Source organism: Argentina anserina, chromosome 2, assembly GCF_933775445.1.
Source record: "Argentina anserina chromosome 2, drPotAnse1.1, whole genome shotgun sequence".
NCBI classification, from domain to species: Eukaryota; Viridiplantae; Streptophyta; class Magnoliopsida; order Rosales; family Rosaceae; genus Argentina; species Argentina anserina.
Window position 1 is genome coordinate 6,165,737 of NC_065873.1, and position 72,089 is coordinate 6,237,825.

At 38.2% G+C, this 72,089-nt stretch overlaps 2 protein-coding genes and 1 pseudogene across 3 annotated transcripts; 2 read left to right on the plus strand and 1 right to left on the minus strand.

The window, feature by feature from the left end:
• The first annotated feature begins 11,906 nt into the window (after positions 1 to 11,906).
• LOC126782823 (glycine-rich RNA-binding, abscisic acid-inducible protein) lies at positions 11,907 to 13,068 on the plus strand. Its single transcript, XM_050508152.1, has 2 exons — positions 11,907 to 12,098; positions 12,407 to 13,068. The coding sequence occupies exons 1-2, from the start codon at positions 11,985 to 11,987 to the stop codon at positions 12,821 to 12,823; spliced, it is 531 nt and encodes a 176-aa protein (XP_050364109.1). The 5' UTR covers positions 11,907 to 11,984; the 3' UTR covers positions 12,824 to 13,068.
• A 22,194-nt stretch (positions 13,069 to 35,262) lies between these two features.
• Positions 35,263 to 39,796, minus strand: LOC126782817 (lipoyl synthase 1, chloroplastic). Of its 2 annotated transcripts, none has more exons than XM_050508145.1 (6): positions 39,691 to 39,796; positions 37,355 to 37,873; positions 37,099 to 37,256; positions 36,285 to 36,456; positions 35,830 to 35,940; positions 35,263 to 35,614 (listed from the first exon to the last, which is right to left on the minus strand). In XM_050508145.1, the coding sequence occupies exons 2-6, from the start codon at positions 37,841 to 37,843 to the stop codon at positions 35,540 to 35,542; spliced, it is 1,005 nt and encodes a 334-aa protein (XP_050364102.1). In that variant the 5' UTR covers positions 37,844 to 37,873; positions 39,691 to 39,796; the 3' UTR covers positions 35,263 to 35,539. The 2 variants fall into 2 exon arrangements, with proteins under 2 accessions (XP_050364102.1, XP_050364099.1); XM_050508142.1 differs by having other exon boundaries at positions 37,355 to 37,903; positions 39,691 to 39,783.
• A 149-nt stretch (positions 39,797 to 39,945) lies between these two features.
• On the plus strand, positions 39,946 to 44,511 carry LOC126782813 (serine carboxypeptidase-like 13; annotated as a pseudogene).
• The last annotated feature ends 27,578 nt before the right edge of the window (positions 44,512 to 72,089 follow it).

Below are 72,089 nucleotides of genomic sequence, written 5' to 3' on the forward strand. Positions count from 1 at the left end.
TTGGTTCTCATCGGCGATGGGAGAGGATGGGTGGAACGGTGGCGCTCGGAAAATAGGTGATTGTAGCTTTGTGGGCGGCCTAGATTATCATTCGATTTGGGTTCATTTACTTTGCTGATCGTGGTGCAACCTAGATTGGATGGGTCTTCACCGCAGTGATGAGGGTGGCGGTCCCTTTGGTTAACGACCAGTGATGGGTGCGGGGCGGCGCGACGGTGGTCAGGCTCTTGGCGTTGCTTATGTGGCTGGGTCATTAGGTGTCCTTGTTATACATGGGCTCTTTGGGTCTGGGTTGGGTATTATAGGTGAGCTTGGGCCATTTGGTCCAAGATTTTGTTTTTTTCTTTCTTTTGTTAGGTTTTCAACTTTTGGTTTTGGTCCATGCTCCTTGAGTGTGGGTTTGGTTGAGTCATTGAGTGCACATGTTTATGGGGCATGTCACTTTCAGAGATTATTTTCATGTTGGTTCTTTCTGGGTGTCAATGTAATTGGAAGGTTGTCTATGCAAATATGCTGAAGGTATTGGTATGTGATGCTATTGTAGCGGTTCTCTTCTTAAGATTGGCAGCAAGTAGGATATCGATTACTTCTGGAATCGGTTTTCATTGGTACGGAATTGGGCCTTCTTGGCTCATATTTATTGTTTCTTGTAGTAGTAATGTGACTAGTTTATTTTCTGAACGAGCGTGGGGAATCTTGTTCTTCCACCGAGTGTTTCTATTAGTGTAATTGTAATATCTTTTTGGTGAAATATATTTATGTTTTGGTAAAATTGCCAAAATACACCCCAAATTTGGCTGAAAATTGTTAATTTACACCTCGAACTTGTATTTAAGTCAATTTACCTCCTAAACTTGATAAAAATTGCCGATTTGCACCCTATCCCGTTAAATTTAACTGTTTCGATCCAATTTTGCGTCATATGTCATGCACATGAGGGGTAATATTGTTATTTTCTATTTATATTTTTCTTAAAAACAAATAAAATTATTCTTTAAAAGGAGAATTATTTTTTTAATCAAATTATATATTCATATCTTTTTTCTACATACTTAACCCTACTTCGAATTATATATTCAACATACTCACCCATTCAAATAGTGTGCTGTGTATATATATATTTTTATATGTACACATTTATTTTTAATTTTAAATGTATTTATTTATATTTTTCAAATATCTTTTAACATATCATGTCACGTAAAATAATAAATATATAAATCAATAACATGTTTCGAAAAAATAAAAAAAACATAATAGCAAGTGTTCCTCTTAAGTAATTTTATTAATTTATTTCATTATTAAATATGAATAAATATATAATATAAATTCTGCTCAAATGCATGACATGTAACTTAAAATTGGATATAAAACATTAAATTTAACGGATATGATGCAAATCAGCAATTTTTACCAAGTTTAGGAGGTAAATTGACTTAAATGCAAGTTCGGGTGCAAAATGACAATTATGACCAAGTTTAGGATGCAAATTGGGATTTTTGCCTTCTGTTTTCTCTCAAAATAACTAGTCATATTTAAAAAAAAATCACCCCAGCTATACTCAGGATATGTATCCCATAATTTGTGTTTTTTTTTCGAATCTACATTTTTCAATAATTACTATGATTTTATATCAAGTATTGATGCCAGATGAGATAATTGTGTATTATTGAATAATATGTGGGCCTATATATAGGCATTACCAAAACCACAATCCCGTATGATTCGGAGTACTAATCTATTACGGAGATGCTAATCTATCTCCTAACTGGAAACCTATTAGGCTAAGATACACAATGTATTGGAAAATGACCCGCGAGCGTTGCTCCCATTGGCCAGAGTTGATTCTCTCCCACCATTGAGGATAAGCTTTGTCGACATGAAAGCAGTGAAGGATACTCCCACTTGCTAGTACAGGAAGGGGAGTGGGTTGCAACTGAGACGGGGGCTGGTGTCCAGGATTGGTGTCAGTGACGGGGACCATAGGGCGTTGCCATGAGGAAAACAGGTTCAAACTCTCAATAGGAGGGAATGGAACCATTTGAAGCATTCCTAACTGCCTCGCGAATAGGTGGGGGGGGGGGCATAGAGTTCTACTCCGTTGCAGGGATGTCGGGGTAAGTCCGCCATTGATACAGCCTGTTCAAACAAATACCGACTCTCTCCATCATAGCGTCTGAAGGTCAAAAAGCCGTCTCGGATAGCACTAAAGTGAGTGCGGTCTAGCAGTAGTTGTGCCGAGTCAAGAACTGAGGCATTCAGGGTGTAGAAATACTCGAAGCATGTTGCGTAGCGAAGAGAGAAGTTGGGCTCCAAACCAACAAATGCGTTTCCCAATACTTCTGTTAGACGGAAGTCCCTTGCATTTTCGTTTCGCAGCTGCACAAAGTAGACCTGAATCCAGAGGTCTAGAATCCACATAGGCCCTGAAAGCTTATGATAATTGAGGGGTTCCAGGGTGAGCGCGCGCATCATACGGTAGATGTCTGCCATAACTATTTGCGCTAGACCCACAATGTGGCCATTGTAGAGAAGGGTCGCGAGCTGCAGGTGGTGCCCAGTCATCTTCTTGGAATTGGAGCAGAACAAGAACTTGGTTAACCAAACTTCCAAAAAGGCAATTCCAGCATTGGTAGTATGATTGCGATCAAAACTGGAAACCCAGCAGCCATACGATTGGTAGATACCAAAGTCGCAAGTGGCGGTGACCGAGCACTCAGCATCAAAATAATCCTGATCTCTATAGGGCCTGGTACCAACTGGAAGACCTATGATAGCATATATGTCTAGCAAAGATATACCCATTTGACCAAATTTAAAGTCGAATGTATTACTTGCGGAATTCTAGAAGCATGCATCAGTCATGATGGCACATCTGTTGCCTCCAACCTGAGCCAGTTTGAAGGAGAGGTCGATACTTTCCAAGATTCCTGCCGCATGCCAAATGTCGTGATCGATCAGGTGGCGACCTGCATGGCTTCAGAAACTTTGGGCCATGCTCCGACAAGGGTATGGTGGTGACTGTGCACTTGCCATCCCCTGAAGGTGGCCGGGGTGTTCCGAAAAACAAGCGGAGGAGTTCGCGAGCGGTGGTGGTAGTCGGTGTTGATGCGCTCTGGGATTCCGCCAAGAGATGGGCCCAAGTACACAGTGCTGTCGTCAATCACTCCGATGGTGGTGCGATTGGTGGGTTCGTTATTTGGATAATCGCGAAGAGGTCTTGCGCCTGCCTGGGCATCACGTTGGTTGGGTTTTTGGGCCATTGTTGTCAGAGAGTAAGAATTTCAAAAGAGGGCTTTCTGGGTTTTCTAATGAAAAAGCAATCGGGTTGGATGGATTTGTTGGGTTTGTGAACGCGATTTATATAGGAACTGAAGGGGTTTCTGAAATCGAAACTGAGGGGTTGGGGGAAGAGTCGCGTTTGCTCGAACTGGAACTTGTTTGAGTTTCTGAAACAGTAAGTGTTTCTCGCGTAGTTCAGCTCGAAAGGTTGTAGTGGTTTGAGGTGAAGGCGCGCGTCAGTTGGTAACGGGGAACGTAAAGCGTTTCAGATTATTTTTAAAAGATAACCGTTTGGGGTTTTCTTCTAGCCCTTTTCAATTTCGCGGGGTCTTCAATTTCAAGGCCTGGGGGGGGCAATGTTTGGGCCTAAAATAGTACTCCGGTATTATTTAGACTCCTTAGGCTCGTGGACCAGATATTTGGGGAAAGTATATCACAGAGCAAGATTACCTGCCGTATTGGAATGGGTTTAGGGGACTGTCGCCGTATAGAATCAGAGTTGATTAAGGAAGGTGAATCTAAATCAACTAGGAAGTTCTCAAAGACTTGATTCGCAAGAAAGAACAAATTGTGTTCTCTATATAAAGGGGTTGAAGGCACAAAATAACACACGCAACGTCAAACAAACTATCGCGCAACCGCATAGTTAAAATCTCCCTACGGAGTAAAAGTCCGATTCACTTCGGCAACCAAGTCTCCCATCGGAGTGGAGCTACCCAGATGCACGCCTCACGCTGCATGTAGCACCAAGTCCGATTAACTTCGGCAATTCGAGTCAAGTCCATCGAGTCGCTAGCCTAGCTTCTAGCAAACCCAAAGCCTGCACTAGTCAGCAAATTCCATTCGCAAGAGAATCCTGCTATTAACGACACAATATAAGCTCTGCTTTTCCCCAAGCGGTCAAAAGTAAGATCGGCCATCTACTTGAGGTGGAGTGAAAGGTACCTAGCAACTCCGGTTGTGTATAGGTCATTCGAACTTCAGCGGTTTATCAGCAACTGCGGAGCAATCGTCTGAGAGGAAGACAGTACGTGAGCGCGAACATTGTCAAACAAAGCAATAGTTGTACCTAACTTAAAGGTACTGGCACACCAACAACAACAGAGAACGAAGGGCTGAACCATCTAGGGTTCGGCACCGGGACTTGCTGATTGTTCTCTGCTTGTAGTCATCAAAGAAGTCGAAAACACTAGATTTGTAAACAACTGCATGTGTTGTAGGATAGTGTGGGTGGTTCCGCAATCAGCTAGTCATCTACAAAATGACAATTAAGAGAGTCAGTGATACGGGAACAATTATATATAATACGTCGTAGGATATTTTAAGAAAGGGAATCGGAACAAAGTGCGATCTCATCGAATGTATGACATGGCAATAGTACTACATTCTTCAAGTAAAGAGTTGAAAAATGTGATATTGAAGCAGTGAAATACCAAACAGTAAACGAGAGTTGTAGAAACCATCCAAAAATGGTGTGGAAACATACACAAAGAGTGCCGGTGAGTGCATATAATGGACTTGGAGATAACCGGAAAAACGAACCGGAAAACCATGTCAAAAGAACTCAAAACCGGGTGAAATTTGGACTAGGAAAACGTGGCAGCAACTCCAGCAAGGAATGTTGGAAATATGCCAGAACAATGACGAGAAACGACGAAAAAATCATCGGAAAACTCGCCGCCAACCAGTGGCACCAATTGTCCGAAAACCGGCCGGTGGTGGCCGGAGCTGGCTGGTATGGAGGCCGAAGCTTCAGTTCTGACAGGGGATGCCGGCAGGAACCGAATGGCAGTGCCAGAAACGCCGGAAAGTGACCGGAAGGCGGCCAATACGCCGGCAAAACCCGGAAAACGTTATGGAAACGCCGGAATAGTAACCGGGTACGGCCAAGGCCAAACAACGTCGTTTTTTACGTTTCGATGTCCGTTTTCTAAATTTGAAGTTCCAAGAAAATGAGGTCCCATGTAACTAAGAAAATGAGGTAAATAAAATTTTCAAAGAGATCGTCTTGTAAGTAAGAAAATGAGAAATTTTATTGAATGCCAATCTTTAATACATCACACATGAACTTCTAATTCCAAAATCAAAAGACTATTACAAAGTGAATGAAAATAACAATGGCGGTCGGCCATAACAATACTTGAAATCATAAAGCTAAAGAAGCTAAAACGACTAATCAAAGTCGGAGTATCCATGGTAGCGGCCGGAGGCTTAGCCTTAGAAGCAAGGGGCTCAGGCTTCATGGAGATGTGGTGAGTCTCGATCTCAGGGTCCTCATCCACATGATTAGATTCGGATTGTAGAAACTTCTTGTAGGCGGAATATGCCTTGATCATCTCTTGGCTAGCGCGACAATCGCGATTAAAGTGCTTGAAGGAGCCAACTTTGAAGCATGGAGACTTGTCATTACCGGAGGTGGAGGCATGAGGAGGCGCACGGCCTCCTTGAGGTTTGGGACGGGGACGGCCTCCCCCGGAGGGTGTGGCGCCGCCACCATCATGAGTCGAAGTATTGGACTTAGGCCGAGACCGGCCTTATTGTCTCCCACCACGAGAGTTGTTGTTTTGGTGCTGGTAAGGAGCGTTCCTTGATTGATTATTTTTCTTAGGAATTTTCCCATAGTTAGATTGTGACGTATAAATATTTTTAGTACCAACATGTCTATTGTTATTGAGGAGGATCTAAGAATGTGTCTCCTTCTTAGCCAAAAGCGCCATTAAGTCAGCGAAAGACCAGATATTCCCTTCCTCTACATGAGTGCGGTACGTATGAGCTTAAACCTCATAGTTGATTGAAAACGTGACCAATGTCTTATGAGAAGATCTAGGTCGGTCTTGATGACACCAACGGTGCCAAGATCGAATTGCAGGCATAGAATATCCTGATTAAAGTCATCCACTCTCTTATAGTCTAATAGACGGATGTTATCCCTTCTAACGATCAATTCAAGGAGAAGCTTATCATGAACGTTGTTGTACCGCAAGTGTAGTTTGTCCCATAATTCTTTAGGATCTTTGATGTTCAAGTATTGCCTCTTGAGAGTTGCATGGATGATAGGAGCACAAAGTGTGACGTTCTTAATGTATATATGCCATATTCTTATGCTTTGTTACTTCTTATTTAGTTGTTTTAGGTTTGTATTTGATATTTGTGTGTTTTAGTAGAGCTATGCCGATTTTGAGTGATTTGATGATGAAATTGTGCTAAGTATCAGAAATCCTTATTGAGATAGGATTCCTTACTCGACTAGGATTCTACTTTCCTATTTTCATTCTTTCCTATTTCTTAATTGTCTATTTCTTTTCAGGAAAGAGAAATCATATTTGGACAAGGAGTAGTGATGCCATGATGTCGTGATGCATTTCTAGTGAGACAAGGAAATCATGTCCGAGTTGAAGAAGGAGAAGAAGAGTCCGGCCTAGTTATTCCTAGTTGAACAAGGAGAGATGCAGTGTAGCCCATATATGTTTCCCTATTGGATTTGGTTTCCTACATCAAGTTGGATTTGTGGTACATGAATCCAAGTCCATATCAAAGAAGATTTCAGCTTCCCAATCCAATTCTACCTCCTATAAGGGATGGCATGAGGGGTTATTGACTCCTATATATAGAGGCACAGCCTCACCATTCAAGAATCATTAACCTTGCACACGAGCACAAGCCTTAGCTATGCCGAATCAGTCCCTCATCCACCAAGAAATCCTAAAAACCGAAATTCATCTTTTTCCATCTTTTGGATCCGAAGCAAGTAGCCTAGGATCTTCGTTGGCTTGGAATAAACCCCGTAGGATTATTTCAAAGTGTAACTCTATGATCTTCATGTTTTATTTCGGTTTTCTATGTTCTCGTTCTTATATGATTTCTGTTTTTGTTTTGTTAAAGTTTTATTCGATCTTGTCTATGAGATAGTTGTGACCTTCGAATTGTGTAATGCTATGAAGATTTCGATTTCTATTCAATGATTTTTGGTTTTATGCCGTGAGTTCTTATTCTTGATTAAATTTCGATGTGTTCTTATATTGCATGTGTGATTAAGACAAGTAGTTGATGTTGCATATGTTAATCATTCAAAGCTAGTAACGATTATGATACACATAGTGGATTATTTGTTCTTTGTTATTCCATCGATTTTAATCCTACATTCGACATTGGATAGGTGCTTAAACATGTTGATTTCTCTATGTGATATGTAATTGCATGATGAATTGGTATGTTAGATTTCGTAGCAAGACAAGTAGTGGAGCTCGAATGTATCCATGTATTAGGAACCAAGTAGGAACTTGATGCATGATCGAACTTAAGATGAACCTTGATACCTACGGCATGAACATGATTGAGAATATATTTCGATGGCTTTGTTCTTACATAATTTGTTTGTTGATTGCTGATGTGTTGGTTGGTTGATCACATGTATATATTAGTTTAGGTTTTATTTTATGTTTTTGATCCGAAACTTATATCTCAAACTCTTTTATATTTGTATGTATTCGTTGTTAAATATTTTTGATTCTATGCCCTGGCTGGATCACCGGTTTGTGAACGATACCCTCTTGCTTTATACTACTAACGATGCTTATAGGGTTAAATATTGATGTCGAGTAATTAAACCGATCAATGGATGTAACGTCTCATGAAGATGAGAGTTTGAGTCTTGGCCATGGGTGGAAATCAGCAGGAGGGTCGGCAAACATGTCTTCGATCCCTCGACTCTCGAAAGCTAGCTCTATGTCGGAAACCCAGCGGTGGTATTCATTTCCTTGTAGATCAAGAAGGCCAAATTCCGGTCGAGATGACGATGACATGTACAAAAACGAATACGGAATCGATTAGATTCAAGTATAATAGGAATTAGAAGGAGTGACGTATATGGTCACAAGAAAAATCGATGCAAACGACGATACTCACGATCGCATCCAAAACAGCGGTGCACTCAGGCGACCACATGAAAATCGATTAACTTCCCTTTCAAAAGAATCGTGACTTCGTCAGGACCGTCACACAGAAAACATCGACCAAGAGGGGAAACCCATCCCTCTATAGTCTTATCGGCGTTATATGAAAGGCCGGAATAAAGATAAGAAGAAGGCTAATGCGCCCGATATAATATATCTATACGTTCAAAAGCGCGAACGTTTATGAAAAATTTACCTTTGAAGGTTTGTAGTAGACGGGAGTAGCCTCTCTTAAGCGAAGACTTTGCTTGTGAAGTTCGCGTTTCTTGCGTGAATATGCAGGAGGAGCAATTTTGAATCCTTTGATGCGGGGTCTTGCGGGGCAAAAATATGTTTTTGGCGGAGGAGACCCTGCGGGCAGGAGGTTGCGGGGGCTACAGGGCCGGCAGAGGCTGCAGGGGGCTGCAGCGGCGGCGAGCAGTGAATGGTGGGCAGGGGTTGCGCCGACGAGGAGCGCCGACGAGGAGATGCTAGATGCCGGAGGCCGGAGACTAAGGCGGCCGACGGTGGAGAGAAAAAAAATTCTATGACTCTAAAAATTCAGGATTTTAGGAAAAAGTGCGTGATAACGTGATGCAAGAAGAAAGCCACATGTTTTTTTAATATTATTTTGTCTCACCATTTGAGAGAGAGAGAGAGAGAGAGAGAGAGAGAGAGAGAGAGAGAGAGAGAGAGAGAGAGTCCATGACTTTGATAACTAGTGAAATCACCATAAATTAGAGACGCTATTAACCAAAATAGACGGTCGGACTATTTGATCTTGTAACCATGCACTAGATCAAACAAGAATACCCCTCAAACAAGCGAACAAATCACTAAGCGTAATAGAACTGGAAGAAGTGACTCTGAACTAGAATGATGACTCATAACCGACCATGTCAGTTGATAATTTACCCATTACACTCCGAACAACACCAACTTCTAGTGAAAATGGTAACAACAACTATATATATGCGAGGGTGAAGGTCAACCCTCTCTTGTTTCCCTAAAGTAGTAGGAAAACAGGGACAACAAATCCTTCGCAAGGCGGAGCTTGATAACAAAAGTTTTAACGGTGTCGCACTATAGAATACATTATTTTGCTCTTGCAGCGCATACTAAACTAAGTTATAAGAAGGTGGCCATATTTATGATCATTTAAATAATACAAGATGATGTATTTAATAACTCTTTGACTGAGGACTTGAATCAAGTAAGATCTCCTTCCCGTTGTTCTTACTAGGAGCAATAGGAACCTCATCAGAAAACCAAGACAAATGTTAAAGGTAATTAAGCTGAACTTTACGCTCCTTTGGAGGCATCTTCAATATCTAATGAAAACATCAGAAATGGGCTGGGATGATGGTTTACATTATGAAGAGTGCGCATATTTATACTATTGAGGTGAAGAAAGTAAAGATCAGTACATACAATCTAGACACTACTCAGAGCCTTGACTAGATTTTGACTACGTTTGGTGCAGCTTATAGTCTGCTTCTCTTATAAGTTAAGGTGAAATAAGTGTTTGGTAAACACATAGAAAGTGATTTTTCTTAAAACCCATAGCTATTTTGAAGGCATAAGCAAAAGTTAGCAATACCTTCCTTCTGAAAATAAGTAGAAGTCAAAAAACACGGAGTTTATTTCGCGACATTACTGAAATTTTGATAATGACGTTGGGTACCCTTCAAACCATCCGCAATTTACATGGGAAACCTAAAGGGAAGCTTTACCGAAGAAAAGGGAGAGTTGTGAGAAGAGAACTGGGTTCAAGCAAAGGAAGTTTTAAGATAGAAAACCTCTACTACCCTCTTGGTGTAACTAAGTGTTTATGAATTGTGAGTTAGGGGGGAATTTAATCTGTTTGTTAAGTCCCTGGTTTGCATTCAAATAATTCGTTATTTTTCTCCAAAGTTGATCTAATCAATTAGAGCTATATTGGTGACAGTAGGAATGTAAGGTGATATATAGTTGTTCTTTCACACGATGCATGTATTTTCTCCAAATACAATATGAATTTTTAATTTCTTTTTTTATCTATTACTAATGAAAAAGAGTAGTGATGGATAAAAAAAGAAATTAAAAATTCATATTGTATTTGCAAAGAATCAAGAAAGAAAATATACTCTTGGAAAATAAAAAAAATATTTAAATTATTTGGTGTCCAAAATTGTCATTATACAAACACAAAGCATAAGTCAGTTTAAGTTTACCAAACACTCTACACAACTTATGCCACTAAAAATCACTTAAAAAAACCAGTTTATCAAACAGTCAGCTACTTAATTTATCAGAAACTTATTCTCAGAAATAAGTATAAGTCAACTTATCTTATAAGTCACAGCTGCTCCAAACACACCCTTTATATGCCCCAAACCTTTCAATAAAAAGATGTCTAATATCAGATATCCAATCCAACCCACAAAATAAAATCATGTTATTTTAACCAAAATCACTTTCATTCCTGCACAGGTTAGTGAGGAAATCTTCTTAAGTGAATTTTCGTACACCAACAATAACTTTTATGATCTTTTTGTTCGCTAAATAAACTTTCATGATCTATAATTCTATATTCTATGAGAAGAAAAGAACATCAGTTTTTTTTTTTATTATGACAAAAACAAACTATAGAGAGAAACCTCTGACTACTCTCAACCCACCAAATCCAACAAGAATGCAACACGGAAAAATGAGGAGACGATTATGACAAATTACAGAGAAAAAAGGTAATGTAGATCAAAGTTTGCTAGCCTGTTTGTCACAAAGTTGGCTGCTTGAAAGATATGTCGAAATCGTATAAAGGAGAATGATGATACAATTTTTTATATATAAGCAACGAAGATTTTGATTGTCTAAGGAGTATTAGTCTTTCTTAAATCCGCTTTCACCACCGCTCTTGTGCATCTCTAATCAGTAACAAGGACTGAGTCAAGTCCTAGTCTTTTAGTGGCAGAAATTGAGGTCGGCCTTCTCAATTCTCTGGAAGACAAAGCCGATAAAAGCCAAAGGGCAACGTCTGGAAAGCACCGTTGCCAACCTGCACTCTTCTTTTGTCAACAAAAATAATTATCTCCATCTTTCATTTCCTCGTTCTTTCTTTAACATCATTTTTCCCATTTCCACTGAGTATGATCATTGCTCTTTTCTCTATTTCTTAAAAAAAAAAACGAATCTGTGATCATTGGCGGTTTTATTGTATGAGTCCCACACTACACTCCCACCTCTAGTCCTCTGCCTCTACACAATGCCACGCGGCGCCCATCCATAGGTTCAAACCCATCACCGGGTATCTTTAACCTTTTAGTCGTACAATAATGTCACCATCTTTTCCAAAATATCCTCTCGGTATTATCGCTAGCAACAACCCCGCCCCCAGTCCCGAAATCATCGCGGGCAATTCCGTCAAATCACCCCTCAGATATTTTCGTTACAGGAAATATCACGTGACCCCGTGGTCCCCACCTCAAAACCCCTCCCACTAGTTTTCCCCCAAAACTAAACCACAGTTCACTCCAAAACCCTACACGACCCGTCGCAGAAGGCAAACTCGCTGACGTGGCACTCAAAAATAAGCCCAATGACGCCCTGATATTTTAAACCCTAGTTAACCCGTGGCCCAAAGCTAACCCTAGTTGAGAGGGGAGGGGAGGGCTCAGAGGACTCGGTTCCCCTATATAAGCAAGGGTTTGGGGATCCCAGTCCTTCGTGCTCTCTCAGTTTCCTCACTCCCTCTCATTTTCCGAGGCTTAATATTTTCTTAGGGTTTTCTCAATGGCCTCAGCCGAGATCGAGTTCCGTTGCTTCGTCGGAGGGCTCGCCTGGGCCACCGACAACGAAGCGCTCGAAAGAGCCTTTGCTCCTTTTGGCGAGATCCTCGAATCGAAGGTCCGTTAGTCGCAGAGATCGGATGGATCGGATCGGATCTGTTTCTCTCTCTTGTGCTCTCTGTGTTTCTCTATGTGTTACTTGATCTATGATACTACTGTTACTATAATGTCACTATGATTCTCTCTGTCTCTCTTGTGTTTTACTATCCCTAAATCGGGTACGTTCATCTTCATCTTTCTAGATTGAAGATCGATCGGTTCCTTTTCCTTTCATTTTAATTTTATCATTATTGTGTTAATTTATAATTGTTTTAGGTTTTGTGTTTATGCTCAAATCTGATTCGATTTTGATTTTGAAATTTTCAGATCATCAACGACCGTGAGACCGGAAGGTCCAGGGGGTTCGGATTCGTGACCTTCGCCAACGAGAAGGCCATGAGGGACGCCATCGAAGGCATGAACGGCCAGGATCTCGACGGCCGTAACATCACCGTCAACGAGGCTCAGTCCCGCGGAAGCGGCGGAGGAGGAGGTGGAGGATACGGTGGCAGCCGTGGGGGCGGTGGCTACGGAGGCGGCGGTGGATACGGCGGTGGGGCCCGTCGTGAAGGTGGTGGTGGTGGCTACGGAAGTGGCGGTGGGGGTTATGGCGGTGGTGGCCGTCGTGAGGGTGGAGGCGGCGGTGGGTACAGCCGTGGTGGTGGAGGATACGGAGGTGGTGGCGGTGGATACGGTGGAGGTGGCCGTGACCGTGGTTCTGACGGCGGTAGCTGGAGGAGTTAGATGGATAGTTGTTCTGGGACTGGTTTTAGGGTGTATTACGTGTTATGTGTAGGGTTAGTGGGTCTGGGTTATCTCTTGGAATTATGGTGGTGATGGTTTGTGTGTTCTCTATCGGTTCTGTTCTGTTCTCTAATTTTGATCTATGAAAATGGTCGCTCTCTATGTTACTTTTCGATGTACTCAGTCCTTCAGAAATTTGGTGTTTGAGAAATGAAATGAAGCTTCGTTGGCATTGTTTTGTGTTATTTTCCATATATTTGCAACTCTTTAATCCAATGCATGAATCCAAATCAATCTGAAGCGAAATTCGATCAATCTGCTACAATTTCCAGAACTCAAATCAAATTCATGTCTTGATTATGTTTTGGACTGCAGAAAATGGCACTTGAGCGTAACTAATGGAAAATATCTTTTGGGCAATAATGGCCGAATCTGATTGGGTTGGATTTTCCTTTGTATTTGTGAATCGGGATGGGAAGGTTTGATGGAGAAATTTATTATAAATTAGGGTGGTTGTTGGTTTCCTAATATAATACAAGAGCTAAATAAATCTAATTTAATACAGAGATATGATCATAGATTGAAATTTGAATTCCTTAGGGTTTTTAGATATTTGACGGGGAATCTGATCCAAGTGCCCTAGTTGTGCTCCAACTCTGTTTTCTAGTGCACTAGTTACTCAACTAGTGACTCGAGCTTTATTTTTATTTGTGATGTATGATGAAATAATTGTGTATTATTAAATGGTATGGTGGCTTATATATAAGTATTATAAAATCACAATCCCGTAAGATTCAGAGTGCTAATCTATTACGGAGATGAGAGTCTGAGTCTTAGCCATGGGTGGGAAATCAGCAGGAGGGTCGGCAAACATGCCTTCGATCCCTCGGCTCTCGAAAGCGAGCTCCATGTCGGAAACCCAGCGGTGGTATTCCTTTCCTTCTAGATCAAGAAGGCCAAATTCCGGTCGAGATGGCGATGACATCTACAAAACGAATATGGAATCGATTAGATTCAAGTATAATAGGAATTAGAAGGGTGACGTATTTGGTCACAAGAAAAAATCAATGCAAGCGGCGATACTCATGATCGCACCCAAAACAGCGGTGCACTCAGGCGACCACACGAAAATCGATTAACTTCCCTTTTATACAATCGTGACTCCCCCAGGACCGTCACACAGAAAACATCGACCAAGAGGGGAAACCCATCCCTCTATAGTCTCATCGGCGTTATAAGAAATGCCGGAATTAAGACAAGAAGAAGGCTAATAGCGCCCGATATAATATATCTATACGTTCAAAAGCATGAACGTTTATGAAAAATTTACCTTTCAAGGTTTGTAATATACGGGAGTAGCTTCTCTTGAGCGAAGTCCGTGCTTGTGAATCTCACGTTTCTTGCGTGAATATGCGGGAGGAGCAATTTTGAATGCTTTGATGCGGGGACTTGCGGGATAAAAAGATGTTTTTGTGGGACGAATGCGGAGGAGACCCTGCGGGGCTGCGGGAGCTACGAGCAGGGGCTGCGAGGCTGGCTGCAGGGGTCGCAAGCGGGGCTGCAGGTGTCGCGAGCGGGGCTATAGGGGTTCGCGAGCGGGGCTGCAGGGGTCGTGAGCGGGGTTGCAGGTGTCGCGAGCGGGGCTATAGGAGTTCGCGAGCGGGGCTGCAGGGGTCGCGATGCGGCGGCGAGCAGGAGGCGCGCCGGCGAGGAGATGTCGGAGGCCGGAATCGACGGCGACCGGCGGAGGAAGAGAGGGGAAAAAAATGTATGGCTCTAAAAATTTCAGGGTTTTAGGGAAACGTGCTGATAACGTGATGTAGGATGAAATAATTGTGTATTATTGAATGATATGGTGGCCTATATATATGCATTACAAAACCACAATCCCGTAGGATTCGGAGTCCTAATCTATTACGGAGATGCTAATCTATCTTCTAACAGGAAACCTATTAGGCTAAGACACACACAAGGGTAGAATAGTAATTCTCCCGGAACAATTTGATCATTCCAAAAAGGAGTTAGGAACTTGCAAAATGATGGTGTAAAATATCACATCTAGAGAAATAGGGCTCCTCGGATCGGTCTGACTCCCCCGGTCGTGCATCAGATTGTTTACATATTGTATAGTGAGCTTTAATATACGAAGCTCATCATCAGTTCATCACTTGGTAATTTTTTTTTTTTGAGAACTAGCTCATCAGGAGTAATGGGGTGAATGGTGATAACACAACGGTTGATTCTTCAGGCGAGCCAACCAAACTCTTTTTACTGTATTTTCGATGTATTTCTTTTGTACATAATGAATACCAACAGCATAGTATAAAGATTACAAATGTTATAGAATAAAAGTTTTTCTCATGTATACCGTGAGGCTATACGACTACGCCATATTCGGTGTTAATGCTTAATTTGCACTCGAGTAAGGAATGAAGCAAATTGTAATCACTAGATTAGAAAGAATAAGATAGTGTTACTTGTTTACGCATCCATGCCTCCGTGTCTAGAGGTTGGAATCATATATGGTCGCGTTTGGCGGGGCTTATAAACTCCTTCTTTTATGAGATGAGGAGTTTTGGGTGGTTTGGTAAAGACACACATCTTACTTTTCTTAAAAGTCACGGACGTTTTCAAGAGATAAGCAAAAGCTCCCTATATATGTTGTTGAACAGTACACTTGCGGTCTCTGTTGGTTTAGCTTATTTTGGATTGTTAATGATCTCTTATCGGAACCACTCATCTGGTGTATGAGAGAACGGATTCCAAGTTCAAGAGGCAAAAAATACAGGGAAAAGTGATGATGGGATCCTAAAAAACGATCATTCTTTTGTTCTAGTGCTGCTTACTTCCAACTTTGCTCTTGCATAGTCCATCATCAAAAACTTGCCATGGCTTTCTACAAAGGTACTAGCAGCAGAGAGATAGTATAGGGTCGGGATGGATGGGATCTGGAACTGTCCAAACCAGATCGGTGGTATCGATCTGTTTTGATTGATTTCAGGAAGAGATCCAGAGTTAGGCTTAGTGGGTCGGCGACTTGGCGGTGGAGGCGACTGGTTTCTCATCGTATGCAATCGAACCCTCAGCGGCGGGTCCGAGCACAAGGTGGAATTAACAACGATGTGGTTCGTGTCCAATCAAGAGTTCGTTCTCGGTGGTTAGCTGGATTTTTGGCGGTGGGACGGAGTTATGTTACTGTAGATCGGTGAAACATTTCTGATTTGCGGCGTCATGGCAGCGTCTTGAAGTGCAGTGGTAATACCTTTGTGCTCCGGCATCGAGATCGCCAGTGGGCGTCTATGCTTTGGAAGATGGTGGTGGTTGGGCTGGGCTGCTGCTATTGGGCCTTGGAGATAGGCTGTGTTTCTGCATGGCGATCGACCTCATGTTCATTGGGTTTGTGCCTGGGCCTAGGTTGTGGCTTGGGCTCGGGTTGTTAACCCTGATGAGGTATCTATCTTTATTACTTTGTTTATTTACGCTGTTAATGTCCCTGGGCTACATGTATGTGAGCCGATTACACCCTTGTGGTGTCATTTTATCTCTATGTGGATCTTTCTGGTTTTGTCTAGTAATGGAGGACCTGGTTCCTCATACCGGTGTCAGAGAATTTCATCTGTTTCCAGATTATTAGATATCCAACACCAAAACAACATGTTGATCACCATTATATCCCTTTGTGAGAACTCGTGTGATTGTACGCTTAAAGTGCATTTAGGCACTTACCTATGGGATTATGGGTGCGTAACTTTTCAGTCACGCTTGGGTTTATCACCCCCCCCCAAATTTTCTTGGTATTGGTTCTTGGTTCTGGTTCTGGTTCTCGGCTGTACTTCGTCAATCACAGCTTTTTCACGAATTAGGTATTGATGGTGGTTTGTATGGAACTGTTTTGAGTGTACATCTCCTCAAGGTTGCGGGTATCCATATGATTTGTATTATGAGATTTCTTTGGCATCAGTTACTCGGGCAACAATGCTCTGATTTGGCACTCCTCACTTTTTCATGGCAGCGAGAGGCGCTTGCGAAGTCGTTGTTAGCCAACATGAATTGTTCGAGTGGTAGATTAGGTTGTATTAATGTATTTACTGTTTTATGTAAATTAGTGAGCCATTGGTCATCGATTACTATTTTCTGTGTGATTGAGGTGATGATCCGTGCTCTTAGTTCCTAATTGGTTTTTTTCCGGTCTTGCGTGTGTGTAATTGGGCTTGCCCCTCTTTTAATGAATAAAAGTTCGTTAATTAACCAAAAAACAAAATCAAAAACTTGCCAGCCTTCCATGGTGACCTCCCTTTCAAGCTTGAAACTGGGTAAGCTGCAGGACTGATCATCTTGGTCCCAATAAAATATATATTCAGGTTCTGTAATAGTGAACTTAGTGATTTAACAATGTTCTGGGTGTGTTTAATGATCCAAGGTATGTGGGCGTGGGAGACTCCGAAAAGGTGCAACTGATCTACTACTTTGTTGAATCAGAAAAGGAGTCCAGAAAATGATCCTCTACGCATTTGGTTGACAGGAGGTCCTCGATGCTCTTCGTTTTATGGCCTCATCTATGAATTGGTACACTTCTGTTTAGTTCTGATAATCTCATAATCCCGGAGGTGAGTGATCAAATATAAGTTTTCTGTAACTTTAGATTGTGGGAGGCTGGGTGGTGGTAGATGATGATTTCCAATACATACCAGTTTCATGCACATTCAAGAAAATGTTCAGATCAAATCAAGAATTGGATGTGATTACATGAAACCAATGATGCAGTGTTCCGCATCTTTAATTTTTTTTTTTACTTCATTGCTCACATGGATGAAACACTTGTTCTGAATTGAAACTCATGGAACAAGGTAAATTTATGTATCTCAAATTTTCAAGTTCCTACTAAGCTAAAGAGTAAAAGTTGTTATGAATACACATCCTTAATTGCGTTTGACATGCATATGATCAAGGGTGTTGCGAGCCAAACCCAAAGTCCTAAACCCTAAACTTTGAGCTGGCGCTCTCCCATTAGGAACTTTCCATGCATACATATTTTCCACGTAGTACATTTTGAAAGTATAAATTGGCCTCCATGATGATGATGAATGCCCAAAGGAGTGAAGCACAAGCTAAGGGGGAGCATTGAAGTCTTTTCCTAGTTGGACTAGGAAACTGTCCAGGAAAGCTAGTGTTACCCATGGCAAGAGTTGTTTCACTTATTTTAATTATGGGTATAATGATATATATTTGGGCATATAGAAATTGTTATATAAAAAGAATTTATAATAAAAGGTGTATTCCATATTCATATGGATTTTTTCCTTTTCTATTTAAGGTTGTATTAGGAAGAGATTTGGGCTTAATTCCTATTGGTGCTAGGGTTTAAAGTTAATTGCCGTGAGGTATATTAGGGGTATATGTTGTGTGTTGCTATTAATGTTCTAAATATCCCGATATATCCCTGATATTAAGAAAACGATACGATAAGTTGTTTATCGGTCTATTATATCTGTTTGACCCGATATATCAGTGTTTTTTTAAAAAAAATTAAAACCACATCGTTTTGAAAAAATAATTTAAAGAAGATGAAAGTTTCGTTAAGAGCATTTGATGACGATAGAGTTTATGATGAATGAGCACCTCTGTTTTTATTAATTAATACTATTTATGTATTTTAATTGTCAAAACAATCAAATATTTTTTTTATGAAGTTTATTTAGTACATTTACTTCTATAAGTTTTAATTTCTCAAGTTTATTTGGTATATTTTGATGTATATGTTTATAAATATATTAAATTTAATTAAAAATTAACAAAAACGATAAATCCGATATAATCCGATACGATGCCGATAACCGGTATTTAGACCATTGGTTGCTATAGAGATGGATATATAGGCAGTAGGTTATCTTGCCGCATAGAGATACACATACAAGGAAAGAAAAGGTAAAAAGAAGTGAGAAGAATTTCACATTAAAAAGGAGCTTTGTGCTAGGAGATCTTAGTGACTCCATTGAAGACCTTAGTGGCAACATCGATAAGCTTAGTGAAGTCGAAGTACATGTGATTACAATGATCTTAGTGAGGTTGTTTCATACTTGATTGTGACTATCAAGTAAGAAGTATTTTACTTTTGAGAACTATATTTTCATAGATTAAGGTGTAATTTTTGTAATATCGTTTATTCAATAGAAAAGTAAAATTCTTCTACATATTCCGCTGCTATTACTCGTTGTTGTTCTATCTTGTATTTTCATTTGGTACCAGAGCAGGTCACTAGACGTACTTAGTGAGATCTGTGGGATTAAAGATGGAACGTCAAAGATTGAATTAAGCACCCATGCTCTACAGTATGGATTTCGCTCAATGGAAGCTTCAAATGAGATTATTTATTTATGGTATTGATTTTCATGCATGGAGAAGCGTTGAACGTGGATAGAAACCTCCAATGAAAGATGTTGATTAAAAAGCTACTGAGGGGATATCCACTGGTGAATTAAAAGCCGAAGATGAGTGGACTGAAAAGAAGATTAAGGCTAGTGAAGGAATTCACAAGGCTCTTAATGCTCTATATGCATCAATGAGCAGAGAAGAAAAGAAAAAAAGTTTAGAATTGCGTTACAGCCAAACAGGTTTGGGATAAATTTTGTGTTTTAAATGAAGGTAATGATACTGTAATAGAACAAAGGTTACAACAATATTATTCTGAAATTAATGCTTTAAAAATGAGAGATGATGAAACTATTGATGATTTTTATAGTCGTTTTACTGATCTCTCTAGTTTGTGTGAAAGTCTTGGAAGACCTTTACAAGAATCTGATATTGTAAGAAAAATATTACGGTCTCTTCCAAAGTCATACATGATGAAAAAGACGACGATTCAGGAACAATAATCTCAACACATATTCTGTGAACTTGTTGATTGGAAACCTGAAGGCTTGGGAGATGGAGCTTGAAGAGGATGAAAGACCGAAATGTAAGAATTCTAAAAATATTGCTTTAAGTGTTACAAAAAATCCTAAATCAAACTCTGAAGAGGCTGAGAATAATGAACTGTTTTGAGTCAGAGAAAGTCAAATTCAAATGAACAAAATAATCAAAATTCTAAGAGAATTTTAATGGAAATAATAGGCGTTTTGAGAAAGGTAATGATAATTACTCAAAAAAGAAGTATGAGTATGGAAGTAGTAGTAATAGTAATAAGAAGTGTTATACTTGTGGTGGCGTTGGCCACATTGCTACTAACTGTGAAAATAAGAAATCTGATTCAGATAATAAGGGTTACAAGTGCTCTTGGAGTGATGATAATGATAGTTCTCTAAAAAGGAACAAAACGTTTGCTCTTGTGTCTTCTTTCTCTTTAGATTATGCAGGTTCAAAAACTGAGAATGAAGAGGATCACGAAGAAGATGGAGAAAACCACTATGAGGATAATGAGATGTTTGATTATCAAGAAAAAGTTATAAAGGTTGCTTGAGAAAATTTTAGAAAAGAATGTTATATTAAAGCAACAAGTGGAGAAGCTGGAAGGTGAAAAATTGGAATGAGAAGTGGAGAAACTGAACTTGAGAAAGAAAAGTGATAATGGTGATCATGTGCTTGAAAGAAAACGGCTTTTAGCAAAGGTTCAAATGTTCCAGGGTGAGGTAATCGAAAAAGACAATCTAATTGATTTATTAAATTCTAAACTTGGGAAATTGCATGTTTTGCTTGATGAAACAGATAACAAGGTTGGAAAATTTTCAAAATAGTTCAAAATCGTTATCTGACATTTTGAGTTCAGGGAAGAGCTACAATGATAGAACCAGACTTGGATATACTGGTAAGTCTAGCTCAAATAGAAATTCTAATTTCTCTACTAATTTTTTTCGTGGACAAACAACTTCGAAAGAAAGTGAAACATATGTTGGAGAACATGAAAAAACTGAGAATATTCAGACTTCCTTCAATTCAAAAGTGATCAAATCGAATGACATATATGAAAAGATATTAAAGATATTCGAAGTAAGTTGGAACAACATGGTCAGTTTTTACTTGATATTTCTCACTTTGTTAGTTTATCTAAATCTTATAAAGAAACTAAGCAGAATGTGAAAAAGACTCAGAGATATTCAGGTAAGAAAGTCTGGAGAAAAAAGGAAGACCAAAGTCACATAGAAGGTTATTGTAATATGTGTTGTATTGATATAGATTATGAATATGATGATAAAGAAACTAGCACTGTAATTGACTCTATAAATGTAAATGCTAATAATTATGTGGATTTTTCTGAATTATCTGATGATGGGTTACCAAGAACTAATAATACAAATGTGCAGTCACAGGGAGAATCAAGAGAAGTTGATAAAAGTGTACAACCTACAACAAAATTTCGTACAGTTTTTAAACAAGTTCATAAAGATCATTCCACTAGAGATGTCATTGGAGAAGGTGTTCGGACCAGAGGAAGGACAATGGAAATTGCGTCGCACAAGGGAGAAAACGCAGAAAACTCCGACACCGAAAATGTGGAAATTAACAAAGCTCTAGTAAGTTTTATTAAAGAGAACGTTAAAGAAACTAATGCTGAAATTGTAGGTTATTCTGATGCAGATCGGGGAGGTAATCTGCAAGATCGAAAAAATACTAGTGGTGGTTGTTTCTTTGTTGGTAAGAATTTAGTTGCATGGCATAGTAAGAAACAAAATTGTATTTCATTATCTACAACAGAAGCTGAATACGTTACTAGGTAGTTGTTGTACTCAAATGCTTTGAATACAAAAAATATGCTTAAAGATTATGGTATTTCGCAAGGAAAACTTGTGGTATTATGTGATAATACAAGTGATATTAATATTTCCAAGAATCATGTTCAGCATACTAGAACTAACCATATTGATATATGTTATCATTTCATTCGTGAACTTGTTGACAAGAATATTCTGACATTATAATTTGTTTCTACAGATTATCAATGGGCAGACTTGTTTACCATACCACTGGATACAAATCGTTTTATGACTTTGCAAAATGCCATCGGCATTTGCTCTCAATATTGAAAAATAAAAGTATGTTTGGGAACTCATGTTATGGTAACTATACTTTGTCCTCAATCTTATCTTCCTATGGATGAGTTATTGCATTTTACCTTTCTGTTCTTTGGTTCTTTTGACATTGTTGTTTTGGACCAAACATCATGTGTTCTCTGATGTCATTCATTGTTATTAGCCATTATGTTTGGTTCTCACATAGACATACTTCATAGTAGTGGAAAAATCTGAGTTGAGTAACCTAATCATGAGCTGGTGTAGTTGAGTAAATGTTATAGATATTGACTGCATGCAACACAAAAAATATTATATTGTGCATGCAGTCCTAGGCTAGGCTAGTTCTACATCTCCAGGAGTTGACTAACTACTCAATGCCTAGAGGAATGGACTGGTTTGGTCTCCCCGGAGGATCTGATTTTTTAGGCCAGGCTAGTTCTCCTATCTAGAGATTGACTAACTACTCGATACCTGTTGGAATAGACTGGCTTGGTCTCCATGGTGGTTGAAAAATTGTCTCAGCATGTACTGAGCTTATGTTATCAAAATAAGAAAAATACGAATTATGGTGTTATAAGGAGATTATATGGCGAGATAGGGGGGAGTGTCGTTTAAGTTGGCTTGAGAATTTAATCACCCCTCTTATTCATTCTCATTATGAAGTATACATTATTGCACTTCACTTCTTACATTTGGCTAATGACCTTGCATATTGCTTGAGAACACATGTTTGCTTAGGTTGATAAAGTGTATTGTCATGATCAACTGGATAATACAGTTATTTTTGTAACTCTTGTCATGGTTGAATGCTATGCCTGGACTTGTTTTCTGTTACTATGACATTGTGGTCTTTGTCATGCCCTACAAGTAGTGTTGAGAGCTAAGTGCATGTAAGGTCCTAAAATGGTTTCTATCCTTAGAGTGGTCTGCTTATTGGTATTGTGTAGTTTCAAATTCTTCTTGTGTGTAAATTCTTGATTTATTCGAGTGTGGTAATAGGTGTTGAGTTCTACCTTATTATTGTTTTGCAGACACATGTTTATTTGAAAAATCATGTATTGTGTGCGATACTTTTTGCGTGAGTATTAATTGGCTGCATGCATGAGTTAGTGGTAATTATGATTGTCATTATATATTTTCTCTAGATTATTTGTAGCCTTGCACTAGTTTATATGAGTTTTGCATGTAGTGTTATTTGTTAAAATGATTCTCTGGGAATTTTCCTCATCATAATCATCATCTGCAAGGTTGTGTTAAAGGTGGTGCAAATTGCTTGATTCATGTTTCCTTTCTCATCATCTGCATGCATATCTATATGGAAGGATATCATCTCATATGTCATATTTATTTCGACATAACTATTTGGTGCACCTTAGTTCCTCTTAGTAATATATATATATATATATATATATATATATATATATATTCATTCATTGCACAATTATATGCGCATATCTTCGCTGTCTTTTTGCTTACGGCTTGAGCTCTACATGTTCTCTTCCCTTATGCATCATATTTCCTACCCCTTTTTTGGACTCTCTTGCGTATATATCTTTTAGTGAAGGAAATATAATCTGAATCATATATTTCTATCTCTTTTGTTCTCCTCATAGTGTGTTAAGTGTGCAGTCTTTTCTCATGCATGGAGCAAGGAGACCTCGACGTGAGATGGAAGAAGCTCCATGTGTTGCTGCTCAACAACGACAACAAGGGGCTGATGTTTAGACTGCTTTCCCCTCATTTGGCTTCATTAACTTAGGGGGAGACTCAAGTCCCTTTGAATGCATTAGTCTTATTTTGAGATGATTGCAATATTTCAATTAAAATATATTAATTTGGTACTTATGTTGTTCATAGTGGTCTTGTAGGTACTTGAGGGTGTAAGTTGCATGGAAGGCCAAAGGGGGAGATTGAAGGTACATGAATTGGCCTCTATAATGATGATGAATGCCCAAAGGAGTGAAGCACAAGCTAAGGGGGAGCATTAAAGTCCTTTCCTAGTTGGACTAGGAAACTGTCAAGGAAAGCTAGTGTTACCCACGGCAAGAGTTGTTTCACTGATTTTAATTATGGGTATAATGATATATAGAAAAAGAGTTTATAATAAAAGATGTATTCCATATTCATATGGATTTTTTCCTTTCTATTTAAGGTTGTATTAGGAAGAGATTTGGGCTTAATTCCTATTGGTGCTAGGGTTTAGAGTTAATTTCCGTGAGCTATATAAGGGGTATATGTTGTGTGTTGCTATAGAGATGTATATATAGGCAGTAGGTTATCTTGCCGCATAGAGATACTCGGACAAGGAAAGAAAAGGTAAAAAGAAGTGAGAAGAATTTCACATCAAAAAGGAGCTTTGTGCTAGGAGATCTTAGTGACTCCATTGAGTACCTTAGTGGCAACATCGACAAGCTTAGTGAAGTTGAAGTACATGTGATTACAACGATCTTAGTGAGGTTGTATCGATACTTGAAGCAACGATCTTGATGAGGTTGTTTCATACTTGATTGTGACTATCAAGTAAGAAATATTTTACTTTTGAGAACTATATTTTCATAGATTAAGGTGTAATCTTTGTAATATCATTTATTCAATAGAAAAGTAAAATTCTTCTACATATTCCGCTGTTATTACTCGTTGTTGTTCTATCTTTCATTTTCACATTTATTAAAAATCCGTCTTCCTATATTCCACATATCTCCGTTTTATCCAGATTCCATTCAAATTGTGATTTTTAGGACCAGTCCAGACAGGTGAGGCTGGGTGGACTGTTTTGCCTCACCATTAAGTTGAAGATTCCTATTTCCATCCTTCTGTAACATCATGAATATATGTAAAGTAGATGCCTTAATGTGAACAACAATTTAGATATACACTTACTTCATGAACCACGTACTCTATATATAGAAATACTAAGCAGAAATTTATATATACTATACTCTTGGACCAACAACAGTCCCAAGGTTAAGAAAAAGTCTCAGCTTGCATGTAAGGAAAGACCACAACTAAAAGCATAAACTGAAAAAGAGGAGAAAAATGAGGCTATACTTTATATTGGAGATATATAGACTGATAAATCTTCCACATATTGCTAGGAGAGTGTATCTCAAGGCGTCTTTATTAAGTAGAGATTTCTAGAAAGTTGTTTTCATCTAATGATATGTGATAGCCCTGGTAGCGTGAGGCCAGTATCCCATGATATGATTGTTGCAACTTGAAAGAGGCACCACATTTCCTTTCGATGTTTCGATGACCGCTACTTAATTTTACAGAAAAAAATTCTAGCTGTTAGATATTTGATCAGTTAGATGGCTGCAAGACGATATAAAAATTGTGTGGAGAACAACCGGAATTTTCTACAGTACTGGTGGAAGTGGTGGGTATATGTCTACATGGTACTATGACTTTTTCGAATATTTTTTTGTATTAAATTAATAATATATTTAACGGTCATAAATATTAGAAGAGAGGTGACCTGATAACCTGGTCACTTACGAATATTTTCTTTTTAATTATCAATTAATTGTTTCTATTTTAATAACCCATTAATTTTCTTCCTAATTAACCACATCGTTTTAGGAAATTTATCTTTGTTTTGATTTTCTTCTAACTTTTCCTTTTCATATTTAGTCATTAATTTATTTTTACTTTTAATGATCAACTAATTGCTTCCATTTTAAGAACCTATTAATTTTCTTAGATTTTTTTATTAAATACTATCCTGATTAATTACGTCGATTTAGGAAATTAAAATTTTTCTAACTTATATTAATATCGGCCAAAGATTATCAGGTACATTAATATCATTGTATACTAATGTTGATATGGTGCACTCGATCATCTCACGATGTCTCGTTACTGTGTATATGTTTACATAGTATACATTTATAATTATATTCTCATGCACGTATGATGTCTATATAAACACAGACACCTATATGTGGTGCACATTAATATCATTGTATACTAATGTATATTTGATGCACTCGTTCCTCTCGTCTCGTTACCGTTATATGCAGATATGGTGTTAGAGTTTAGAGTTTAAAATTTAGAGTTTAGAGTTTAGGATTTAACTTGGATTTGTTTATAAACAGGTAAGGAGAAATTAATAATAATATGAATGGCCAGTTGTCTCTAAAAAGTTGCAATAATCTCTCTATTTGACTCTTTTCCATTCTTGCACCTTCTTCTTACCTTATGGTATTCTCCCTATATAAGATTTGCAGATAGATTATACAAAAGGACTTTGATTAGGGAGACTTAGAAAGGGAAAGATTCGTAAACAATGACATTGCTAAAGAATTAATTAAGCATAAGAAACTACCAGATGCCACAATAAACGATTAGCCTCAAATTTGTCACTTTGTTGTAAGAAAGAATAACCAGTGACGCGGAAATTAGTGCATATCCGATTATCAACTACTGCTTTCAATACAAAATTAAGTCAACTTAAAACCACATAATGAATTTGCTAAATCAAGAATCTATTTTAATGACCCATTAATTTGATTAGACTTTTTCTTAAACACTATTTTAATTGACCACGTCATTTTAGAAAATTTTAATTAGATTTGAATTTCTTCTCAGTTTTCCTTTCCTTTTAACTATTAATTGATTTTTAAGATTTCAATCGTTAATTTTTTTTCCTTTTAACAATCAACTAATTGCTTCCATTTTGGTCATTCATTAATTTTCTTAAATTTTCCTTAAGCACTATCCTGATTAACCACATCGTTAGGTTTTCTTAGATTTTTATGTATAAATGATAAAAAAAATGATTACTTTAGTGACTATACACTTTACCACAACCATAACAATTGATGTTAAAGCTGCAATTTTTGTTGAAAATATTGCAAGTACTTAAAGTATAACCAATTTACTAGTTCAAGAATAGCTTTTCAAGTATGACAACAATTTTGTTGTGGGAGTTAAAAATTTATATGTATGTGTCATTAATGAAAATATTACTTTAGTGACTACACAATTTATTAAAATCACAAACTATGAATGTTAAAGTGCTAAATGTTGTTCAAATTGTGGTATATACTATGCTTATAACAAATTTACTACTCTTGGGACAGTTTTACAAGAGCGGCGACCAAGTTATTGTGACAATGAAAATTTTATATATTTTTTATCATTAATGAAATAATTACTTTAATAACTAAACGTCTTACAACAAACACAACAAGTGATTTTAAAACGGTAATTAGGTTATGATTTTATTAATTACTTAAATCGAACTAAGGTACTAGTTTGTGGACAATATTACAACAATTACACAATTTCGTTTTCAATGTGATAAATTGTTTTATTTTATATCATTAATGTTAGATTACTAAAATGACTGTCCAATTTACCACAATGCATAATTATTGATGTCAAGAAAATAACGTTTGTTCTAGTTGTAGTAATTGCTTTTGTAACTACATTATTTACAAGATTATCAACTATTTTACAATTTAAAGATTGTTTGTAATGTAAATGATAAAAATAATATTTGCTAAAAAAATATACGAGTACTTAATATTGTAAATATGTTTTCAATTTGATAAATAAGTTCTCCATCTAATAAAGTTTTTCTAATTACGATATTTACATCTTTACCATGCAATTATAATAATCACAATAAGTGTGATTCTCAGTTGTAATTTATGTTCTAGTTAGTGTAACCTATTATTTGACAATAAAAATTATATGGTTTTGAACAATTTTTCATATTAACAACGAAAGTGTTTTTAATACGATAAATTTCATTTACACATGACAACTTTTGATTGGGTAACCTGTTAACTAATTAAACATGTTTATACTTTATTAATTTATTAAATTAAAAAATAATAAAAAGTGAAGGTACGAGATACATCCCAGTATCATAGACGACCACGAGAACAACCTGGTTTCGTAGATCAACTTTTGATGATAGAATCTGGTTATCTGAATTCAAATGCAGGTAACTTTGAGCTCAGTTCAGTTTGGGTTGGTTCATTTCCTGATTTTCAAAAGCATCTTAGGGTTTCATAAGTGTGCACTTGTGAAAGCATTTTAGGGTTTGAAAGATGCAGGAGCTGCATGTCTCTCTACATTTTTCAACTTCACGTGCATAATGGGGCTGCATGTGAGGAAGGATAGCTCGATATAAAACTACTTTGTGCAAACAGTAATGGCTAAGATGTTAAATATAGCATAGATAGTACTTGGAATGTGTCAAATGCCTGTGAATTAAATCAATATATACACCAATACTACAAATCGTTCTATTGCTATGGTATCATCAAAACTTGAAGTCTCCTTTTTCAGCTATTTTTTTTCTGTGCCTCGATATAAAACCTGGTCTTGTGCAACCTTAATGGTGTTGAATTGACTAAATAAACTGAGGTCTACTTGCGGGATTTTGGAAACTTTAGACGTAGCTTGGGGCTACCTCAACCAAGTTGCAGTAGTAAAGCCATGGTATCGATCACATCACCGCCCTCTAAAATCTATATTCCAATATCTGATATCTGCTCTTCACCGAAAGTATTCTCACTCTCTTGATTGGTATATCTCTTAATAGAGCATTCTGAGCAGAATGCTCTGATCCAACCCCATCGTGGCCCGACGGTGTCGAGCATTTGTCCCCGTTAGACTATAGCGCTACAGTGCGTGGTGAAGATTCTTTTTTTACCGTAAATGGGGGAGGTTGGTTTGCATGTGCCCGGTTTGAAGTTATTAACTATTAAGATGGATCAAAACCAGAAGAAGGGGACCTGCAGAATGAGAGGCATGCCATCCATTAGAAATTCTATGCAACTAGTTTATGAGATTGATCGAATTCACCGAGTTTTTCAACTCTGTAGACTTTTTGGGCATTCTTGGCTCATTAGCTGCTTCATCTCTCAAACTTGTGCCTCGTTCCAAGTTTTGGGAGCTTATGCCTCCTATTGATGGTTGTAATAATATAGGATCAGTTAATATAGGTAGTAAACATAACATGCTGAAAACTAATTACAAATTTATTCTACTATTTGGTTATTAGGCAATGTTAAGTAAAACTGAAAATCTACTTCTTTAGTTATAAGCCACCAATACAATATTCATGTGCATACTAAACTTAAAAGAAAGTGATGAGTGGATCGGTAGGATCGCATTGGGGTTCAAATTCTAACGATATGGCTTGATAGCGTTCAAGGGTGCAAAAATAACAATAGTAACACTAATTCAGTGCACTTTGTATAAATTGTATGTTAAAGGCTGATTAAGTTACTTAATAGGCGACGAGCCCTAAGATGTAACCTAATGTTTAATAACCAAGATAGCTTGCTTAGTAAGAAATTGGGGGATCTTGGAATATTTTTCAATTATGGGATAAAGGTCGACGATCGGGTCCAGCCGATGTTTTCTTTCTTGTTATGTGGGTGACATGTAGAAATTTGGTTCTAATTGGTCCTCGTTTGGCCATCAAACTCTTCGGTCAACATTAAACCACCCTAAACCCCCCCTAAGGGGGCGATATGCCGAGAGTGGGACAGAGGGCCGCGAGCACACTTGGAACAACCTATTTTTTCCCGTTCAACATGCGGCGCCACCATGCGAAACCTCTAAAGCAGAGACCACGGTCAAATGCGGTCAAATATGGATATTAACATGATATTACCGTTGACCAATGCATCAGACAATCCAACGACATCCAAATCCTATGAAATTTTCGCATGGAACACTTAATATATATATGCCAGATGCATCAGACAATGCCGATCAACCATATCAAGTTGTCAGGATCGCGAAGCCCAAGGTGTAACTTAATGTTTACAAACCTAGATTGCTTGCTTAGTAGGAAATTAGGGGATCTTGAAATACTTTTCAATTACGAGATGAAGTTCAACGATCGGGTCCAGCCGATGTCTTCATTCCTATTACGTGAGTGACGTGTGACAATTTGGTTTGAATCGGGCCTCGTTCGGCCATCGGATTGTTTGGTCAATGCTAAACCACCCTAAACCCCCCTAGGGGGGGGGGGGGGCGACATGCCGGAGTGGAGCGGAGGGCCACGCTCGGCACACTTGGAATGGTCTATTTTTTTCCGTTCAACATGCAATGCTACCTTGCGGAACCTCTAAAGCAGAGGCCACGGTCAAATGTGGTCAAATATGGATATTAATAAGATATTACCGTTAGACCGATGCATCGGACGGTCCAACGACATGTAAATCCTACAAAATTTAGCCGGGAATTCTTAATATATACGCCGGACGCATCGAATGGTGCAAACTGACCGTATGCAGCCGTCGGGATCATGAGGCCCAATGTGTGACCTAGTGTTTAGTAACCTATATAGCTTGCTTAGTAGGAAATTGGGGGATATTGAAATATTTTTCAATTACAGGATGGGGATCGACGATCGGGTGTGTTCCTTCATGTTACGTGGGCGACGTGTAAAAATTTGGTTCTAATCGGGCGTCGCTTCGCCTTCGGTCTCTTCGGTCAACGCTAAACCACCATAAACCCCCCTAACGGGGGCGACATGACCAAAGGGGGTGGAGGACCGCACTCGGCACACTTGGAACATCATTTTGTTTCCCGTACAACGTGCGGCGCCACCTCGAAGAACTCGTAAAGTGGAGGCCGCAGTCAAATGCGGTCAATATGGATATTAACATGATATTACCGTTGACCGATGCATCGGACGATTCAATGACATCCAAATCCTATGAAATGTTTCCAGCGGTACTTAATATATATGCCGGACGCAATGGATGGTGCCGATCGTTTGTATGCAGCTGTCGGGATCGCGAGGCCCAATGTGTGATCTAATGTGTACTAACCTATATAGTTTGCTTAGTAGAAAATTGGGGGATCTTGAAATACTCTTCAATTACGGGATAGAGGTCGACGATCGGGTCCATAAGATGTCTTCCTTCACATTACATGGACGACGTGTAAAAATTGGGTCCTAATTGGGCCTAATTCGGCCGTTGGTCTCTTCGGTCAACGCTAAACCACCCTAAACCCCCCAAGGGGGAAACCTGCCCAGAGGGGGGCGGAGGGCCGCACTCGGCACACTTGGAACAACCTATTTTTTACCGTTCAACATGCAGCGCCACCTTGCGAAACCTCTAAAGCGGAGGCCACTGTCAAATGCTGTTAAAATATGGATATTAACATGATATTACCGTTGACCAATGCCAGACGGTCCAACGACATTTAAATCTTAAGAAATTTAGCCGTGGGTCCTTAATATATACACCAGACGCATCGGATGGTGCTGATAGACCGTATCCGGCAATTGAGATTGTGATGGGACAAGGTGTGAGTACTTCACCGTTAATAGCTTATTTGTCGGAAAATAATCTTCTTTTGTTTAGTAACCAAATGATTGGGAATTCAACAAAATAAACAAAAAAAAAGTTGCAGGAACTAGAATTGGGTTACGTTGTTCATACCGGAGCAGTCTTGAGTGACTTCTAACTAATTTGCACTGCAGGGTGTGGCTTATGTTGATCTATTTCAAAATAAAATAAAAAATAAAATAAAAGGGAAAGAACAAGGGACTTTATCGAACTGCTGAGACATAGCTCATAGATGTCTACAAATCAAAACTTCATTGAATTTTACTACTACAAAACCTCAATACCTTGCATGTCAATATGAACAATTCAGAATTAAAAAATTGGCATCTCCACAATTCTCTTAGTATCACTGTACGAAACATCAGCTATCAGCCAATCACATGGCATCTATGCTCAGTCACTAATGGTACTACTAGTTCTGCAATTAGGGTGAGTCTCAAGGTGCACCAAGGCATTATGCAGATGCTTCAAGGCACTATGCACAGCCTCAAGGTACCCTTTTTTTTCAATACCGACTCCATCACTCACTTCATCAGGAAAATCTTCATAACTTTGCTTCAATTCACTCCAACCATTATCACCACTACTGTTTCCTTTTCTCCTATCATCAGTGCTTTGCAGGACTGAGTCTTCCTTTACATCTTCATCCTCACAGTCTTTCTCATCAGAAATGTTAATTTCCTTATACTTCTTCTAAAAAAAACGGAGACCACCATCATCAAATTGATCCATCCATCTATGTATATCCACATAACCCATATCATTTATCTTAAAACACCTAACACAAGACAAAATCGCCAAACTCAATTCACAATTACAAAAACATTACTAACACATTCTTTTCAACTAAAAACCAGACAATCAATCTAATCAAAACTTAATATCAGATCAAATATCACGACGAAGCATGTGCCCAAACAGAGTTTTCAATTATCGAATATTAATCAAAGGGTACCAGCCCAAATAGAGCAAAACATTAACGAGCCAAACTCAATCAACTAGAATTCGCCTAAATCTAACTCATTCATCATCCACATTTACAGTTAAACAATGCAAAGTATGAGTTTTCATAATGAGGAATTACTAATAGCGCTGAAAAATAAATTGCGTGGTGTTCATTTGAGAAATTTGAAAATTCAAAAGGAAAGTAAAATGGCCGGAGTTTCTTCATCAACGGAAAAACATAACTGTATATATACCTTCATAGAACATTTCCTCAACTAATTTAACGATTTCAGCCTGATATTATGGATGCAATCAGCACTTTAACCAGGTAGATCAAGAACCTTTACATACGCAGAGGAAGACCACGCAAATTTTACATGCCTTCCCCCCCCCCCCCCCCCAAATTGAATACCCAACTACAAACTTACCTCCTCAATTATTTTGATTTTACCCATTCATATTTTAAACCAAAACCTACCTGTTTAGAAAAAAAAAAAAAGGGAAACAATAACCAACCCCTAGTTCGATCTGTCTAGAGGAATGAATTGCTGACACCTGTCCCCGACAGGTGAGACCACAATGGGGTTGGACCATTCCAAAATGCTTCAACATGCACTAACAAACTGACTGACTGTTGCAGAGCTAATAGAAAAGTAAGATATGATTTGTAGGTTATGTGGATAAATAACATGCATGCATGCAATTGGAATAGTTATGAATTTATACTTTATTTCAGACTGTTCGTTAATGTTGCAGTCCATAATTGAAAAGCACCAAGTATTTGATATAGGATATAGAGCAAAGAAGTAAGTACATGCTCCAAGGTTCAAAATATCGGTATCAAGGGATATATCGTTTTTTTAAAGGAGATATCAGATATATCAGAGATATATCGGGGATATTGGAAACAAAATATCATTCATCTTCCTCATTATTTATTTATTATTGAATTACATACAAACAAATATAATTATTAATTTTATCTAGTACCCAAAAGAGAATCTAGGTGCTTGAAAAGATGCACGTTGGTCAACAAAACTACAATATTCTGCCCAAGACATATGAGCCATATAATACAAATTGTAATGATTAACATGATAGTCATATATCTCTTTTGAGCTACCAACAGTTTCTCCGAGAATGAAATAGTAAAGATGAACTCAACTCGATAATTGATCATAAACGTCTCCAAACGGACCATAATTGTAAATATCAGAAATATCGGAGAGATTTTATATCTTGAGTACATCAAGTTCGCTCCTCATCGATCAGAAATAAAGAACTAGTTACAAGCATAAAGTGAAATAAAGAAACCTTCTTGTCTTCAACAATTATGGAGCATTATGTGGTTTACTATTACAGCTTTCATTATGTCGTCATATAACATACCCTTAATTACAACTTTTTGAATCAAAATTAAAATTAAAAAAAAAACTAAATTTAGAACATTGAGAACAACATTACAATATATATTTTTTATATTTATAAATAACTAAAAAAATTTATCACATTAACAACTATTTGTTCATAATCTTATAAAATGTTATAGGTTAAGTAATTATAACTAATATAGCTATATTTACCCAAAATATCACCATATTTACCACAACGACAACAAATATTTTATGATATCAATAAATATGGGTATCACATACCTCAAGATACTTAAGAAAATTCCCTCTTTGTTCACCCCATGCCAGGTGAGGTAAAACTTTAAAGTGTAAACCCATTTTTTCTTTAAAGCTACTGATAACTAAATATAGTAACTAAAACAATGATTTCTGGATTGAAATGAGCTACAATATTAATTAAAAACAAGTTGCAGGATATCCTAGCTTGTTGATCTATATCCTAACTTTAAAGTCCATTGCCCCATACTGAATCAAGTGAGCAACAGCTAAAAGACAAGGCAAAACGATCATTTATAGATATCCTAGCTTGTTGATCTATATGAGCATATATGGTAGTACTGAAATTTGTATTTCTCCACAATGGCTTTTCAACTGTTTGGCACATGAATGGAACCAGAATAATTGATCTCAATCATTTTTCCCTGGAACTCAAATTTCCAGAAACATGAGTTTTCTTAATTGTCATCGATCTTATGTAGCCAATATAATCAAGAAAACCATGGTTTTTTCCGTAGTTAAGAAGAGTTTAAGTGAAACTGAAATATTCATTCAAGCTCGATCGGTTTTAAACTTCTATTTTGCCTGGTTATACACTTATACCAGATGTGATATTTCAGATTGTAAAAAGAAAGAAATATCTCTACGTACAAACCATGCATCATTATAAGGACCCAGCAAGTTCGCTAGGCCAGCTAGAGAGCTTGGAAGGTTGTTCAGGAAAGCACACATGCACTGAAGCAAGAACATCACTTATTCCCAGTACAAAGAGGCCTCTTGCTTGGAAGAGACTCAAAAACCAGAAGATGATGATGTAAATGAAGCATGGGGTTTACTGTACTCGTGAAAGTTTTGTACTCTATTACTATCATCAACATCAAGAAGGGCTAAGAGCCTGAGAGTAGGTCCATTTACATGTGCATTTACATTTCAGTTCCGCAAGCGAATAAACCTCAAGTTCTGTAATGTATTCCATAATCGAGAGAATAAATACTTCACATGCACAAGTGAAGGTACAGTGGCATTCAGTGTTTAGACTACAACTGAGTGTCACTTAAACTTTATGGATAAAGCATTTGGAAGCTAATTCTAATACAACCTCTTTAAACCTTATTTGAATATATAAGCCATGATATATATGATCTGCATAAATTTGGTTTGGATAAGTTAGCAATCCGTTCACGGGTGTGATTAAAGAATCTGCAATTCCTATGTAGTATATAATCGGACTTACAGTATGTTGTCTGATACAGTAGTTATGGTTCTTAGGAAGGGTAAATTTTGTACAGCAGTTATCCTAGTTTTTCTATTCCAAGACATAACTACAGTACAGGCTGTACAGCTGGACTGTATAACAAATGCGGAGGTTTACCGCGCATAAGTCAAGCGTAAATTGTGAAAGTAACCTTAATTCTCAGTCTGAACCATACCCACTCCAAATGATACTACAACTAGTCAACTATACAAGATGGTTGAATAACAAGGCTATTTTGGCCTCTTCAGACTTGAACCAATAAGAACGGACAAAAGAATAACAAGCACACACATTTTTATTATTAAAAAACGATTAATAGTAAATCATCAAGAGCTTATATCACCTAATACATGTTGTATCACTAATATTGCTGGTTCGCAGCTAAAAATTCAATTTGCCAAATTAGTATGAGTAGACACTAGATTTAGATTTTGCCCAAAAAAAAAAAGATGATTGAGAAATTAGAATATTGTATCACCTAGTAAACAGCCGTTGGCTTGCAACTACAATAACTGTAGTTTGCTCTATCCTCGGCTCTTTTCCGCACCAGTTTCTTAAACTATAGCTCCAGCACGTTCCCTCACCATTGTCTTAACAAATAGCTCCCCTGCCCTATACGAGGATCGAACCTGAAATAATGAACAAGATATTTCTTATCTATAAACTATGTTGACCAAAAATAGGAAGTAAGAAAATAGAAAGTTGAAGTAGAGAGATCAGTAATCAATAAACTATGTTGAGATATGATCTATAACACACTGATCAGAACTAAACTCAAATTGGCCAGATTACTGTGTTCATCCAAGAAAGGAAACAAATTAAAATCATCATACTCATATCTTACCAAGGGCCCACTCGCTACATAACGAAATCCAATGGACTCCCCATATTCCTTCCAGTACTCGAATTTCTCAGGGGTGACATATTCTTTGACAGTTAAATGTAGTGGAGTTGGCTGCAGAAAATAAACAATTTCAAATCTAATCTCTTGTGAATATGGCTTAATAGCCAATTAGCTAATAAATGTTTTGAGATAGGGTAATACAGAAAATTTAGGGAAGCAGATTGGTTAATTTTTAAAACCTAAAGTAGTAACTTTTTTGTAAGTGTAGCAAATTCGCTACTTTTGAAAACTTAGGGTAGCAAATTGACACAGGTGGAACCTAAGGTAGCAGATAGGTCATTATTGCCAACTATACTAGTTTCATGTGGATGATTGCCTCAGACCAGTGAAGTTTGTCGGTGATGGCAAATGTAAACAGCTGAAAGCTAAAAACATATAGCTGGAGCGTTACTAACCTGTAAATACTGTCCAAGTGTCAGTATATCTACATCTATAGCCCTTAAATCAGCCATGGCCTCTTTCAACTCATCATCTGATTCTCCAAGGCCCAACATTATAGAAGTTTTTGTAGTCATCCCCTTCTTGCTTTGTTTTGCATGGTTTAGAACAGATAAGCTCTGCTTATACCTGCAGTGGTAATAACTTAATTTATTTAGAAGGACCAATCCAAATAAGCAGATCACTCAATATATCTTACAAGCCAAACAAATAGACATACACAGCTGATTTTTCATGTTGATTTTCAGGCGGTAGAAATGCATGAAATTTCATACTTTTGTAACTTTATAAGCTCAGAAAGGTTTAAGGTACAATGTGATAAACACATTCCATAATTTCGTGAATATAAGCACAGATAAATAGAGAGCAGGTGAAGATAGTTGATTGGGAAACCTGGTATGCTATTCTGCACACCAAGGTTCAAAGTAAAAAAGTGTGACTTAAGTCCAAAAAAAAATCGACGATTAAGAAGCAAGAATATGATTGGTACTATATACAGTGACATTTAGGCAACTCAATCACACAAATTTCTTCAACTAGAGGAGTTCATCTATTAACTCCATGAATTGCCTGAACATGAATAGGAGACAATCAGATGCAAACCAGGTGAACAGGTTGAAAACCTCACTTACAGTTGACATCAGTTGGAGCAGGTGTAAGTGAATGCAAATGTAGTGATGCTCTAACCTTAAGCAGTATGGATAAAGGGGTGTAAGCACTAAGCAAGAAAGACAAGTAATAGGGAAAAAAGAACCGGAAGAAGATGCTGACCCAGCGCGAGGGTCTCTGACAATTCGCTGAAGGCTTTTGACAGTCTCAATGTTGTGTGCAAAGACATCAAGACCGCAGTGTAGCAAAGTGTCCACGGCAGTCAAGTCACCCCGAAAGTCAGAAGTTAAGCATTCAACCATAATGTCAGGCTTGAGATCCTGCAACAGAAATCTTTCTTGAGTAAAATGGAAAATAGAAACAATAGAGAATAGAGAGCAAGAGAGCGGGAGCATGCAAAGTGAAAGTGATGGAGAACCTTAAGGGCCTTGACAGTCTGGGCAAAATGCCCACTGCCACCGTCAGGCAAGTCATCACGATCAACACTTGTCAAAACAATATAATCGACACCCCAGCTGGCAACGGCCATGGCGGTGTTGATGGGCTCCATTGGATTGGGAGGGGGAGGGGTTCGGCTGGTTTTGACAGCACAGAACCGACAGCCGCGAGTACAGGTGTCTCCCAAAACCATGATGGTCGCAGTGGAAATGCCGTCACCACCTCCATTCCAACACTCGCCAATGTTCGGGCATTGGGCCTCCTCGCACACCGTCTTGAGATTCAAATGGGACAAGGTCTCCTTCACCTCCTCATACTTGATACCCTGCGGCGCTTTCTGCCTCAGCCACCCCGCCTTCTTCAAATTCGGGTCTCTCCCCGTGAAGGGCCCCACCACTGCCTCGCAGCGTATTCCTCCTGCTTTTATTTTAACCATTGGAGCTGGTATACAAGATCTTGACATCATCATCTTCCCTTGTTGGTCCTCCAATTCCTAGAACTGATTTGAATGTTGGTTCAGTTGCGGGTTCTAACCAGTGGCAGAACCAAGAATCAGAAATGGATTGGGTTGCTTTTAAGTGCATATAAATTTTTTGTTTGAGAGTTATAACTCAGAAGAAGGCTCAACCTCACGCCTTTACTATGATCCTTGAAAACTTACAAACATGGGGAAACAAAACCAATACCTAATATATTAATTAAAACCGATATGAATTATGCACAAAAATTCCAGGAAGCCATAAACAAACTTGAAAAAAGAAAGGTATACATATGCATAAAGAAAATACACAATTTCAAAATTTCACTGTATATTTTAAATTCAGGTAACTGCATAACTTCTTTTAAGCAGACCAGACCTCACGGAGGAGATCAAACCTTGCATTCATGCAGGTGTCACCTGTTTGCTCATGTTTTCCATATCCGTTCCATTAACTCATTGAAGGCAAATACTAATTAGTACCAGTGCCATTTACATTTATAAAGTGAGGAACACAGAGCTAAACCAATATAATATTAGCAAGTGGATTCCTAAAAATACTAATTAGCCAAAAATAAAATAAAGGGTGTATATCACAGGAAGAAGCTTATTTTGTTGCTGTTGTAGCTTTGTTTTTAATTAAGATTGAATTAGTAAGCAAAAAAGAACAACTGGTCTACAGAGACACATCAGACCCTTATTTCCAGGAAAAACAGAAACACAAACAAAAACACGACAACTCAAGCTACCTAGAAAACTAATTGTTTCTGAAATATTTAGCCCGATGATATAATAGTGTGTTATCCTTATGTCTACTACCAATTGAATCTTATGTGCTTAGCCAAATGAAAAAAAATAAATAAACGATATAGGAATAGCTACCTAATATCCCATTCAATTGATTGCAAACATAACAATATTAGGTTAGTGGTGAGGCTTAGTTCTATTGAACTCTAATACAATTACTTGGTCAAGCTTAGGCAAGCTTCTACTTTCTAGAAATCAAAATGTGTTGGAGTTATATGCAGTTTTCTTTAACTAAATGAGTCTGAGTTAAAAACCTTACTTATGAAATATTGTAATGCTTGTTTGGGAGATCCAAACCCGTTCAACCTTTAATCCATTCAGAGTAGACTAAAACATTTAGGAATGACATCACTACGATAAAGACAGCTCATGAATCACCTGAAGTGAGTTAAACTGTTTGATAGGGACTCGAAGCAGATGATTTCTATGACATAAGCAGTTTAAACAAATCTATGTATTAAAGCCAATAAGCAGTTTAAGCCTTTCTATGTGTTAAAGCCAATAAACCACTTGGCTCTTGCACTCCACGCAAAGAGTAGGTGCCAGTGTTAATGATGATCAACTAGAACATCATTCTGTAACTTTTTAACTTTGCTATCATCCGTGATTGCCATTCATTCAAAGTGAATTGAGATAATTGAAGTCTAATCAGTTACACACACACACACACACACACACACACATACAAAATATTAGAAATCAAGACTGAAACTTTAGCCAAATTCCCCAACCCAGAAACAAAAGCTCAGAATAAGTTCAATCAACTCTCCTAACCCAATTCAATAGAGACAAGTAACTGGACCCAATAGCTGAGTTCGGGCTGCAAAGCTATTGCGGCACATATCAACTTCAATATCCCATTTGCATTGCAATGATTCCACAAATATTTGGGTACTGAAGTTTTCAAATATATCAAATCCTAATTCGGACTATGTCTAAATAAATTTCCGTTTTCAAAGCAGACAATAGATCAAAAACCAAACCTCAAAACCTAAAAAAGAAACAGTAAGAAGATGGACAGAGAAACAGACCAGTTTATAGGCGATGGAGTCGGCTTTCTGTTTGGAGGCTCTTGGATTTTGGGAGGGAGAAATGATAAGAAGAGGCTCCATGGTTACCCATGGTGGTCGGCCTTTGAAATATCCGCCATTTCTTGTTTGGTTGGTGACTGCTGTTAACTAACTATTTTTACCACACTTTTCCATGTAATTTCTTCCAAAAAAAAAACAGTGTTACTTGTGGACGCAATCTTGCATATGTTGTTGAACAGCGTCACTTGCGGTCTCTGTTGGTTTAGTTCAGCTTTTGGATTCTTCCAAACTAATTGGATTGCGATATGAATTATTGTCATTTGTTCAAGATCTCTTATCCGCACCACTCATCCATAATTGGTGTATGATATGAGAGACCGATCATATTGCAGGGAAAACTGACGATGACATTGATGGGTTCCTCAAACACCATCGTTTACGTTGGATTCTTGCTCTGCCATGCTTTTGTTCTACTGCTGCTTACTTCCAACTTTGCTCTTGCACAGTCCATCATCAAGAACTTGCCAGCCTTCCATGGTGACCTCCCTTTCAAGCTTGAAACTGGGTAAGCTGCAGGACTGATCATCTTGATCCCAATACATATATAATTAGGTTCTGTTTTAGTGAACTGGGTGATTTAACAATGATCTGGGTATGTTTAATTAATGATTCAAGGTATGTGGGCGTGGGAGACTCGGAAGAGGTGCAGCTGTTTTACTACTTTGTTGAATCAGAAAGGAGTCCAGAAAATGATCCTCTGCTCATTTGGTTGACAGGAGGACCTCGATGCTCTTCGTTTTATGGCCTCATCTATGAAATTGGTAAACCCTTTTTCTATTTTTGATTTCTGATAATCCGAAGGTATATATAGTTTGTACATGCGAGTGATCATTTATGCACTAAGTTTTATATAACTTTAGATTTTGGGAGACTGGGAGCTGGTTAATTTCGATTAGAAGAGATGCTTACTGATTTTTCAGTATATACCAGATTCCTGTACCTTCAAGAAAATGGAAAGATTACATCAAGAATTAATGGACGTGATTTCATGAAACCAATTTGTGCTATCTATATAAATTTTTTACTTCATTGCTCACAGGAAACACTGGCTAAAGTAGAAGGCGAAATAGTAAGTAGGATTGTGAATATACTGAAGCCTAATTATTGACAATTACTCTCTTTTATAGAGCATATGACTATGAAGATAAAGAGACATTCATTCTTAGCTGAAATATTGATGTTTATTAGGTAACAATGGCATTACCCAGACTTTAGGATGCTTGGTCTAATATGAAAACTGGAGCTTATAACTTTCTGTAATCAATCACTACAGGTCCAATGTCTTTTAAACTTACAAATTTATCGACTGATCCATTAACACTTGTTCCGAATCCAAACTCATGGAACAAGGTAAATTTCTATATATGAATTTTTTAAGTTTCTTACTGAAGATTCATGAAATTTTTTATGGCTATTGTGATACTAGTATTGAAAGTGGTCCCTTGAGATTGCAGGTAGCAAACATAATTTTCATAGATGCCCCTGCTGGCACCGGTTACTCCTACTCCACAACTTCTCATGGGTTAATCTCTAGTGATACGTTACATTCAACCAGGATTTATGAGTTTATACTAAAGGTAGGTGATGATTTGAGACAGTAAAGTTTTGGTTAATTCAGAAGATGTAAAACCTTCTATGTTTAATTCAAAAGTAAAGAAGTAGTTACTTTAGATTAGTCAAATTATGCTACATACTCAACCAGAGTAATGCGGCATAAACTTTTTTATGTTTTATCTCAGCTCTATCACCTAATATATGGTGTTGGGAACAGAGTTTGTGTTTGTAGCATTACTCTTTTCTCTCATTATGATCTGATTTTCCTTTCTTTCTTTCTTTTTTTTGTGATTTATTCAGTGGATTACTACTCATCCCAAGTTTCTTGCAAATCCATTTTATGTTGCTGGTGATTCATACTCTGGCAAAATTGTTCCAATCATTGCCAAGCAGATAGCTGATGGTAACTTGTATATGAGATTCATTCTAATTTCGAATACTTTCCCGTGGAGATACTGAGAGTGCGCGCACACACGCGCACACACACACAATAGAGGATTAAAAGGAATCTATTCATTGGGCGTGGGGCTGAGCCTCCCAGCTAGGCTGGGTTCCAAACCCCGTTTCAAAAAAGAAAAGAAAAAGGAATCTATTCATAAAAATGCATGTACATGAAGTTGTCTAAATTGCAACTCAAATACTGTTATTCACCTTTTTGTTTGTTTGTTATATTGTTGTAGGTGTTGAAGATGAAAGTGAGCCACATTTGAACCTCAAAGTACTTCAATTGGCTCAGAACACATTACCTTATAAATTATAATAGATTTAGAGTTCAAGAAATTATGCTGGAATTTACCTTTTGTTCATTGAATTTAGGGATACATTATTGGCAATCCAGTTGCAAATGGACAGCAGGATGTTAATTCGAGAATTGTGTACGCTCATCAGCTGGGACTTATATCAGATAGAATATATCAGGTACATGGCCTATTTTCTTATTCGGGTATCAGATTTCCTAGCCCACATTAAGAATAAGTAGTCTGATCATGAAGCCTTTTGATATAAATTAGTAGTTCTTTTTTTGTTTTTCATGTTTGCTTATGAAGCAAATCTTGGTAGATGACACAGGCACGCGCACACACACTTGTTTTTGCAGAGGGCCAAATGCAGATGAGTTCTTTTGTGTATATAACTGTTTTAATGTTATAAAGGTTAACTTCATTCTCTTACTCCAGGCAGCTAATAAGAATTGCAAGGGCGAATATGTAGATTTAGATCCAAACAATCAACTGTGCCTAGACAGCCTTCAAGCGATTGATGAGGTAAAGGGCTCATCACTTTTCTATCATTCATATTATGGCAGTAGCGATATACTTTAGTAGATTATATGGATCTTTTCTTCTTTATCTGTTGATACATGCATGGTTTTTAATTGTTCATATGTATACCGTGCGATGTATTGTGACAATAGGAGAACCAGATTAGATTTCTGGTTCGCAGTGTATCATAAATACCCAGCAGAATCAGATCTTCTTTAGGAAATGCAAAACTTAATCACTCAGTACAATTTGAATTGTTCATGAGGACATCCAGATTCAAAGTTGGAGCATCTACACCATTCAAAAGAGCATTTGCTTCAAAGCCATAACTAGCTAGCTATGAGCCACCATGTTGGCTAGTCTTGGAGCAAAGGTCACAATGATCTCTGTCTGTGCAGAAACAGATCTTTGAAATATAATTAGATACAACAAGTGTAGTTATCTCAAATTCCTATATTCAAAAGATTCCCTTTATTTTCTCAATTAAGAAAATAAATTCATTTTAAATGGACCCATGCATATTGTACTTGGATTTGACAAGGTTGCTGTATTGAATATGCAGTGCATTGGGAGAATTGATAAAGAACATATATTGGCACCATTTTGAATGGTGTAGATGCTTAGACTTTTCATTTCCTATGGTACAAATGTGTAGGGTAAATCTCTCTCTCTCTCTCTCTCTCTCTCTCTCTCTCTCTCTCTCTCTCTCTCTCTCTCTCTCTCTCTCTCTCACTGAAAACTAATGATAATTCATCCTGAAAAGAGTTTTATATCTAAGTTTTAGACATCAGATTAGTTACAGAGATGAAATTCATCAATCACAAACACCTAGCAAATGAAGAACTGTCACACAATGATGATAAACAAGCTTTGCTGGCTTTGTAGGAAGATAAGATTCGGTATTCCGTTCTTTGGCAAAATGATATAAATGTTCGCAAAGCTCTTAACATTCGGGAGGTATGTTCTCGCTACCTTTATATTGACTGAAACTATTACACTCTAGCTTGACATCTGAACGGAGACACTCAACTGTTTTAATCAGGGAACAAAAGGGCAATGGACAAAATGCAATAAAACCACTCCTTACACATTTGACATTCCAAGTAATATCGAGTATCATCGTAATCTCAGCCAAAAGTCCCTTCGTGCTATAATCTACAGGTATTGTTGCTTTCAATTTTAAACTTCAGTTTCAATTCTCACATTGGCTACTGGCGCTAGTAATGGAGTTTGCTACTAGTTAACCTCATATAGACAATAATGGGCAGCCTTTAATTGTTTCCTAATTCAATTTTTTTTGGCTTGTGTAGTGGTGATCATGACATGAGCGTTCCATATATAAGTACTCTAGCATGGATAGAATCCATGAACTTTACAATCGAAGAGGATTGGAGACCATGGTTCTCTAATGATCAAGTTGCAGGGTTTGTATCAATCTCGGTTATACTTGTTTTGTTGGCCTTTTAAGATTTAGAATATGAAAAGAAGAGTTAATAAATTTGTTTTGCAGGTATACACTTTACTATTCGAATAAAGAGTGGTATAATTTGACCTATGCGACTATAAAGGCATGGAAAAAAAAAACCATCTGATTTTCTTCTCTCTTTCAATTTAAAAACATCTTACATCTTATTCTGCTTCTGCAATTTTGTAGGGAGGAGGACATACAGCTCCAGAATACAATCCCAAGGAATGTTTTGATATGATTAGCCGGTGGCTAGCGCATATGCCTTTGTAATCTATTCAGTGACTAATAATTTCGACGATGTGATTTGATGACATTTACTGTACATTCCGTAAGTCTGTACGTGTATCTGCAGGTGTTCATAGATTGTATTCGATAACGTCATCATGGCGTCCAAAGTCAAAACAAGCATTTTTATCTTTTTTATATTCTTTCTTCTTTTTTCAGAAGTGAGAAAATTGATAGATCCATTCAAATCTGTCACTTAGCCTGGTTATCATTATTTCATAGCTGATCAATAGGTTTTATATTTGATGCTACACCTTAAGCAAATATTTTCCGTATTCTCATCTGGAAGTTAGTAATTTCCGCTTAATTAAGAGTAGATTGTGTTCCAAGACACGGGTTGATAGGACTTGGATCTTGGAGTAGTTTCTGTTAGATCAATTTTGGACATATCACATATTATATGATTATCATGTTTAATGTCATAATCTATTTTTACATGGAAACAAAGATAGTATCAAATCTAGTTCCTAATGATTTCGTGTATTATATTATTATGGTAAGGAATCCTAATTTAAGTCTAGAAGCAAGACTACAAATCAGTATTGAATCAGGAATCTAAATAAGATGACTTAACTTACATGATGTCTTTAATAGAATGACTCTTAAGGGTTAAAGATTCTCTATATATAGATGGTAAACGTCCCTGTTATCACTACGAGTTATTTGCGTGAGTTTCTGTCCATTGAGAAAGCAGAGAGTAGTGACTTACAGAAGACCTTGCCTAACACCTTGTGACTTCGGATCAAGGCACAATAGATCACGGTGTCGTCGTTCATGAAGATGGTAAGTTAATCTCATTCACTAAGTTAACGATTAGTTGTTATGTATATGATCTTTGGTTTTGTACTCAGATCATGTAATTTAATTTACATATGGTATCAGAGCAATTATGAGCACAAAATTTTTCAGTTTTGCATAACTAAAAATCGGTTTTAGATTTTAATAAAAAAAAAAAAAGATGTACTTGATGGTCGCGAGCGTCACTGAGGATCGCGAGCGTCACTAAGGATCGCGAGCGTTACTGCTGAGGAATTTTGCTTTACGGGTCGAACCGCTTGCAAACACGCGGATCCGGTCTCAACCCAATCCGAACTCAAGAACAACAACTCAGAAAAATTTTAGCCGTTGTGTTTTTCACAACGTTGAGTTTCTGGATTTGGGAAGACGAATGGATCGGAAGCGATTGAGACCTTTAAGTCTCTTATTGGATTCATAACCCAAAGGGAATTACTGCTGATTCAAAATTTTGTTCTATGCTTCCACTCAAAAACTGCAGCAAATTTGGGGAAAAAGCAAAACAGGTTTTTCTTAAAGGTTTTCCGATTTCAATTTAAGCAGATTATATGAAGTATATATATATATATATATACATAAGAACCCTAGAGCACACCCAATGTGCATATAAGAGTAGCTTAGAAACTTGGATTGTGGTTGGCGTGTGGTTCCTGTATGGCTGGGAAATTTAATTTTCTATGCAAGTATATACTCTATGGTTGAATTGAATGAATTGAATGATTGCATTCTATGTGTGTACTGTAATTGATGGACAATGTATGCAGAAGTTTAAAATCTCCCAATTTTATACATTGTAAAAAAGTTTACAAGGCACAGAGCTTAGTTTTCTTATAAAGATTATCTGGGTAGAAAACAAAGTTATAAGCTCAAAATTGGTTTGTGGTTTCCTGTTGGTATAATTGAACATATTGCACAAAACATTCTTCTTTGATATCTGCATGGAATTTTCAAGATAACAAACTGAAAAGTTGTGTTCTGTGTTTTTAAATTCATGTTTTATTCTTCCAAAGAAGTGGTTAAAATATGATTTTAGAATACAGACAACAGTAAGCATATTTGATGAAAATAAATTCGGATACTTGGAATTAGATCTTTTGTCTAAAGATGTTGATTTGATTCTTTGGATAACATGTTTTTATCTTGTGTGGCTTATTGAAAAGAATTACAGAATGTTAAGTAATTGCTCAAAAGTATTGCTTAATGTTGATTAAAGTTATGGATCGAGTTACATGCAAGTATATGACTGTGTTGTTTTATGGTATTTTTGTTTTTGTTTTATGCTTGTCTTGATTGGCATTGTATGAAAAAACAGAAAACACTGAAAACTAAGAACTCAAAAAAATTTCTTTTGCTCTTTAGGTAGCACATACCTCACCTTCAACAATGTTTTAATCCTTACTGGGTCAAACTTTAGAGGTTGGAAGGATTCTGTAGAAACCTATATCACCATGAATGACAAGATATGCTATTGTTTTCAAGAGGATAGACCTGAAACCCCAGCAGAAGATGATAAAACCACAGTCAAATCTAACTATAAGAAGTGGATGCATTCAAACATGATGGCTACGAATGTTATTAGGCAGTCTATGTCTAAAAGCATTAGAGGATGCGTGGCTGAGCTGGAATTTGCTACTAATTTTCTGGATGTCGTGTCAGCTAAGTTCAAGGAGAGTGAGAAAGTTGAGATAACTAGGCTAAACAAGGAATATCATAGCCTGCAATACTCAGGAACTGGAGGACTCAGTGAGCATTTATTAAAGTTGATTAATATCAACAATAGGCTTAAAGAGATGATGGTGGGAGTACAAGACACCTTACTGGTGCATCATGCACTGGACACACTCCCAAGCAGTTTTGACCATCTCAGGACTAGCTATAATGCTCAAAAGGAAAACTGGACTCTAGATGAACTAATAGCCATCTGTTCTGATGAGGAGGAGAGGATTAAGAAGCAAACCCCAACTATTTACCTACTTGAAAAGCCTAAGAAAAGAAAGTCACATCCACAGAACAAGCTTAAGCCTAACAAGATCATCTCTAAGACATCAGCAACCACAGGGCCAAAGGATAACAAACCATTCAGATTCAAGTGTTACTTTTGTAAGAAAGTAGGTCACATGAAAAAGGATTGTACTGGCTATAAGGCTTGGCTAACTAAAAATGGTAAGATTATTTCTAATACAGTTTTTTTTAGAAGTTAATCTTGTTAATGTCAATCCAAAATCTTGGTGGATTGATTCCGGGTCACCTATTCACATAACTAATTCCTTACAGGGGTTCAAAAAGACCAGGACTCCACGAAGTGAGGATGTTAGCTTGCGTGTTGGAAACGGGATGAAGGTGGCAATAAAAGCTGCAGGATGTCTTAGGCTTGATTTAGGATCTGGAAAATTTCTAGTTTTGAATAATGTTTATTATGTACCTTCCATGAGAAGGAATTTAGTTTCAGTTTCTCAATTGGTTAAAGCTGGATGTAGTTTTTTGATTGAAAATAAATGAATTCTTATTTTTAGAAATAAAGAGCAAATTGGTTCTGGTGTAATATTGGATGATCATATAAAGTTAAATTGTTCAATATCTCAACAAGATATTTCTTTTGTTGAAACAGATAACACTAAAAGTACTAGCACCTTAACTGGTGTTAAGAGAACCAGGAACAATGAAAAATATGCATATTTATGGCATAGAAAATTAGGCCATGTATCCAAAGAGAGACTGAAACTATTAGTAAGGAACAACATTTTAAACGAATTAGACTTTTCAGACCTTCATGATTATATTGAATGTTTTAAGGGTAAGATGACAAACAAACGGAAAAAGACTGCAGTAAGAAGTAAAGAGTTGTTGGAACTCATACACACTGATATCTGTGGTCCATTTAAACACCAAACTATATGTGGAAACGTGTATTTCATTACATTCATTGATGATTTCTCTAGATACGGTTATGTTTATCTACTCTTAGAAAAATCACAGGCACTTAAAGCCTTTCAAATCTATAAGGCTGAGGTAGAGAATCAACTAGAGAGAAAGATCAAAACAGTAAGATCAGATAGAGGTGGGGAATTTTATGGAAAATATACAGAAAAATGTCAACAAAATGGTCATTTTGCCTTGTATCTGCAAGAGCATGGAATTGAAGCTCAATATACAACACCCTATAATCCCCAACAAAATGGTGTTGCAGAGAGAAATAATAGAACCCTTCTAAATATGGTTAGGTGTATGATGTGTACTACTAGGTTGCCAAAATTCTTATGGAGAGAGGCTTTAAAAACTGCAAATTATATTTGCAACAGAACACCAAGTAAAGCCATAGAGAAAACTTCTTTTGAATTATGGTGTGGTAGAAAACCAAGTCTTTTGCATTGTCATGTATGGGGTTGTCAAGCAGAAGCTCGGATTTATAATCCAAAAATGAGCAAGCTTGATGAAAAGTCTGTTAGCTGATATTTCATAGGTTATCCAGATAAATCTAAAGATTACAAGCTATATTCTGCTAAACACTCACCCAGAATTTTTGAAACTCATCAAGTAAAATTCATAAATGAGAAAATTTACAATACAATTTATGAGGATTTATCCTCAGACTTTGAAGAACTTGTGATGGATGAGGATTTAACAAATACATTACCTTTTGATAATGAATTAGCAGATGACATCATTAGATAAAACCAAGATTCAGATGATCATGAAATTGATCAAGGAATGCAAATTGACAATCCAGAAAACAATATAGTTGTTCATAATCCTCCCATTGCTGCAATGGCACTTGTAGCAGAACCTAATCTAATTCCACAACCTCCACAACCTCAAAATAATCCAATTCCAGCTCTTCCTCAAAATCATATGCTTAGAAGATCCGAAAGAGCTAGAAAAGCAAAATTTGGGGGGGGGGGGAATTGTCCTTACATTGTCAGTTATCTAACTGAGGCAGACGTAGTAGAAGATTGTGTAGAAGACAATGATCCAACAAATTTTGTTCAAGCTACAGAATGTGTTGAGTCAGAGAAGTGGCAAGAAGCTATGCAATCTGAAATTGAGTCAATGGAGAAAAATGGAGTTTGGGAATTAGTTGAAGCTGATCCAAGTTAAAAAGCAATTGGCTGCAAGTGGGTTTACAAAACCAAGAAAGATGCAACAGGAAACAATGAAAGACACAAGGCAATGTTAGTTGCAAAGGAGTTACGCAGAAAGAAGGCATAGACTACACTGAGACTTTTTCTCCAGTTTCTTGTAAAGATTCTTTTAGGATTATTATGGCGTTAGTTGCACACTATGATATGGAGCTACACCAAATGGATGTCAATACAGCTTTCTTAAATGGAGAGCTTGATGAAGTGATCTACATGAAACAACCAGACGGATTTATTGAAGCAGGGAATGAGAATTTGGTCTGCAAGCTGAAGAAATCAATTTATGGACTCAAGCAAGCTTCCAGGCAGTGGTACAAGAAATTTGACTCAGTGATTTCCTCTTTTGGATTCACTGAAAATCTAAGTGATGAGTGTGTTTATTTAAAAATAGTTGGAGATCAATTTATTTTATTAGTACTATATGTTGATGATATACTTTTGGCTAGCAACAATCTAAAACTGCTAAAAGATACCAAAAGCTTTATGTTAAAGAATTTTGACATGAAAGATCTAGGTGAAGCATCATATGTACTAGGGATTGAGATTAAAAGAGATAGAGCACAAAAACTGTTGGGATTGTCCCAAGAAAATACATTTCTAAAGTTCTGAAGAGATTTAGTATGGAACAGTGCTCTGGAGGAGAAGTTCCAATGTCTAAAGGTGACAAGCTCACAAAAGGTTAACAGCCACAAACTGAAACTGAGAAGGAGAACATGAAGTCAAAGCCTTATGCAAGATTAGTTAGAAGCCTCATGTATGCTCAAGTTTGCACAAGACCTGACTTAGCTTTTGCAGTTGGGATGTTATCAAGGTTTCAATCTAATCCAGGTTATGAACACTGGGTTGCAGGGAAAAAGGTGTTGAGGTATCTACAGAAGACAAAGAATCACATGCTAGTTTACAGACAAGTCAAGGATTTGAAGGTTGTTGGATTTTCAGATTATGATTTTGCAGGGAATTACCCTGATTCAAAGAAGTCCACTTGTGGATACATGTACATGCTAGCAGGAGGAGCTCTTGCTTGGAAAACCATGAAGCATGCATGGATCACAACCTCAACCATGCAAGCTGAGTACATAGCAGTATATGAAGCAGTGTGTGAAGGGGTATGTATAAGGAATTTTCTACAGCAGACTCAAGTACTCAGTCACATTGTGGAAGACGAATTGGAAGTTTTTTGTGACAATGAAGCAGCTGTGTACTTCTGCAAGAACAATAAGAGATCTAGCAATTCCAAGCATATAGATTTAAAGTATTATAGTGTTAGGGAGAGGGTTAAAAGGGGTGAGTTAGTGGTTCTAAGTATAGATACAAACTCACAACTAGCTAATCCTTTCACAAAAGCATTACCAGTTAATGTAATAACCCTAAATTTCAGTACATTATTTGAATTAATTTGAGTGCTATAAAGACATGAATTTCAGTTTAAATGAATTTGATTTGTTTGCAAACGTTACGAAACAGAAACGGAAACGTTTAATAAGGAAACGTTACGTTTCCGAACGAATTTATCGACTTTTATTTCGTCGCTCGGTTGCGAAAACTTCCTTCACGAAAGTTGTAGAGCTCGTCGATACGAGTTCGTGGATATGTGACGCGTTCTAATCGGACGACGTACGTAAAAGTTATTAACGACGGAAGTTAGTTTCCGATTTTGGGAGGGGGTATAAAAGGAAATGTTATCAGTTAGGGTTCCCATAATTGGAAACCCTTTCATTTCTCTCTCACCCCGCCTCCCTCAGTTCTCTCTCCCTCTCGACCCCGAGCTCACTCCCATCTCCCTCTCCCTCTCGACCCGAACTCTCTCTCTCTCTCTCCCTCGCACCCTCCCTCTCCTCACCGACGGCAGCTGCGCCTCATCGCCGTCCCCTGGGCATCACGAGACCCCTGCTACCACCTCTAGCACGCCGTGCCTCTTTCCGCCGCCAAGGAGCCACAACGAAGAGGGAAGCTCCTGCACGAAGCTCTTCACCGATTCAAGCATTCCCGACGCGTTTTGGACTCCGATCTAGGTAAGAAGGCATTTGATTCTTGGTTGTGATGTTTTTGTGATGTTTTTGGATGAATTGGGAGGTTGTTGGTGGAGATCGGAGAGAGAGGTGGAAGGAGGGTTACCGCCGCCTAGAGGCGGCGCGTGGAGGAGCTTGGGAGGAGTAGGAGGCGGCCTAGGACCGGAGAGAGGAAGAGGGGAGAAAGGAGGAGGGTTTTGGGGTGGTGGTGACATCACACGCGCCGGTTTTGGGCTCGGCGCGTGGGCCCCACACGCTGCCTGCCGGAGGTGGAGCGTGTACCCCACGCGCCGCCACGTGCAGTGGTGTGACAGTGTTTCCGATAGGGGTATTTTGGTAATTTACTTAAATGTAAATGTAAATTTTATTTACTACGGTAAATGTAATTAAATTTTACCTTCGGTAAATGTAAATATTAATTACTTTCAGTAAATGTAAAAAGTAATTTGTAAAAGGTAATTAGTAAATTTTATTTACTGAGATTGTATTTACATTTAAATAGTACGTATACGTACAAAAATACGTATTAATATTTATACGTACAGAAATACGTATATAATATTTATACGTACAGAAATACGTATATAATATTTATACGTAAAGAAATACGTATATAATATTTATACGTACAGAAATACATATATAATTTTTATACGTACAGAAATACGTATTAATATTTATACGTACAGAAATACGTATATAATATTTATACGTACAGAAATATGTATATAGTATTTATACGTACAGAAATATGTATATAATATTCATACGTACATAAATACGTATTAATTGTATATTTGTACAGTAACCGTGAATAGTTACACTGAACAATAATTTCGTAAAACCGGAAATTGCTGAACAGTAACCGATTATTACTGTTTCGGCATTTAAAGGTTTACGAAACGATTCTAAATTCTTTTCTTATCTTTTCAAGGTGATCGTTAAATCAAGGAAATGAATTATCTTAGGAAATTGTGGGATTACGCTCAAGTCAATAAGGTGAGTAAAATCTCACATATTTACGAATCTACCCTCGCGGTGATTCAAGATTTTGCAAGAGTATTTAATAATGAATTACAACATGTATACAATTTAGTGGATTACATATATACTGTATAATGGTAATAAGTACATATATATATAATTCATTATATTATATACTGTTATTAATTCATTAGAAATGGTCATTTCGATGACAGAAGTTTGTGTATTGAGCATGTGTGGTGAAATATGACATGTATAAGATATAGTGGACTATATATGTATTGTATAAATGGTAAATAAGTACGAATATATATAGTTTGCTATATAATATACTGTTATGATTTTATTGTGATTATATTGAGCATGTGATTTGAATTGTACAATATGATGTGAGATTATTGTACGTGATTTTTAACATTGAGACTGTTAAAATGTGAATTGTCTTCGGACCTGATTTTTGGTACAATATGATGTGAGATTATTGTACGTGTTTGGCAAGTCGAAACCTAGCCTTTGGCCGGGCGAAAGTTACGATACAGTTAGAGCTCTAGTCTGTCTGCCTTAGTACTGCATGTGAGGTAACGGGTGGTTATCTGCTCATGGGTACTCAGATTGTTTGGATGTTGGGTAGCGGGTGGCTATCCAATATCGGCGGTGTATTACGAGAGGGGTAACAGATGTGTACCAGCGTTCTTGGTACCCGTATCATAAATGCATTGGGTAACCAGACGGGTTACTTAATTTTCTCATGAGCGTTTCATTTCATATTTCTTTGGGACAACCAGATGGGCTGTCCATTGACTCATGAGGGCATTTATATTTGTTGTTTTGTGATCTTTCGTATATTTTGGTATGCGGATTGTATTTTGATTTTACTCATACGAGCTATAAGCTTACCGGGTTTGTGTTTACAATCCCGGTGCACCAATTCGATGGTGTAGGGGATAATTCCGCAGGTGCTGATTAGTGGAGGTTGAGTGACGACTACAGAGGCTTGAAGTCGTTCGTATCCTACTGTGGTGAGGTTTTAGCGTGGATTTGTGTGCGAGAATTTGTGTAATTTTATTTGTGAGATTTGTGAGTGATTTGTGAGGATTATTACATTTCCATTTTATGTATGGATTATAAATTTGGGTTGTAATAATTGGTTGTCTGAGTTGTATTGAGAAATCAGAATTGATCAGCTGATACACTTAATAATTTCGATTTATTTGAGATTATTTTGTGTTTAACGACTTTAGAATTTTGAGTTTTTAAGCTCGAAATTTTGGGGTCGTTACAGTTAAAGTGTTCAAGAAAAACATAGAGAGCATAGACATTTTGCCTAACTTAGATGCTTGAGGTCAGTAGGAGCTAAGTCCAGTAGGAGCAAACTAAAATTTACAAGTTTTGAGTTCTTGTTTTAATTATCCTTATGATAACAGTTTTCTTTGTTTTAAATAAAGTCTTGAGGTATTTCAGAATTGTTATGTCATGCTGCAGCTTTACATTAGTTTCTGAAAAACTTACACAAATAAGTTACAGTTGTATATATACTTGCATATCAGATGACTTTAATCATGTCTAGCATGATGATATGGTTCAAGCAAGTTATAAAGTCATTGGTGTCCAGTTTATTGTTTTAAGTTCTGGTTTTAGAACATACGGTAGGACTTGATGTATATATATTCTATACTTGTTAATACACATTATATATATATATATATATATATCTCAATACTGAGGTTTTGGACATATGTATTTTGCAGGAGCTTATGTTGTAACAAAGAAACTCTGCATTTTTGTTAAAGTGTAACTCGTTTCTTGTTCTGCATAAGTAACTGCAAGGTGGCCATGTTGTGATGTGATTTTTGATTCAATTATTTCTGGCGCGCACTACAGTAGGTAGTATAGTTTCTGACATTACAGGAACTTGATTTTCATAAACCGGAAGTGATTGTCCAAGTGGGAGATTGTTAGATCAATTTTGGACATATCACATATTATATGATTATCATGTTTAATGTCATAATCTATTTCTACATGGAAACAAAGATAGTATCAAATCTAGTTCCTAATGATTTCGTGTATTATATCATTATGGTAAGGAATCCTAATTTAAGTCTAGAAGCAAGACTACAAATCAGTATTGAATCAGGAATCTAAATAAGATGACTTAACTTACATGATGTCTTTAATAGAATGACTCTTAAGGGTTAAAGATTCTCTATATATAGATGGTAAACGTCCATGTTATCACTACGAGTTATTTGCGTGAGTTTCTGTCCATTGAGAAAGCAGAGAGTAGTGACTAACAGAAGACCTTGCCTAACACCTTGTGACTTCAGATTAAGGCACAATGGATCACGGTGTCGTCGTTCATGAAGATGGTAAGTTAATCTCATTCACTAAGTTAACGATTAGTTGTTATGCATATGATTTTTGGTTTTGTACTCATATCATGTAATTTAATTTACAGTTTCGGCCTTGACAGATTGTCAACTAGAAAAATATGAGAATGATATAACAATCATGATCAGAAAAGTACTCTGCTCTCTTCTTCAGAAATGCTACCGCTCCCCTCCCATTTCTGCTCAGTCAGCCATTCCACACATTCGTTGTATACGCACATTGAACTTATTTATTTCCAGACCTACCTTTGCATATCATTGCAATGCCACATTGCCATCCTCGATCACTTTCGAAATCAAGTCAAAGATTAACATGCATAGCGCCACGCACAAGCTCACATTTAACTTCCGTGAATGGAAAGCTCCTGGAAACCCTTTAATCCATTGATGCAAGATTCAATATGCGAACATTATCTCAGATAATATGAGTTAAAGGCAGTTTTGTAGCTTTATATATGTAATAACCCCAATTTTACGAACAATATTAGTTTGATTCGAACTCTATAAAATTTCGAATTTTAATTAGAATGAATGTGTTTGGTTGCGATGTTATTAAACGAGAAACGGAAACGTTCTCGGAACGTTTAAATTCTAAAAACGTTACATTTCCGTAACGTTTATATCGACGTTTATTCCGTCGATCTGTTGCGAAAACTTCATTCACGAAAGTTGTAGAGCGCGTCGATACGAGTTCGTGGATATGTGACGCGTTCTAATCGGACGACGTACGTAAAAGTTATTAACGATCGAAGTTGTTTCCGATTTTGGAAACAAGTATATAAGGACATTTTGGAGATTAGGGTTTCCATAATTAGAAAACCCTATCTCTCTTCACTTCCGCCTCCCTCCTTCCTTTCCCCCTCTCTCTCTCTCGGATCTCTCTCTTCTCTTTCTCCTTCTTCTTCCTTCCCGAGTTTCCTTCCTCTCATCTCTCTCTCTCGGTTCCTTCTCCTCCCTCTCCCTCTCGACCCCGAGCTCCTCCCTCACCCTCTAGACTCGCAACCCTCTCTTCTTCTCTCTCTCCCGACTCTCCCTACCCTTTGAAACTCTCACCGATCCGCCGCCTTCCGAGCAACGTGGCCCTCACCGCCGGCCTAGGAGGCACCGCGCCTACCCCTGCAAGCAACCCCAAGGAGGACGCACCCACTCGAGTCGTGCCGGAGCTCCACGGATCGCTCCAAGTTTCTGCGTTCTCCACCACCGTGTCAAGCCGAACTCCGGTGGTTTTCGAGCTCCGATCGAGGTGAGGATAGCCTAGGTTTGTTGATGAGATGTTGTTGTTGAATTTTGGTGTGTTGTTGTGATGTTTTGGTGGAGATCGGAGGTCGGAGAGGATGGAGGGGTACCGCCGCCTTAGGCGGCGCGTGTGAGGAAGTGGGAGGGTCTAGGGGCGGCGTGAGGCCGTGGCGGAGAAGAGGGGAGAAAAAGGGAGAGAAATGGGGCGGCGGTGGCGTGTTACGCGCCGTCCCTGGGCTCGGCGCGTGTGCCCCACGCGCGGCCTGCCGGCGGGTGGCGCGTGTACCCCACGCGCCGCCACGTGCGGTGGTGCGACAGTGTTTTCCGATAGGGGTATTTTGGTAATTTACTGAAATGTAAATGTAAATTTTATTTACTACGGTAAATGTAATTAATTTTTACCTTCGGTAAATGTAATTATAAATTACTTTCAGTAAATGTAAAAAGTAATTTGTAAAAGGGTAATTTCGTAAATTTTATTTACTGAGATTGTATTTACATTTAAATCGTACGTATACGTACAGAAATACGTATTAATATTTATACGTACAGAAATACGTATTAATATTTATACGTACAGAAATACGTATTAATATTTATACGTACAGAATTACGTATTATTATTTATACGTACAGAAATACGTATTTAATATTTATACGTACAGAAATACGTATTTAATATTTATACGTACAGAAATACGTACATAATAATTATACGTACAGAAATACGTATATATTATTTATACGTACAGAAATACGTATATAGTATTTATACGTACAGAAATACGTATAAATCGTATATTTGTACAGTAACCGTGAATAGTGAACAGTAATTTCGTATAAACCAAAATTGCTGAACAGTAACAGTATATTACTGTTTTGGCATTTAAAGGTTTACGAAGCGATTCTAAATGCTTGTTTTATCTTTTTAAGGTGATCGCTAAATCGAGGAAAGGGATTATTATCGGAAATTGAGGAATTACGCTCAAGTCAATAAGGTGAGTAAAATCTCACTGAATTACGAATCTACCCTCGTGGTGATTCAACATTTTTGCAAGTGTGTTTATTTAATGAATTACAACATGTATATAACTTAGTGGACTACGTATATATAGTATAATGGTAATAAATACATATATATATATAGTTCATTAAATTACATACTGTTATTAATTCATTAAAAATAGTCATCTCGGTGACAGAAAAATTGTGCATGTGTGATTTTAATGGTACGATATGATGTGAGATTATCGTACGTAATTTTCAGGTGTTTATGAAATATGACATGTATAGGATATAGTGGACTATGTATATATTGTATAAATGGTAAATAAGTACGAATATATATAGTTTGCTATATAATATACTGTTATGATTTTTATTGTGGATATATCATGAAAGTTTTAAAACGTACAATATGATGAGTGATTATTGTACATGATTTTATCACGAAAAATGTGAACTATTGTGATTTGTCTTCGGACGTGATGTGTGGTACAATATGATGTGAGATTATTGTACATGTGATTTTATCACGGAAAATGTGAAATATTGTGATTTGTCTTCGGACGTGATGTGTGGTACAATATGATGTGAGATTATTGTACATGTGAGGCAAGTCGGAACCTAGCCTTTGGCCGGGCGAAAGTTACGATACAGTTAGAGCTCTAGTCTGTCTGCCATAGTACTGCATGAGGTAACGGGTGGTTATCTGATCATGGGTACTCAGCTTGTTTTGGATGTTGGGTGGCGGGTGGTTACCCAACATCAGCGGTATACTAAGTGAGGGGTAACAGATGTGTACCAGCGCTCATTAGTTACCATTTTGTGAAAGTATTAGAGTAACCAGATGGGTTGCTCGTTTTCTCATGATTTTCATTATACTGTGTTGATGTGGAGTTGTGTCTTTTATGAGACGAGAGTTATTTTCATATTTTACTCATACGAGCTGTAAAGCTTACCGGGTTTGTGTTGCAATCCCGGTGCACCAATTTCAATGGTGTAGGGGATACTTCCGCAGGTGCTGAGTAGTAGTGATTGAGTGACGACTCCGAAGACTCGAAGTCGATCGCATCCAGTCGTGGTGAGGTTCCAGCGTGGATTTTGTGTGAGAGTTGGTGTGATTTTATTTGTGAGGTTGTTGTGAGGATTATACAATTCCATTGGTTATATGTTGAATTATCATTTGGGTTTGTAATAATCGGCTTGACTGAGTTATATTTTAAACTCAGATGTGAACCGCTGCGACATTAAAATGATTTCGATTTCATTGAGATTATTTTTGTGTTTAACGATTTTAAGATTTTGAGTTTTGAAGCTCGAAATTTTGGGGTCGTTACAGTTGGTATCAGAGCCTAAGTGCGTATTTGGCGATTATCAATACCATCCAGGAGCGATGATCCGACTGCAGGCGGGCTCCCATCACATGCTCCTCGGTATAGATATGTTGTCGGGTACGCGAGAGTGTTAGGAGCCATACCTTATGGTTTGGTCATGTAGAGAGTATTGTGACGATACTCCGATGATTCACCTTCTTCTGAAATTTCATGATTGATATTGGTTGGATCTATTTTGTCGAATTCGAGACTTCACATGTATGACTGAGTGTTGATTGTTGAATGGTGATGAAATTGGAAAATGGCCGTGGACAGGACCGAGGACAGACGAGAGGTCGAGGCCGAGTTAGGGCTGCAGACCGAGTCCGCAAAGTGGAGAACCTTTTGAGTAGGCTGCTCCACTGGAAAGACAAGTTGATCTTGTTGCTATCGTTAGAGACGATAGTCGTGTGTTGAGGTTGATCAAGGACATGAGTGAGCTGCTAGTGCTGCCATTTCATGACGCTTGGATCATATGGTAGCGGACCATTGGTTCGGAGTATTGGGACCTACGTGGTGATGATTGAGTACTCTGAGTTAGAAAAGAGGATGATAGCCATATTCATTTATTGACAGTTGGCAGTGGAGGGGTTAGGAGTGATTCCTACGCCTATGGGAAACTCTTTATGTGTCATTTCACTTTTGGAGTGTTCCTCGAAATTGGAGACAATGAAAGGCTTATCCTCTTATGATCGGAAGTAAAGAGTTCTCTGCTTACTTGATACTGATTCCGGACCACACTGTGATGTGATCTGAGGGATCGATTGGTTGAGGCCGCAGTACTCGGTGATAAGGTGATCTGAGGAATCGATTGGTTGAGGCTGTAATACGCGGTGATTGATTGTTTTGACATGGTGGGTTCTTTCGTAGACTCAGGAAACCAGAGTTTCGTATCTCTGACTCGAGTCGGATAATGCCATGAGAGTTTGAGTCATAGCATATGTTGAGTATGGGGATCTGAAGTAGCTATCACAAACATCGTTGTGATGTCTGAGTAAAGTGAGACGTTTCCGGAGATACAGTGTTGTAGCACCTATAACGAAGACGCCGTATGGATGGGACAAATGAATTCAAAGACTTAATGACTGGCGTGATCAGTTTAGAGAGGCTACAATACTCTCTGAGTTTGACATGCGATCCAGATACTGGAATGCTAACATGTTTGAGTATATAGTTTCCTATCAGGACAGAGAACTGTCAAGGAGACTTGATGGAGAGCGTTGACCCTATGTTGAGGGATGTTCAGTGTTTAAATGTTGAGGACTAGATTTTAGTTATGCAACTAATCTAGAGATGTGGAGACCATAGGTTGGAGGTGGTTAACGAAAATTTTCGTGACTAGCATCTCTAACGCTATTGGTAACAGAGTGGTAGGGCGTATGATACGTCCATAAAGTGGTAATACAATTATTGAATTGAGATTCACTTTTTGTCGACGTGACATTCCAAACTTGTTTTGGGTTCGACTATAGACAATTGATGTTACGCATTGTTCTTGGCTAAGCGAGAAATATAAGGTGATGGAGAAATCTCAATGTGGCGATATGAATTAATTATTTTGCTAGATGAGCATTTAATTGAGAATGCCGATCTTTCAGGATTTAAATATTTTGGTGTTGGGGATTGGAACTTCACAATGCCACAGGTCCAAATGAGACGCAATGGCGGTGAAGTGACTCTATCGAAGTTAAGGTATGAGATGACCTTAGCTTAATGATGTTTTAACGATTTGGTCGTGACAAATACCGTCTAACTGGTAAAGAAATGGTTGGGGACTAAATTTTCTTTTCAAGTGCAAGTGGTGTTAGTATGGGAAGACTTAGATGCCCTTCTTCCTTCTATGCATCAGATTTTTATTGTTGGATAAGGTGAAGTTGACTGAAGTGTTCAACAGGGGATAATTCTACGATAAAGAGTAATCAATTATATTACTGTTCGCAGAGAAGTTATGTTGGCCGAATGTGTCGGCCATGAAAGTTCTTAATGAAAGTAAAGAAACAACTGTTTAGAGTGGTGGTGTAGCAACCATTTTGGGTTGATTTTGGAGGAGACAATAGACCCAATAACCAGCTTCTGTTGTTGAATTAATTGCAGAACTTTTTAGTACTACGACGGTGGGGGAAATCAATATGTTAGATGATGCCACTGGGGCGTTGGTGTGGGACCGTATGTCATGAATTGGAGGCATGTATGAACCAGGGGGTAAAGTATATCTCGGTCGCGGTCTTGTAGGATTTTGCGCTGTAAATTCGCTTAATTTTCATGTTTCACCGTTGTGGGATAAATACCACCTTGGTCTGACTTGTAAATTGTGGCACACCACTCAGGGAAGCAAGAAGCTGAAATTAATTCTCGACGGTAAGTTTTGATGAGAGGGGTAGAATGCGTGATGCATCTCTCCCTTGTGGTGGTGGTAGAATTTTCTACAACCTTTTGCGTATATTAGTCAATTCTCTGGTGAACTGTTTGAGAGTAATTCTTAGTCCAAGGTGGTGATTCTGTGGTGGTGGTGGTGAACTCGATGAGTTAAGATTTCCTTATCGTGTTGCCGATACAAATAGGGTACTTGGGTGGGTATCATGCACGACAGTTACCATTCCAGCATCGGCATGGTACCCTATGAGGCACTTTATGGTAGGCCATGTCGACCTCTGATCTGATGGGCCGAAGTTGGTGATGAGGCACTGATGGGCCCAGAGGTGGTTCAAGGAACCACGGAGAAGATCTCGATTATTCGAGATAGAATCTGGACCGCTTAGAGTAGACAGAAGAGCTATGCAGACCTGAAGAGGAGACATGTGGAGTTGAGATCGGTGACCATGTGTTCTTGAAGGTTTCGCCTATGAGAGGTGTAGTGAGATTTGGCAAGAAGGGAAAGTTGGCTCCGAGGTACGTTGGACCCTTTGAAATACTTGAGAAGGTGGGCGAACTAGCTTATCGACTAGCCTTGCCTACTAGCATGTCAGGTGTACACAACGTCTTCCACATTTCCATGCTGAGGAAGTATGTACCAGATGAGTCACATGTGATTGATCATAACACCATTGAGGTGAAGGAAAATGCTACATTTGTTGTCGAACCGGTTCGTATTTTGGATAGGTCTACAAAGGAGCTTCGGAGGAAAGACGTGGAGCTAGTCAAGGTATTGTGGAGTCACCATGATGAGAGTGATGCATCTTGGGAGCTAGAGTCAGACATGATGACCAGATATCCACAGTTGTTTGTTGAGTGAGCTTGAATTTCGGGACGAAATTCCTTTAAGGGGGGTAGATTGTAATAACCCCAATTTTACGAACAATATTAGTTTGATTCGAACTCTATAAAATTTCGAATTTTAATTAGAATGAATGTGTTTGGTTGCGATGTTATTAAACGAGAAACGGAAACGTTCTCGGAACGTTTAAATTCTAAAAACGTTACATTTCCGTAACGTTTATATCGACGTTTATTCCGTCGATCTGTTGCGAAAACTTCATTCACGAAAGTTGTAGAGCGCGTCGATACGAGTTCGTGGATATGTGACGCGTTCTAATCGGACGACGTACGTAAAAGTTATTAACGATCGAAGTTGTTTCCGATTTTGGAAACAAGTATATAAGGACATTTTGGAGATTAGGGTTTCCATAATTAGAAAACCCTATCTCTCTTCACTTCCGCCTCCCTCCTTCCTTTCCCCCTCTCTCTCTCTCGGATCTCTCTCTTCTCTTTCTCCTTCTTCTTCCTTCCCGAGTTTCCTTCCTCTCATCTCTCTCTCTCGGTTCCTTCTCCTCCCTCTCCCTCTCGACCCCGAGCTCCTCCCTCACCCTCTAGACTCGCAACCCTCTCTTCTTCTCTCTCTCCCGACTCTCCCTACCCTTTGAAACTCTCACCGATCCGCCGCCTTCCGAGCAACGTGGCCCTCACCGCCGGCCTAGGAGGCACCGCGCCTACCCCTGCAAGCAACCCCAAGGAGGACGCACCCACTCGAGTCGTGCCGGAGCTCCACGGATCGCTCCAAGTTTCTGCGTTCTCCACCACCGTGTCAAGCCGAACTCCGGTGGTTTTCGAGCTCCGATCGAGGTGAGGATAGCCTAGGTTTGTTGATGAGATGTTGTTGTTGAATTTTGGTGTGTTGTTGTGATGTTTTGGTGGAGATCGGAGGTCGGAGAGGATGGAGGGGTACCGCCGCCTTAGGCGGCGCGTGTGAGGAAGTGGGAGGGTCTAGGGGCGGCGTGAGGCCGTGGCGGAGAAGAGGGGAGAAAAAGGGAGAGAAATGGGGCGGCGGTGGCGTGTTACGCGCCGTCCCTGGGCTCGGCGCGTGTGCCCCACGCGCGGCCTGCCGGCGGGTGGCGCGTGTACCCCACGCGCCGCCACGTGCGGTGGTGCGACAGTGTTTTCCGATAGGGGTATTTTGGTAATTTACTGAAATGTAAATGTAAATTTTATTTACTACGGTAAATGTAATTAATTTTTACCTTCGGTAAATGTAATTATAAATTACTTTCAGTAAATGTAAAAAGTAATTTGTAAAAGGGTAATTTCGTAAATTTTATTTACTGAGATTGTATTTACATTTAAATCGTACGTATACGTACAGAAATACGTATTAATATTTATACGTACAGAAATACGTATTAATATTTATACGTACAGAAATACGTATTAATATTTATACGTACAGAATTACGTATTATTATTTATACGTACAGAAATACGTATTTAATATTTATACGTACAGAAATACGTATTTAATATTTATACGTACAGAAATACGTACATAATAATTATACGTACAGAAATACGTATATATTATTTATACGTACAGAAATACGTATATAGTATTTATACGTACAGAAATACGTATAAATCGTATATTTGTACAGTAACCGTGAATAGTGAACAGTAATTTCGTATAAACCAAAATTGCTGAACAGTAACAGTATATTACTGTTTTGGCATTTAAAGGTTTACGAAGCGATTCTAAATGCTTGTTTTATCTTTTTAAGGTGATCGCTAAATCGAGGAAAGGGATTATTATCGGAAATTGAGGAATTACGCTCAAGTCAATAAGGTGAGTAAAATCTCACTGAATTACGAATCTACCCTCGTGGTGATTCAACATTTTTGCAAGTGTGTTTATTTAATGAATTACAACATGTATATAACTTAGTGGACTACGTATATATAGTATAATGGTAATAAATACATATATATATATAGTTCATTAAATTACATACTGTTATTAATTCATTAAAAATAGTCATCTCGGTGACAGAAAAATTGTGCATGTGTGATTTTAATGGTACGATATGATGTGAGATTATCGTACGTAATTTTCAGGTGTTTATGAAATATGACATGTATAGGATATAGTGGACTATGTATATATTGTATAAATGGTAAATAAGTACGAATATATATAGTTTGCTATATAATATACTGTTATGATTTTTATTGTGGATATATCATGAAAGTTTTAAAACGTACAATATGATGAGTGATTATTGTACATGATTTTATCACGAAAAATGTGAACTATTGTGATTTGTCTTCGGACGTGATGTGTGGTACAATATGATGTGAGATTATTGTACATGTGATTTTATCACGGAAAATGTGAAATATTGTGATTTGTCTTCGGACGTGATGTGTGGTACAATATGATGTGAGATTATTGTACATGTGAGGCAAGTCGGAACCTAGCCTTTGGCCGGGCGAAAGTTACGATACAGTTAGAGCTCTAGTCTGTCTGCCATAGTACTGCATGAGGTAACGGGTGGTTATCTGATCATGGGTACTCAGCTTGTTTTGGATGTTGGGTGGCGGGTGGTTACCCAACATCAGCGGTATACTAAGTGAGGGGTAACAGATGTGTACCAGCGCTCATTAGTTACCATTTTGTGAAAGTATTAGAGTAACCAGATGGGTTGCTCGTTTTCTCATGATTTTCATTATACTGTGTTGATGTGGAGTTGTGTCTTTTATGAGACGAGAGTTATTTTCATATTTTACTCATACGAGCTGTAAAGCTTACCGGGTTTGTGTTGCAATCCCGGTGCACCAATTTCAATGGTGTAGGGGATACTTCCGCAGGTGCTGAGTAGTAGTGATTGAGTGACGACTCCGAAGACTCGAAGTCGATCGCATCCAGTCGTGGTGAGGTTCCAGCGTGGATTTTGTGTGAGAGTTGGTGTGATTTTATTTGTGAGGTTGTTGTGAGGATTATACAATTCCATTGGTTATATGTTGAATTATCATTTGGGTTTGTAATAATCGGCTTGACTGAGTTATATTTTAAACTCAGATGTGAACCGCTGCGACATTAAAATGATTTCGATTTCATTGAGATTATTTTTGTGTTTAACGATTTTAAGATTTTGAGTTTTGAAGCTCGAAATTTTGGGGTCGTTACAATATAAACCATTCCATGATCTTGAGAAAGCCAAGAGACTTCAGGCCTAACTAGTAACTACTCATGCGAGGCATTTCTTTAGATGCTAAATTTTTTAAAGAATTTCAAGTTTTATGTCCGACATTGAACAAAGTTTGAAAAATAGGGTAGTACAACAAAATCGACCATCGACGCAAGCAATATTCAGAGTTTTGACAGTGTAATTACGGAAAAATTGTGAGGATGTGGGAATCCTTGCCCCACAATATCTTGGTCTGTTTCTTCGGATTCTTCTGCCCTAAATTGAACATCTTTTGATGCAACATTTGTCTCAGAAGTCAGAATTGAAGGTTTGAAGTTTGGTAGTTACCTCAATACCAGTCAAGTTGTTCCACAACATAACCCTCATCAACCATATATGATCCATTTCCAAAATAATAATAATAATAATAATAATAAATACATAAATAAATCAATCATATATGATCTTGATAACAATCTTTGCCTCTTCGGTGCACTCAATATGGATGGAACGCTGATTGGATGTGCTCAGATATGCTTTATGCTTATTATCCACATATAAGCCACAGAAGTTTTATCAATCCAGAATGGTTCCTCACTAAGTGGAGCTCTAATTCGACTCACCGATGACCAGCTGTGGAATAACCCTAGGATAATATGGATCAAATGATTCTTGCAAGTTGTTACATCAAATCCATTATTAGTATACTGAATTTGCTCATATCTAATGATTGCACTTTATTGCCAGATACCAATGAAATCACTCCTAATTAGAGCTTGAAGCCAGATGGCGTATATGTCCGTTTAGCCACTAGTTCAATTCTCATGGCATTTCTTCCAATGGCTAATTAGTTTTGTGTCGAATGTCTACGTTGAAGAGTGAAAGGCATTCATATATAACAAACATCCTTAATTGGGTTTGACATGCATATAATCGAGGGTGTTCCGAGCCAAACCCTAAACCCTAAACTTTGGGCCGACACACGTACGGATGAAAAATATGAAATTCTTCTAAGATCATTCGGCTCTCACAATGGGAACTTTCCATGCATATATATCCTCCACGTAGTACATTTCTTAAAAATCCTTCTCCATATATTCCACATATCCCCTTTTAATCCCGATTCCATTCAAATTGTGATTTTTAGGACCAGTCCAGACAGGTGAGGCTGAGTGGACTGTTTTCCCTCACCATTAAGTTGAAGATTCCTAATCCCATCCTTCTGTAACATCATCAATGTAAAGTAGAGGCCTTAATATGAACAACAGTTTAGATAAACACTTCCTTCATGAACCACTCTATATATAGAAATACTAAGCAGAAATTTTTTATACTATACTCTTGGACCAATAACAGTCCTAAGTTTAAGCAAATTTCCAACTTGTAAGGAAGGACCACAACTAAAAGCATAGTAGTCCTGAAAGAGAGCAGGAATATGAGGTTATACTTTACATTGGAGATAGACCGAATGATAAGGATTCCACATATTGCTAGGAGAGTGTATCTCAAGGCATCTTTATTAAGTATAGATTCCTAGAAAGTTATTTTCATCTAATGATAAGTGATAGCCCCATTAGCGTGAGGCCAGTATCCAATGATATGATTGATGCAACTTGAAAATGGAGGCACCACATTTGCTTTCGATGTTTCGATCGCGGTGACTGCTGCTACATGGATTTTAATTTAACAGAAAAAACGATAGCTGTTGGCTAAATTAAAATGGGATATATAGAGAAGTCATGGTCAGTATGTCTGACAAGAGATCTATTGTTAAGGATATTTTATCAGTTGGATGGCTGCAAGACGATACAAAAATGTGTGGAAAGCAATCTGGTTTCGTAGATCAATTTTTTATGATAGAATCTGGTTATCTGATGAATTCAATTGCAGGTAACTTTGAGCTCATTTTCTGATCTTAAAAGCATTATTAATTTTAGGATTGCATAAATGTGCACTTGTGAAAGATTTAGCTGTAGGCGGTTTCGAGTTTGGATCATTTAATCCCCATTGCATTTGTTCCCCTTCTTTTCTGGTTTAAAAGATGCAGGAGCTGGATGCATATCTCTCTATATTTCTTAATTAACTTCTGTGCCTCTTCACGTGCAAGATTGGGCTGCATGTGAGGAAGGGTAACTCGATAGAAATACTTTGTAATCGCATTCTCTTAGACATTAAGCTATTGATTCTAGTAGTTATAAAATCATAGATAGTCCTCGGGGTGTGTCAAATACCTGTGAATCAATACACCAACAGTACAAACCATTCTAAAGCTATGGCATCATAAAAGTTGCAGGATTGAAATCTCCTTTTTTTTTTTTTCAGCCATTAACCTGGTCTTGTGCAACCTTAGTGGTGTTAAATTGACTAAACTGAGGTCTACTTGCAGGATTTTGGAAACTATAGACGTAGCTTGGGGCTACCTTAACCAAGTTGCAGTAGTAAAGCCATGGCATCACATCACCGCCCTCTAAAATCTGATGCCTAGGACTTGGCCTTATATTCCAATCTGATATCTGCTCTTCACCGAAAATATTCTGTCACTCTCTTGATTGATCTATCCCTGAAGTCTGTGTTATGCAAATTAAGCAAACTCACTTACTACTGCAGGGCTAAAAGAAAAGTGTGGACAAATGACATGCATGAACTAGAATAGTTATGATATGATGTTCTGATCTATAGTTTACTTCAGTCGTGCGTTAATGTTGCAGTCCACAAATGAAAAGCACTATGTATTTGATACAGGATATAGAGCAAAGAAATAAGCATATCAAGTCTCTCCTTATCAGTAAAAAATCTTGCAACTGTGTCCTAAATTCCTAATTGCGCGCAAGCATACACTGAAATAAAGAAACCTTCGTGTCTTCAACAGTTATTGAGTATTATGTGGTTTACTATTGCAGCTTTCATCTATGTAATATAGAAAAGTAAATATGAAGTATGAAGTTCTAAAAGCTAAAGCTGGCTTGGGCAACAGAACATGCATGCAATATTAGCCTATAATTCCATTACATATATAATTGCAAGTCGGTTGCCCATGAATGTGTAATAACCCGATTTTTTTTCAGAACGATGTTTGGATTGTTTAATTTATGTTAAGTGGTGAAATTCATTAAAATGAAAAAATTTGAATCGCTTGCAAAATTACGAAACTCGAACGGAAACGTTTCGGAACGTTTAGTTAGTAAAACGTTACATTTCCGCAACATATATATCGACTTTTACTCCGTCAATCGTTTGTGAAAACTCCGTTGATACGAGTGCGTGGACATGTGACGCGTTCGAATCGGACGTCGGACGCGAAAGTTTTTAATGTCCGAAGTTCGTTCCGATTTTGGAAACTAGTATAAATAGAAAAAATTTGGGATTAGGGTTTCCATTTCTGGGAACCCTTCACCCGCCCCCCTTCACTTCTCTCTCCCCCTTCGCGATTTCTCCCCGAGCTCTCTCACCCTCCGAAAACTCCCCATCGGCGATCTCGCCGTCCAGCCCGCCGTGACGAACACCGCCCCTTCCAATCGCGTCGCACGGACTCCCTCTACAAACCCCGAGGTCGACGCATCTCCTCACGACGTCGTGAGCCTCCGCTCTCCAACCCGAGGCCGCAAGCTTCATCGCCACCATCGAGCACCACTTCGGCGACGCAAGGGCAAGGAGGAGAGCATCACGACACCGATCCTCGCCCTTGGAGCCCTCTGCTATCGACTCAGGGGCAAAACCGCGCGATTTCAGTCCACCCCGAGGAATCGAAGCACCACCGACGATCCGAGCTTCTCCGGTGCTAAATCGAAGTTCTAAACTTCAATTAAGGTATGATTTGATGTAATTGATGGGTTGGTTGTGATTGTTGTTGGATTTTGTATGGATTGGAGGCAGATCGGAGGAGGTGAAGAGAGTGAGGTTACCGCCGCGTTAGGTGGCGCGTGGGGGAGCGTGGGAGGAGTAGGAGGTGGTCTGAGACCGTAGGAAGAAAGGAGGATGGTTTTGGGGCGGCTGTGGCGTGCTACGCGCCGGCCTTAGGCTCGGCGCGTGTGCCCCACGCGCTTCCACAGTGAGTGGCGCGTGAGCGCCACGCACGGCCTGCCGGAGGTGGCGCGTGTACCCCACGCGCCGCCACGTGCGGCGGCGCGTGAACAGTAACTCCGACACAGTAAATTGTAAAATTTTATTTTTACGTACGGTGAATGTAAAAGTAATTTACGTACAGTAAGAGTAAATTTTATTTACGTATGGTAAATGTAAATGTAAATTACCTTCAGTAAATGTAAAAAGTAATTTCTAAAGGGTAATTCAGTAATTATTATTTACTGAGACAATATGTACATTTGAATAGTATTTATACGTACAAAAATACGTAAACAGTATGTACTCGTACAGAAATACGTATTGGATGTGTATTTGTACAGTAATACATGAATAGTATACAGTGAATAGTCTCAGTGAACAGTAAATTTGTAAAACCCAAAATTACTGAACAGTAACCGATTATTAATGTTTTGGCATTTAAAGGTTTACGAAACGTTTCTAAATTCTTTCTTATCTTTTCAAGGTGATCGATAAATCAAGAAGAGAAATTATCTTCGGAAATTGTGGAATTACGCTCGAGTCGATAAGCTGAGTAAAATCTCACATATTTACGAATCCACCATTGCGGTGATTCAAAATTTTTGCAAGAGTTTTTAATATTGAATTACGACATGTATACGATATAGTGGATTACATATATATTGTATTAATGGTAATAAGTACATATATATAGTTCGCTATATTATATACTGTTATGAATTCTATATGAATTGGTCACTACGATGACGATAATTATATATTGAGCAAGTGATTAATTTGTACAATATCAGATGTGATTATTGTACGTGGTTGTTAACATGGTGTTTGTTAAACGTTTTGTCTTCGGACGTGTTTAAGAAATACGGCATGTATATGATATATCAGATTATATATATTGTATAAATGGTAAATAAATACATATATATATAGTTTGTTATATAATATACTGTTATGATTTTATTATGATGACGTCATTTTGATGACGAGATTTATATATCGTTTATGTGATTTGGATTTGTACAATATGAGGTGAGATTATTGTACGTGATTTTAACATGGAGTTTGTTAAAATATTGAATTGTCTTCGGACTTGATTTTTGGTACAATATGATGTGAGATTATTGTACGTGTTTGGCAAGTTGGAACCTAGCCTTTGGCCGGGCGAAAGTTACGATACAGTTAGAGCTCTAGTCTGTCTGCCGGAGTACTGCATGAGAGGTAACGGGTGGTTATCGGCTCATGAGTATTCATATTGTGTTGGATGTTGGGTAGCGGGTGGTTACCCAATATCGGCGGTGTACTACGTGAGGGGTAACGGATGTGTACCAGCGTTCAATATTACCCGTATTATAAATGTTTTTGGGTAACCAGAAGGGTTGGCCGATTTCTAATGAGCAATTTCATTTCATATATTTTTGGGACAACCAAATGGGCCGTCCATTGACTCATGAGGACATTTATATTTTGTTGATTGTGATTTTTCGTATATATTGATATGCGAATTATATTTCCATTTTACTCATACGAGCTATAAGCTTACCGGGTTTGTGTTTACAATCCCGGTGCACCAATTCGATGGTGTAGGGGATAATTCTGCAGGTGTTGACTAGTGGGGATTGAGAGACGACTCCGGAGTCTCGAAGTTATTCATTATCCTGCTTGTGGTGTGGTTTTCATTTCAGAATTGTGTGTGAGAATTTGTGAGGACTTATTGGTGAGTTTTGTGAGAGATTGTGAGGATTATTACATTTTCATTTTATGTAATGCTGAATTATAAATTTGGTTTGTAATAATTGGTTTTTTGAGTTGTATTGAGAACTCAGTGATGATCCGCTGTGCATTTAAAATGATTTCGATTCGTTGAGATTGTTTTGGTGTTTAACGACTTTGAAATTTTGAGTTTTCATGCTCGAAATTTTAGGGTCGTTACAGTTGGTATCAGAGCCTAAGTGCGTATTTGGCGATTATCAATATCATCCGGGAGCGATGATCCGACTGCAGGCGGGCACCCATCACATGATCCTCGGTATTGATATGTCGTCGGGTACGCGAGAGTGTATTAGGAGCCATACCTTACGGTTTGGTCCTCTAGGGAGTATCGTGATGATACTTCGATGATTCATCTTATTCTGAAAATTTCATGTCAATATCTATTGAATCTGTTTTGGTTGAATTCGAGACTTCACAAGTATTGACTAAGTGTTTCATGGTTTGAAGGTGATGAACTCAGATAAGGGCCGAGGACGGGCGAGAGGCTGAGGTCGAGGTAGGGCCGCAGGCCGAGTCCGCAACGTGGAGAACCTTTATGAGGAAGCTGCTCCACAGGAAGAACAGGTTGAGTCTGCTACTGCAGTTAGAGATGATGGACGAGTGTTGAAGCTGATCAAGGATATCAGTGCACTGTCAGCGCCGACCTTTCATGGTGGACTAGATCATATGGTAGCTGACCATTGGATCGAGGGTATGGAGACATATTTTGAGATGATAAAGTGCACAGAGATTGAGAAGAGAAAGATAGCTACATTCTTTCTAAAAGATGATGCTCTAGACTGGTGGAAGAGCACGAGACATACAGTGAATGTGTCTACATTCACATGGGGAGGTTTCACTACCCTTTTTGGAGAGAAGTATTTTCCCGCCTCAGTACAGGAGAACTTAGAGCTTGAGTTTCTAGCGCTGGTACAGGGAGACATGACAGTTAGAGAGTATGATGCTCGATTTTCGCAGCTGTACCGGTATGTCAGGCCTATGGGTGCGACCTCTTTAGCTCAGAAGTATCTACGAGGGCTGAAACAGGAGTACAAGACCATGATATCAGTCCTTTGCCTGAGTACAAAGGAGTTGATATTTGAGAGTGCCATGAGCTTGGAGCAAGCAGATAAGACTCGAGCAGGAGATGTGGGAAGCAGAGATGCGAAGGGAAAAGGCAAGGCAATCTGTACAGGCAGCGAGCACTCAAGGCCGACGGGTAGGTCATGGAAGAGGCCAAGACCCCACTATCAGGTTCTGACAAGGGCAACACCCCTATCTATCAGGGCTGCACCAGTTAGACCATTGGCATCAGTGAGGTGTTATGGCTGCAATGAGATGGGACATTACGCCTCAGCATGTCCGAAACCGAAGAGAGTAGGCTGCCACCGTTGCGGGCAAGTGGGACACATAGCTAGAGATTGTACCCGACCTCTTCAGGGTAGACAGGAACAGCCGCAGAGACAGCTACCAGCGGGCCAAGCTAGAGTGTTCGCAGTGGGTCAGCGAGACACAAGAGTGGAAGGTACATTATCACTTTTTGACTACCTTACTAGAGTATTGTTTGATACGGGAGCATCGCATTCATTTATTCCTACACCTCTTGGGAACGCCTTATGTGTCACTTCGCCCCTTGGAGTGTCAC

What these genes read in the sequence shown, in the direction of transcription:
- LOC126782817 (XM_050508145.1), bottom strand. Translation starts at nt 37,843, where the DNA reads ATGATGATGTCAAGATCTTGTATACCAGCTCCAATGGTTAAAATAAAA. An exon ending in AGACTGTCAAGGCCCTTAAG is followed by an intron (nt 37,257 to 37,354) that starts GTTCTCCATCAC and finishes TTTCTGTTGCAG; the next exon opens with GATCTCAAGCCTGACATTAT. An exon ending in GTCAGAGACCCTCGCGCTGG is followed by an intron (nt 36,457 to 37,098) that starts GTCAGCATCTTC and finishes TTACCACTGCAG; the next exon opens with GTATAAGCAGAGCTTATCTG.
- LOC126782823 (XM_050508152.1), top strand. Translation starts at nt 11,985, where the DNA reads ATGGCCTCAGCCGAGATCGAGTTCCGTTGCTTCGTCGGAGGGCTCGCC. An exon ending in GCGAGATCCTCGAATCGAAG is followed by an intron (nt 12,099 to 12,406) that starts GTCCGTTAGTCG and finishes TGAAATTTTCAG; the next exon opens with ATCATCAACGACCGTGAGAC.